This window comes from Vicia villosa, linkage group LG7, assembly GCF_029867415.1.
Source record: "Vicia villosa cultivar HV-30 ecotype Madison, WI linkage group LG7, Vvil1.0, whole genome shotgun sequence".
NCBI lineage: Eukaryota > Viridiplantae > Streptophyta > Magnoliopsida > Fabales > Fabaceae > Vicia > Vicia villosa.
In genome coordinates this window covers 97,405,180-97,477,268 of record NC_081186.1, presented here as the reverse complement: position 1 = coordinate 97,477,268, position 72,089 = coordinate 97,405,180, and the positions used below count along the sequence as shown (strand labels likewise).

Sequence of the window (72,089 nt, the reverse complement as noted above, 5' to 3'; positions counted from 1 at the left end):
TGCATATTATAGACCATATTTTATGTAAAAGGGAAAGAAATTCCAAAACTTGCTTATGATAGTCCACGTTTTTAAAGAAGGGAAAGATATTCTAGAAATTACATATGATAGACCATGTTTTGGGAGAAGGGAAACATATTCTAGAAATTGCAAATGATAGTCCACGATTTTGGAAAAAGCAAAGAAGTTCTATAAATTGCATATGATAGTCCACATTTTTGGAGAAGGGAAAGAAATTTCAAAAATTATATATGATAGACCATATTTTTTAGAAAAGTGAAAGAAATTCCAAAAATTGGATATGATATGCCATGTTTTTGGAGATGGAAATGAAATTACAGAAATTGTATATGATAGACCACGATTTTGGAGAAGAGAAAGAAATAATAGAGATTGCATATTATAGACTACGTTTTTGGATAAGGGAAAGACATTTCAGCAATTGCATATAATTGACCAAATTTTTGGAGAAAGGAAAGAAATTCCATAAATTGCATATGAGAGACCACGTTTTTGGGGAAGGGAAAGAAATTCCCTAAATTGCATATAATAGACCACGTCTTAGGAGAATGGAAAGAAATTTTGGAAATTGCATAAGATATAGACCACGGTTTTGGAGAAGGGATTGAGATTCCAGAAAGTGCATATGATAGAACATGTTTTTGGAAAAGGGAAAGAAATACCAGAAATTCCATATGATAGACCATGTATTTACGTTTTTTGAGAAGGGAAAGATATTCCAAAAATATTATAATATAGACCATATTTTTGGAGAAGGAAAAGGAATTCCAGAAATTGCATATGATAGACCATGTTCTTATATTTTTGGAGAAGGGAATGAAATTCCATAAATTGTATTTGATAGACCATGTTATTACATTTTTGGAAAAGGGAAAGAAATTTTTAAATTGCATATGAAAGACCACATTTTTGTATAATGGAAAGAAAATCCGGAAATTGCATATGATAGACCATATTTTTAGAGAAGGGAAAGATATTTCAATAATTGCATACGATAGACCGCGTTTTTGGAGCGGGGAAAGAAATTCCAGAAATTGCATATGATAGACCACATTATTGGAGAGGGGTAATAAATTTCAAAAATTACGTATGATAGACCATGTTTTTGGAGAAGTGAAAGAATATCCAAAAAATGCATATGATAGACCACATTTTTGGAGAAGGGAAAGAAATTCTGGAAATTGCATATGATAGACCATATTTTTGGAGAAGGGAAAGATATTCTAGAAATTACATATGATAGACCACGTTTTTGGAGAAGGGAAAGAAATTCCAGAAATTGCATATGATGGACCACGTTTTTGGAGAAGGAAAAGAGATTCTTAGAACTGCATACGATAGACCAGGTTTTTGTAGAAGGGAAAGAAATTTTGAAAATTGCATTTGATATACCACGTTTTTGTAGAAAGGAAAAAATTTCGAAAATTGCATATGATAGACCATATTTTTGGAGAAGGGTAAAAAATTCTAGAAATTGCATATGATAGACCATATTTTTGGAGAATGGAAAGAAATTCCAGAAATTGTATATGATATACTACATTTTTGGAGAAGGGAAAGATATTTCGTAAATTACATATGATGGACCACATTTTTGGAGAAGGGGAAAAATTTTGAGAAATTGCATTTGAGAGATCACGTTTTTAGAAGTGAAAGACATTTCGTAAATTGCATATGTAGACCATGTTTTTGGAGAAGAGAATGAAATTCCATAAAGGGTTAAATAAACAAAACCTCATGTAATATTAGCGGGTTTTGACTTTAGCACCTGTAAAAAAAATTGGATTCCCCCTTGTAATTTTAAGATTCCATGTCTTTAACACCTCAAGTGAGAAAGTGGTATGGAATCTTCAAATTTGCTTACGTGGCGGTCCATGTGGTAATTTCTTTTAATTTTAAAATCCACGTGGAAATTTTTTAAAAAAAATACATTTTAAACTTCTTTTTTTGAAATTTTTATTTATATAATTTTATTACTGTTTTTAGATTTAATTTATATTTATACATTTTATTTTTTGTTTTAGATATAAAAACAATTATTTATTTATATTTTTTTAATTAAATTTTATTTTTAGAAAATTATTTGTCAAAATTCGTTGTTAGAAAAATATTTGTCAATTATTCAAGTGATTTACGTAAGGAAATGTTGTTTTTCTCTACTATGGAATTTGAATGAAGGTACTCCGTTTAATTGGGGAGGTCTTGTTACACTTAATTTACATTTTAGGGCCGTGTTGACATGCTACTTGACATTAGAGTAAGCAACTCCATCCCATCCCACCCCTAGAAAGCTTCATCAAAATTGTCAACCTCATCCCACTACTGGAAAACTTTATCAAAATTGTTTCACTGCTATCTAAAAATATTTTTTAAGTTAAAACAAGAACTGATATATTCTTCAAATATAACACGCTCGACAAATTGTAGGATGTGACTGTTGTCTCGGAACCATCGCATCAAACACCTCTGCCTCAGACAAACCAGAACATACAAGAACCACATCCAGAAGTTCAAAATCCACTACGCCAAATTTGGCTTTTAGCAGCACCCCTACGAAAGCGCTTTTAGGAAAAGCGCTGGCATAGGCTTCGCTAAAGACAAAATTAAAAAACACGCTAAAAAAGCGCTCTAATAGTGGGGGGGTATGAAAGCGCTTTTAAGAAGCGCTCTGGTAGGGGGGGGTTATGAGAGCGCTTTTCAAAAGCGCTCTGGTAGGGGGGGTACGAAAGCGCTTTACAAAAGCGCTCTGGTAGGTGGGGGGAACGTGGGGGGAACGAAAGCGCTTTTCAAAAGCGCTCTGGTAGGGGTGTTTAATGAGAGCGCTTTTTGTCAAAAGCGCTGGTATAGCCCAGGCTATGAGAGCGCTTTCCAGAAGCGCTTTAGTAGCCTTATTACTAAAAATTAAAAACCAAAACACGCGTTACTGTTTATCACTTTCTCTCTTTCTTTTTCTCTCTGCACGCGAACCAGAAACCCCAGTACCCCTCACCGTCGTCGGTCCTCCGTCAACCACCATCGCGCGAACTTCTTCTCCTCCGTCCACCACCATCGTTTCGTCTCCGTCTCTTCTCCTCTGGTAGCAACTTGCTTTGCGCCACCCAGGTATCACACTTCTCATAGCTTTTAACAAAACCCTAGATGTATCAATGTATCCTTGTGATTCTGAATTTGATGGAATGCTCTTTTCTTAAGGCCTTTGATAGGGTTTTGAGAACTGAAACTTGTTATGTGTGATTCTGAACTTGTTATGTGTGATTCAAAGTACATTTTTCCTTCTATACTAGTTGATATCAATAAGTAATGTTGTATTGATTTTTAATTCGATAAAGTGAGAACTGAAACTTCTATTATATTTATCTTCCTTCTTTTGTCATGTACTTCCACTTTCTTTAGAATTGCCAGTGCTGTAGTTGAAATGAGGTGCAGAATTGCTCAATGTTTAAGCCATTATAAGATTAATAGTGTAGTTAGTTACTGTAATAATTCAAAAGAATATAATTTTCTAGTATAAAGCTATACATGAGTCTATGAAAGTTTTAATTTATTTAAGATCACAAAAGAATAAGTTATTTTATTGTTTGTTTGAAGTGTTGTGCAAAATGTATGAGTAATGTTTTGTTGAGTTTAATCATTTATATTTTGTTTGTTTTGGATCATAAGATTTGGAAGTGTTTATAGTACAATTGAGAGTACTGATTATTTCCTTAGTATCTTAAACTTTGTTTGGTCGGATAAGCCAAAATTGTCCACCGGTGTCACATACTGTACGCTTAAATAACTCCATTTGTGACATAAATAAAGATTTGTGTTTAGTGTTGATACCAAGTGTGAGCCTCATGCTAAATCTAACATTTGGAAAAGTATCTTGATGTCGAAGAGAGAATTTGGAGTTGTCAACAAGGGACTTATCAGAAAAAAACTGAATATAAATTATATAATAACCGATGCCCATCATATATTTGGGCATAAAACTGAATATAAATTATATAATAACAACAACAATAACCCTAGCTAGTACATACATAGCTATATAGATTTTGGAATTTGATAAAATATATATTATATACTTTTATTTATATATAATAACTCTATGATATATATGTTGTGTGTGTATGAGATTGAGAGTGATGGTATATATATATTGTACAATAAATTGGCTTGTTCAAGGATGCCAAGTACTGTAAAGTATGAGAATGACAGCACATAGAGAAATTAAATAATAAATAATATATAATAATAGTAATAATATATACCTTATGAGAGTTGAATTAATGAGGAAGATAGAAGGTAAAGAATGAAACAAGAGTGAGTTAATGTATATAGACAAGGATGATTCATAAGGTTTGCTTTTGAGCAAAAAGTTTTATAGCTTCGTGTTAGTAGTGGTGTATTTAATTAACTGCATCGTGTGTCTTGTGTTAGTAGTGTTAGTAGTGGTGTATTTAATTAACTGCATCATGAGCTATTCACCCATTCTTATTATAATCATACATTGAATTGAATTTCTTGTATAGGTCTGACTGGATTGATAACTTTGGATCTCTTTGGAGCTCGTATCATTGACTCTGGTACTACATATTTAGGAGTATGTACACACATCAAACTATTGTTGATTTCCTTTGTTCAATCGATTTTGTCTTGGTGGTTACTAACTTTGTGAATTTGCTATAGGGGTAACTTGTGTATAGTGAAAGTTTGATCGTTCAGACTGCGGATACTTTGTATTGAGGTTTATGAAAGAAATCATTCAGGCGAATCAATTAGAGATTCCTCCCACGGTATAAAGTTATAACTTAAGATAATTTCATATAATTTATTACATTTACCTAAATATATTATTCATATTATGTTTTTGTTTTATAGTACCTTGACGAATTCCGTGCTGCTGGGTACTCGAAGCTAAAGTTAGAAGAAATCAAAGAGGAATTGTGTCAATTTTATATTAAGCTATTTTTCATGCAGATTTGAACTATAATATTGTTGATTTTGTAATGATGTATATATATAATTTTGTAATGATGTATATATATAATTTTGGATATTATAATGGTATATATTAGTATATATATTGTCTTACTGATGGCTGAAATAATATAGTCGAAAATATATTACAGGTCGAAAATATATTACAGGTCGAAAATATTACAGGTCGAAAACATTACAGGTCGACTGGGAGGATTAAATTATAGGCTGCACATAAAAATACCTCATTTAGCAACTACAGCGCTTCTAAAAAGCGCTCTTAAAGGTCCACATACTAGAGCGCTTCTTAGTAAAAGCGCTGGCAAATACCAGTAAAAAAGCAAAAAAAATTAAAAAATTACGCAGCATACAAAAGCGCTTTTGGAAAAGCGCTCTGGTAGGCCCCCCTATGAGAGCGCTTTTTCTGGAAAAAGCGCTCTCATAGGGGGGCCTACCAGAGCGCTTTTCAAAAAGCGCTTTTGTATGCTGCGTAATTTTTTAATTTTTTTTGCTTTTTTACTGGTCTTTGCCAGCGCTTTTACTAAGAAGCGCTCTTAAAGGGGGGTCTACCAGAGCGCTTTTTCCAGGAAAGCGCTCTTAAAGGGGGGGTCTACCAGAGCGCTTTTAAAAGCGCTTTCGTAGCCTACGCCAGCGCTGGCTTTGGCAGCGCTTTAAAGCGCTGTTAAAGGCCAAAAAAAGCGCTGTGAAAGCTGTTCCGTGTTGTAGTGATCAAAGACCTCTGCATCATCCTGCATGACATGGCATAGGAGCATGCGCCATGTAGGATGGTGCTTTCTCTCTATTTTAAGTGCATGCACCATATAGAGTGGCGCCTCCTCTGTGGCAGTTTTTTTTAAAGTGGTTAGATTGGTAATTTTTTAGCGTGTAGTTTTTTTTTTTTAAATTGAAAAAAGTAGTTATTAAAATTTTTTTCTCACTTTTCAAAAGGAAAACATAATGGTAAAAGTTTAAATCCCCAATAATGTTTGTACATCATCAAGGCTTTTATCTAATCAGCTATCTTTCCCAAAACATGAATCGAAGAACATTTTCTTAAACATAATATTAATAATTCATGATTATATTGAAATATATGTTCATTTAATATTTCAAGAAGAAAAAACAAGAACCTTACCAACACACATATTCTAGTCACGATCAGTTAAGATTATATTTCACATCAATTTCCATTCATCACATTCAAAATAAAATATAGGTATTAGAATATCTAAGATGAATGATGAAGTGTGAATATTGTACAATTTCAATGACAAAGAACGGTGATGAATGATCAGTTTCAATGAGGAATTTCTTTTATATCTTTAAAAAGGAACTTTTTTGCGACCATATAAATTTATATTTTTCACGAAGACACAAAACTCAAACACAAGAAAGAACCCTGGGTGGTTATATGGTATAATTAGCCATCTATCATATGATTTTATCTTTTGCAAGTAAAAGTATCTTTCAACGTTCTTTGTTTTTTTTTTTGTTTTATCATGCAGATTGAGTTTTGAATATTTAAGAAATTTCAACATAAAAATGAAAATTTTATTGATACACAGAATCATAAATTACTGGATACTTGAGAATCATATATTTAGTTTACAAAAGAATCACATGTTTATTTTTCCATAACAATTACATGGTTTAGGATGTTAATTGTACGATGATTGGACTCTTGACGTTGTGGGTGCCATCAGACCAAACAAGTGACCCCGAAAACTCAGTTTGACTTGATCCTACACTACCAACAACTGTGACCACAAATGATTGTGTCTCTTGGATTGATTTGAATGAGAGAACACTTGGCTCCACTGTAATTTTGACATTTGGAATTGGGGTGACAGTAGCCTTATAAGTTGAACTGGGAGAGCCAACATTTGTAACTTCTCTAGGAAATTTGATATTGAAAGATCTCTGAGGCGCAACAGGAATCACTAGTGCAGGATAATTTAGATCTTTTACTAAAGATGGGTTAGAAGTTCCACGACAACTTGAGGCTTCTCCGCTAATTTGTTTAATTTTTTCATCATCGTAACCATAATTGCAAAGCATTTGCACATAATCGTCAGCAGTGATATTATAAATAAGTCCTGGGTTAACAGCTAGTGCCGGATTGGCATTCCCTGATCCATAGGAAAACTCCCCGGCCAAATCATTGTAACTACCATTTACCGGGTTTGCTGTGGTCATGATAGCAGATTTTATAGCTGCAGGTGACCAATCTGGATGAAATGATTTCACATATGCAGCGATTCCGGAAATGTGGGGACACGACATGGAGGTTCCTGACTCTATGCTATAACTAACCCTTCTCTTGTCACTGATACTAGAAGAGGGTGGGGCTAGAGGTGAAAATGCAGCCAAGATATCCACTCCTGGGGCACTTATATCTGGTTTCATAATATCTGGAACCACTGAATTTGGACCACGGGAAGAGAAAGAAGCAACTCTAGGAGCATTTGTGTCACGTAAGATCTCAGTCTTCAAAATTTCAGCTTCAGGGGATCTAGTGGATGCGGCGTAAGATTGAACAAGAGCGAAGTCTTTTGAATTCAAGTTTGTAGCAGGCAACACAGAGACAAAAGCAACATCATTTAGAGACTCCTCAACACTTGAGACTATACCATATGCACCACTTTGTAAAGCGGAATCTTCATTTCCTCGTGATTCACACAAAACAATCTTACCTTCCGCGGATGTATCACCTAAGCCACTTGAGCAAGTACCCTCAGCTATTGGAACTTTTGTGCCATTTGAAGAGAAAGCACTAACTGAACTACCAATGAGAGTCTTTCCATTTCCAAGAGCGAGCTTAGTAATGAATTTACGATCTATGGTAGTTGCTGCGACACTAATTACCCAAGGTGCTACACTTACAGTAGTACTCGCGTCAGGACCACTGTTTCCGGCAGAATGTGATGTGAGTATTCCATTCTCCATGGCATGGAAAGCACCAATGGCAATAGGATCATTCACAAAATCTAATGCACCTTCACCCCCAAGTGAGACTGAGAGGATGTCAACACCATCCGCAATGGCATCGTCAAATGCAGCTAAAATATCACTACCACTGCATTTACCATCTGCACCACATACTTTGTACATAGCAATCCTCGAAGATGGGACTCCACCTCTTGCGGTGCCTTTTGCAATATCAAAAAAGCTCACACCCGGCACCTCTCTTCCACCTGCAGTTGAAGCTACGTGAGTTCCATGACCACCCTCGTCTATTGCACTCTCCGCAGAACCATAAAAACGCGCTCCAATGAGTTTATTATTGCAAGTGAAGTCAGAACCACCTTTACAAACTCCCTTCCACTTCTTTGGAATAGGACCAATACCTAATCAATCACACAAATTCAACAGCTTTAACAAACAAATTTGCATACAGTATAAAATTAGTTAAATATAATAATTAACTATGTATCATTTTTATTCCGGATCCATATTTTTCACAAATTTTTAAAAAAAAAGTAAGATAATTAAAATATTATAACTTGACTCGTAAAATATATATACCTTTATCATTGAAACTTTGGGACTTTGGCGTTATCCCAGAGTCTATGACTCCGATTATCAAATCAGTCTCAATAACGAGATCTCTTTTAATTGTTTGAGGAAATCCAAGAAAGTTCCACGACCCTGTAGTTGTTAGGTGATAGTTTTGATTTGGAAAAACTGAGACCACACCTTTCATGCTGAGAAGTTTTTCTCTTTGTTGATCATTAAGTATGGCAGTAAAACCATTGAAACTTCTCTTATAACTTCTAAGTAATAGATTTTCTATGTTGCCGCCTTCAAAGACTTGTTGCAACATAGACAAATGCTGAGATGTTGGAGAATATGAAACTTCTTTTGGAAGTGCCCCCATGTATACAATGTATTCATTACCACTTTGAGTGGCAGCACAACTCAAAAGAATTATACAAGAGAAAACTAAGCATGCAAAGGAGAATAGTAAAATATTATGCTTAGCCATGGTTTGTATTTTAGAAATGATGAATGAATACTTACCTCTAACTCATATCAATATATACACGCAGGAAAAGATTAAATTATATCTTTATATTTAAAGATAGTAATTTGTTTAAAATAGTATCTTTAAAATAAAATCATGAATTATCCCGGTCTTATCCGTTTTGTACAACTGGTTAAAAGATAATAATTATAAAAAATATTTTTCTTTTACTGGAATAATATTAAAACTATATTATAAAAGCTATTTATGCTATCCTAATTTTTATTGACAGCTGTATCATAAATCTGTCAAATATGATTCAATAAGAAAACAAATATTTAACACTAGAAAAATATAAAACTTACTATATTTATTAAAATCTATTTTTTGAGTAATATAGTTGTCAAACTCTTAATATATTTTTGAAATTTACCATAAAAAAATAATTTATTAACTAATATATAACAATTGAATTAAAAATTAATATTTGTTATCAGTAATTTTTAAAACATAACCCGAAAAATTTCAAAAAAATCCTCTACCAATGGTATCATTATGTAACATTGAATCCAAAGATTTTTTTTGTTATAATAGTGCATTACATTTTGAATTCTCAAGTCACAAATTAAAATAGATATTTTTCAAAAACTATTGTGTCAATTAAATCAGATTTTCTTAGCTGTCCAAAAAAAAAGCTTTGAATTACAGTCAAAGAATTTTTTTTTTTTGTGGGTAAGTGCATTGAATGTTATTATTTGTGTCAATTTTTTTAATGTCAAAAGATTCATTGCCTTGTCAAAAAAAATAAAATAAAAAAGATTCATTGCCATAATTCACAAATATTTTATTCAGTCAAGTTAGGAAATCTGTAATTAATTGAGATTTACTTCTAATTATGTTTCATTATAGATAACATTTTATAATTCTTTTTCAAATTTTCATTTTCTGTAAAGTTAAAAACATTTTATTAAAAAACGTATCAAGACCCAAAAACACCCATTATTTTTCTCTAAAGTAACCAAATGTCAGGAATACATGAAAAATATTCTTAATCAGTACATTACTTATTGAGTATAAATATATTCATTTACACTATAAAAACATAAATGGTATATCTAAAATAATTGTGTCAAAATAGATATTTATGTTTGAAAAATATCTTGACAGATTAGAACTTCACAATTTGAGAGATTGATGTGAATCTGGACAGAAAAATATATTTATTAGTATCCGACATTTTTAGAATAGAATATATTTTTTTTGACCAAAGAATAGAATATTTTAAAAGAGCAAAAAAGTATAAACAAACTAATAAATTTTTTTGATATATTTTAAGATCTTTATTGACATAACCTAAAAAAATGCCACCTAACCTGAACATACAAGACAAAAATTGATTATAAAATTTTTAAAAAATTAAAGGTAGCAATTTTTAAATATTAGTATTTAGTTTTATCTTAGTATTCTCTTTCTGGTCGTGTGTGATTTAATTTTATTTTTTCGTATTGTAATGGTTTTTCCATCAATGTTTTAATATGTTATTTTGTCATTTAAAAAAAATAGTGATAAAAAATGTATATTTATTTTCAAAAAATATTTAATTGATATATACTGTATAAAAACATTTAAATTCATTATATTATGAATATTCAATTGTAACATTTTTTTAAAAAAATTAAAATAAGAATCAAACATTTATACTTATCAACGGTTGTGTGATTTTATGACAATATAAAAAAAAAATTTATACTGTTAATATTTCTCAATTAAATTTTTAAAAATTTTGTTATTTTACATTTTCGCACATAAAACAAAAATAGTTGAATATAGCAAAATTTATTCATCATCGGACACAGAGATACTGTTTGAGATACAACACTTCAATAAATTATTGATGACCCTTTTAGAAATTATGTTTGTAGTTTAGATTTTAAATTGGTGACATTTTATTTTAAATTCTTTTTCTCAAATAACTAAATTTTTGAGAAAAAAAATACTCAAACAAATGTTATAACCTCTAGTGTATGCTTTATTTTTTGGTCACTTGCGTCAGACAAAATGCAATGCATGCGTCAGAGGAAATGATGACGGCACATGCATTGACATGACATTATTGCATGTGTTAGAAACAATCGCGTATGAGTTAAATTTTAAATGCATGTGCTAGAGAGGATGACGCCTTCTCTGGCATGAGAATTTTTTTTGTTTAAAACATAGTTATTTTGATAAATAATTGAGAATCTTAGTTATTTAGATATTGTATTTGAAAAAAATTCTTTTGTTTATTTGAATCTCTTGGTGTGAAACTTATAAAAAGAGAAAAAGAAATAAACTCCATCAATTATAAATTTAGGATTAAATTGTTAATATATAGGTGTTTGTATTGACGAATAATGTAACGCCTCAACTTTCCAGAAGGTCACCCATCACAATATTGCTTCAAGTCAAGCACGCCTAACTGAGAAGTTCTTATGAAACGACTACTAAAAAGAAGATGCATCTTATTAGTATAGGTAGTACCTACCAATCCTTATATGCACTCCTTCAATCATGCAGTCTCATGTTAGAACAAGAAATGTTCTGATCAATATTCTTAGTTTTGATGATAACATTATGTATGAATTTTGTATAAGACAATGTGGTACTCTAATTATTCACGTTTCCATTTCAGGAAAAGTATAAAAGAGTATGCACTAAATCAGCATTCAGAAGCACTGACTCAGAAGTTCTGGATGGCTTCATCAGAACATACTCTGTCAGACATCAGAAGATGGTCTTGAAGAAATCAGAACATGATCTAGAAAGCATCAGAAGATGGCAGTCAGAAGCAAAGCTCTGAAGCTCTGATGGTATCACGCTCAAAAGCACTTCCATAGTCTGTTGACTGAAGTTGCATCTGCACCAAAGCTGAAGACTCTGATATTCAAATGTTAATCCAATAGTCTGAGTCCAGAAGCAAGTACAAGATGAAAAGGCTACAACGTCAAATCTCTGACTGACAAAAAGAACGTTAGAAGCTACAAAAGGAAAAGTCAGTAAAAGCAGCTGAAGCATGGCTCGAGGTAGTTGACACAAGAGTGAAACATTAAATGCAGCGTTGTACTATTTACGCAAAGCATTAAATGCTCCCAACGGTCACATTTCCTCAACGCCTATATATAGAAGTTCTGATTCAGGAGCAGCAACCAACTTTTGCGCAATTATACTAAAACGCTGTCAAACTGAAATCACACTAAAGCAAAGAAGAACTTCATCTTCAACCTCACAACTTTGTAATATCTTAGTGAGTATTAAGAACTAGAACTAAATATCACTTGGTGATTAAAGCTTTTTAAGAAGGAAATTATACTCTTGTAATATTTATTTTACATTTATTGTAAACGGAAGTTCCTAGAGTGATCAAGTAGTGATCTGTATACTCTAGAAGACTTAGAAGTTGTCTAAGTGGAGAACCATTGTAATCAAGATTGATTAGCGGATTAAATCCTCAGTTGAGGTAAATCACCTTGTCAAGGGTGGACTGGAGTAGTTTGATTAACAATGAACCAGGATAAAAATAACTGTGTGATTATTTTTTATCTATCGTTTTTGGAAACAACCCTTATTCAATCCCCCATTTCTAAGTGTTTTTCACTCCTTCATCACATACCTGCACGGCCTCAGGATCCTTCTCATTTCGATGTGGTGACCACCCTTGCCCCCTTTGATCTTAGGTGTTACATGCGGTGCAACCACCCCTCGCCTTCTTCAACCTCGGGTGTTACAAATAATATCTAAATAATTAAATATGTAGTATTTTCTGGTACAATTAGAAAAAGAAACTGGAGATTAGCTAAAATAAACAAATTTCCACTAGTATTAACTAGTAAGAAGGTGATGATTCGACATGAGATTCCGTAAAAGATTTATGCACCTCATCATTATCAGTTTTATGTTTTGTTAGATAGTTAGCATAAGCATTCTCCTCCATAAGAGTATGAAATATTTGAATTTGTCACTCCTTAGAGAGAAATTCTTTAATGTTGTGAAGAATCACTATATAGTGATCTCAAATATTAACAGACTATGAGATAAGCGTGATAGAAGAGTTGGAGTCAGAGTAACACACCCGATTTTTTATGTCAAGTTCTCAAGCCATATTCAAACCATGATATAAAACTATCAGCTCAGCATGAAGGATATTAGAATAATAATATTACTTGCAAAACCGTGAACCTAAGCACCCTTAGCATTTTAAATCAATCCATGAAACCCGAGACATCTGGATTACCGAGGCTACTACCACCAACATTCAAAATGATATTATTGTCTTTGTGTGCATTCCATGTGATCTTTCTTGTTAGATAAGACAGATTATGCTTAAGAAAATATTTAGCTAGCATATTAGCATAATTCAATGTGATGAGTTTCAAAATATAGGAATAAATCACTTCATTTGCGAGACACGGTTTGTTCCTAGGACACCACAACCACCAGCAAACAACAAAAAGATAGAGACACCATCAATGTCGTGTCTAATCCAATTATATAAACTATATCTTGGAAGAATAATGTGTCCAATAAGCCTATAAATTTCTAAAAGCGAGTAAAAATTCATAATCTCTTAGAGAGTGTAGAACCGTCTCAATATCTTGATTGCATCTAGGAAAGGGATTTTCCTAGAGCATACCATGATGAAACAACAAAGATCTCGTAGGGATGGACTTATATAAAGTCGTCCAAAGGAAGAATGTCACCTTCTTAGGATCAGAAATATGTCACACTAACTTTCAAGAGTTATTGTATGTTGTATTCTAAACAAAATCAAGTCTATTGAGCCCGTTATAACCATCCCGAGCAATATATAATGATTTGAAATTCCAATTCTCATCCAGGTAAACATCATTTAATCCCATTTTCAAATCTTGGATATCCACATAGAGAATCTGCTCCGCTAATTTTTTACCTCATACCACTTGGAAAACTAGAAAGAGGAGTTCACGTTCTCCTATTTAAATTCAAAATCATCTTTTAGAGAAAAGCGTGATTTCATAATTGCATTCCTACTAACCGATTATATTTTTTTCATATTAAGGAACATTTACTCACTTATGTACTTGTGCTTCAAAAATTGGTCTCATATGGAATCAAAATCCTGGTGGAGACCCCAAACCAACTTATCCAACATAGAATTATTGACCTCTATTGTTTTTCGGGTCACAAGACCACCTAGATTTTTGGGCTTAGTGAATTTATTCAAGCCAATGAGATACACACTAGAGTTTGAATCAATGTTTTAAAAATTGGACCGAAGCGGCCGGTCGAACCAGAAATCGGACGGGTCACTGTTCTAGTTTGACTGCTGGACCGAGTATTTTATTGAACTGTCAGGAACTAGGAAAAATCGATAAAATTTGGTAAAAATCGATGAACCTACGATTTTGGAAAACTGATGACTTAAATGTATGTATTTTTTTGACATAATGATACTATTTTGATAGTTTCAAAAATAAAATAAAATTCTTCAAATTTTTTTAATATAATTAGACTTTATTCAAAACTTATTTGAAACAATTTTTCCTTATTTGCAATAAGACCTGGTTCAAAATTTATTTATATTTGTATTATTTTGTTGTGTGTGATGATTATATTTAGAATTTAAATTTAAAGAATGAACATATGAAATTCTGATATTTTGAAACTTTGATGGTGTCGTGATATTTTTTAATGACCGATTCATCTAATTCGACAGATTTAATAAATATATGGTTGTGTGTGATCGAACCAATGAGTCACGAGTTATCTGGTTTAATTCAGTTTAGTCATGCAGTTTAACTAGAAACTTAGTGGTTCGATCAATGAAATTGTGATCCAGTATACTCACTGGTTTGATGACTCGCCCAGTTTTTAAAACATTAGTTTAAATTACCTTTCCATAAAAAATTCCTAGACATCCTATTAATAAAATCACAAGTTGGTCGAGATAACTAGTCCACCTGCATATAATAATTTGGTATGGAATTCAAGACAAACCTAACTAGAGTCAAACAACCACAGATGCAAATACATCTTCAAAGTATACGCCTTCTCAAGTTAGGATTTTCCTTCACTACCCATATTACACCATTTGACTTCTTTTCTTCCGATAGATCAACTAACTCCAAAGTTTTTTTCTTCTCAATAGATTTCAATTCCCCCTTCATAGCACAAATCCATTATGAATCACTCGAGGCCTTTTCTATTTTAATGGGTTTGGTTTAGGCCATAAGTGCAAAATGGACGAAATCACGATCATAATTAATTTTTTTATCTCAAAAAAACTCACAATCTTGGAGTCTTAGAGAAAAACCTATTTGCCTTGTTGATCTTCTGACATTCTCTTCAATTCGGGCTTAAGAAGGAATTTTTTGCATTATCAAACTCTGTTAAATTTGAATTTTCACTGCTCTAACCAATTACTGCTTTCTAGTAAGCAGATATATGGTGCTATAACTCCTTTATTTTGTCAAAAACGACGTCTCGACTGGTCGTAATCCTTCTATTTTTTTACATCATACAACTTGTGACCACCAGTAGAATGATACCCTACAAGTATCACCTACTATCACTTATCATTCAGCTTCTTTCTAAGTTGTCCCAAAACATGTTAATACGCTACGAAACCGAAAACTCTCAAGTGATTCAGATTTGGTTTAAATCCAGACCATGCCTCCTATGGTGTTATCTTCTCAAGCTTTGTTCTTGGACATCTATTCAACAAGTAGGCAGTTGTGGATACCGCTTCTTCCAATAACTCTTTTAACAAGAAGCAAATGTATTCGTATGATATAAATAAATTTTGACATGATCTTATGATACAAAGTAGTTTTGGGTATTTACAAGTAGAATATGCTTATGGTTTCTCCTAACTATCCATATTGATGAAAAAACTAACATAAGTCACTGTTAAACTATCGTACTATCCTTAGAAAATTAGAACTACAATTTTTTTAAGGATCGGATTTTAAAATTAGAACACAACCTTCAAATTGTTTGAGACGGTTTTACACCCTGGCAAATTTTCTAATTTTATTGGTTCTATCCGGTTTCAATTTTTCAAAAATTCATTCTTGGCGTATAAAAAATGTTAGAAGTAATTAATATTCAAAAATCTGCATTAGTTAGAGCCTTCACTTGAGTAAACTCAACAACACCGATTTCATCCCTCAAATGGACCTAATATTTAGCCTTGACAGATTTAGTTAGCACATCTGTAAGTTGCTTCTGAGTGCTACAATGTACAACTTATAATACTCTATTATGAATCTGATTCAATAGAAAATGATACTTCGTGTCAATGTGCTTGCTCCTTCCATACAACACTGAGTTCTTGCCAAGGCTTATAGCTACTTTGTTGTCAATCATCAGCCTCTGAGGCTTTCTTACTTTGATCTTCACATCCTACAATAAGTTCATAATCCAAACAGTTTGACACGTAGACAACGCATATGCAATGTACTCAGCTTCACAAGTTAACAAGGCAACCACAAGTTGCTTCTTGTAGCACCAAGAAATAGGACCTCCCAAATAGTTGAAAAATATCCATAAGTACTTCTTCTTTCAACTTTGTCTCCACACAAATTAGATTCTAAATAACATGTCATCTTTGAGTAAAATTTAACACCATAAGGGAACAACACTCTATACTTGAGAATCCTTTTAATGTACCTCAGTATCCCGACAACATCTTAATAATATGACAAATTTGGTTTATTTATAAACCTACCCACCATTCCAACTGCATAGAAAATGCCAGGTATACGGGTACAAAGATATCTCAATGAGCCAACTAACTGTTTAAAATTTCTAGCATCTAAATCATCACCCTCAACATCATAATGCAGCTCTTGTGATTCACTTAAGCAGGTGTAATTGTTGTCTTGCAATTTGTCAACTCAAATCTCTTCAAAAGCTCAAGTTCATACTTCAGCTGGTGCAACATGATACCTTTCTCATAGTACATAATCTACATCCCTAGAAAATTTACCATATTTTCCAGATCAGTCATCTCAAACTCATTCATCATCAACTTCTTGAACTTGATTATCTCATATGAACAACTTTTCGTTAGCAATATGTCATCAACATAGAGACACACCAGAATCGTATTGCTTTCAGAGTTATGTTAAACATAAACCTCATATTCCATCTCATATTTTATGAATCCTTAAAGATTGAAAAATGAATCAATTTTTTAGATTCCAAGCTCTAGGAGCTTGTTTCACTCCATACAAGGATTTATACAACTTGTACACCATCCCTTCCTGATTCTTTTTCACAAATCCAAGAGGTTGTGACACATAAACTTCCTCTTGTAAAGGACCATTTAGAAATGAAAATTTCACATTTAAATGCATCAAAGGCTAATTTCTATTAGCAACTATAGAAATCATCTATTCGATTGTTTTCATGTCTAGCAACATGTGCAAACACCTCAAAGTAATCTAACCCATATTTATGTAGAAATCCTCTAGCTAGCCTTGCTTTATGTTTGTCATGCTAAATATCTGTTTGTTCTTCACAGTTTCCATCATCTAAACAAAAACCTATTACCTACAAATTAAACAAGATTTCACATGTTCAATTTCTTCAACAATATAATCAAATTGAGGAGTAAGAGATCTTAATACCTTCTCAATGATTAATTGTTCAGAAAGAGTTTCTCCACAAGATTTCATCTCATTTGTGATCAAAATCATTCAAGAGATGTCATCAGGTACCTTCACATTGTTCTACATATTGAGATTCTCATATTTCTTACATATAGACTAAAGTTTCACCTTCTTCGCAGATGCATCACTGTCGTAGCACTATGCCAGTATGTCCCATGCAACATTCGCCGTCGTTGAATCAACGATTTTCTCAAACACATTCACATTCACACATTGATAGATATAGAACAACACTTTTTGATCTTTCTTCCTCGCATCTCTTTGTGCATTTCTCCGTTCCTTTGTCACTTCTACTGCAACCGGAACATAACCTTCGCTGACGAGATCAAGAATGTATTGAGAACCAAACAACACACACATCTGAATAATCCATCGATTCCAATTATTTCCATCAAACACTAAAAACTTTGTATTCAAGCTGTTTGCAGTATTCATCATTATTCGTGTGCACTAAAACTCACTCAGATCTCAAAAAACACTTATGTTTCATGATCCCACAAAATCAAGAAATGCAATCCTATTACAACTCCGATCGTGATTTGAATGTGAATTCAAGTAACAAAATCAATCACATACGTGTCACGTTCACTTGTGTTTCCCTGTGAATCTAGTAGGAGCTCTAGATACCAATTGTTGGTGCACAAGGTTGAAGATGAAGATAAAGATGGAAGAAGAGAGAGAAGAGAGAAACGGGAGAAAGTAGATCTCAAAAATGTGAAAAATTGGTTACAACAAACTTGTTAAGAAATAAACTCTATTATGAATTCTCTTACAAAATTACTTACACCAAGGTGTTTAAATACACTAATGAAGCTAAACTACGTTGAACTTCTGAACAACAACTTTTGACTAAGAGACTCAAAAGTTACTACTTCTGACTAACAACAACTTCTGAATATGAATGACTTCTAACATTAAAATGAAACCCTTATGAGTACACAATCTCCATCCCTATAAATCTACCATATTTCTTAGATCAGTCATCTTAAACTCATTCATCAACATCTTATTGAATTTGATTATCTCATATGAACAACTCACTATTAGCAATATATCATCAACATAGAGACACATCATAATCATATTACTTTCAGAAGTATGCTGAACATAAACCCCATATTTCATCTCACATTTCCTGAATTCTTGAAGCTTGAAAAATGAATCAATTTTCATATTCCGAGCTTTAGGAGCTTGTTTTAGGTCATACAAGGCTCTATGCAACTTGTACATCATCCTTTCTTGATTCTTTTTCACAAATTCAAGAGGATGTGACACATAAGCTTCCTCTTGTAAAAGACCATTTAGAAATACAAATGTCACATCTAAATGCCATATAGGCCAATTTCTATTAGCAGCTATATCAATCACCAATCTGATTATTTCATGTATAGCTACATGTGCAAATACCTCATAGTAACCTATTCGATATTTCTGTAGAAATCCTCTAGTTACTAACCTTGCTTTGTGTTTGCCAATTGATCCACATGGCTTCAGCTTTATCTTGAAAATCCATCTAACACTTATGACTCTCTTCTCCTTTTGAAGCTCAGCCAATTCTCAATTCTTGTTTCTGTATATAGCCTCAAGTTCTTCTTTCATGGCCTTTTGCCACACTTTCTTATCGAGAGATTCATTGATGATGACCGGTTCAGAATCTACTAACATGACACACTGAATGACTTCCCCTTCAAAGTCTACTATAATATCTTACATGTCAAACTCTGCAATTCTCCTTGATATTTGGTTCATTCTTTGTGGCCTCTGAACTTGTTCAGAATCTTCTTCAAATTCTAGAGCAGTATCACCTTCTGGACTTCCTTCAGAAGTTGGATCACCTTCAAAAGCTCCATCTTTAGAAGGTCTACCTTCAAAGGCATGATTATTATATTTTTGTAAATAATATAATAATTTATATTATTATTAAAATACATTTTAAATATAAGTCATCAAATAAAAATAATTAAAAATGACATGTAACTAATTTGTGTATACGTGGCAATGACACATCATCAAATAGATTATCATGTCATTAAAAATTGATCATAAATTAAAAAGGGAGTAAAATCCTGAAAAAAAATAAAATTGAAGAATCCAAAAAAAACAGAATTTTAAAATAAGAAAATCAAAACTTAAAAAAAATAAAAATAAGAGAACCAAAGAAAAGGGGATGTGCACTCACAGTGTAAATTATTTTTACACGTCAACCAATGACAACCATGTATCTTACCAAGTCAACTTTTAAATTTTAAAATATTAAAATGATCTGGCACTTTAAAATAATCTAATGTCTGTGTAATACTTCTTTACACCGTGCACTACCATAAAAAATAAAATTTAATTATATACTTTTCTTCTATTACAGTTTTTCTCATTATGGGGTAGTGGCAACGATAGCCACAACTTAACATATCCTTTCATTTGAAAATTATCTATTTAAAAAGAAACTATAGTTTTTTTTATAACGAAAATATTATCTTTGTACTTTGTTTCAGACATCCATCACCAAAAAAAAAAAACATGAAACCATAATTTGGTGGTTGGAAACATTGAAGGTTATATTATATGAGATGAGAATGATCCATAAAAATTTTACAATTATAATTATATATGGATGTTAGTGGCTAAGGTTGAGGAGGCTTAATTTAGGACCAAGCAAAAGAAAGAGGTGTTGAAAGAGGAAGACGTGGCAGAAACGGTGCCTATGCTGATGTTACTATGTTAGTTAGTTCCAGTTGGAGGAAACTTAGAATCAATATCATATCATATCATTTCATGGCTTCTTCGTTTCATCCAACTTCAACTGCAATCTGTTTCTTCTATCCCTCCAAACCCACCATTCAACCACACAATTTTTCTTTATTAACTAACACTAACACTAATCGTTTCAACACAAACTCTCTCACAAAGTGTAATGCATTTTTGGACAATGTTGTTGATGTGGACCACTTTCCTTCTATCATCCAATCAGGAATACTGCAGTTTCAAGAATTACCAGATATGCAAAGATGGGAGTTTCTTTTGTTTGGTGGACTTATATGGATTTACTTAACTTCAAGACCCGGTGTTCTTATTGGTGCCATTGATGCTTACCTTCTTGCTCCTCTTCAACTTGGTTTTGATAATCTATCTGGAAAGAGAAATTTGAAGACACGTGATTTTCTTGTTGGAGATAAAATTGGTGAAGGCTCCTTTGGTGTTGTTTATTCTGGTGTTTTGGTCCCAAAGAATGTGCTAGATGGAGAGGTCAACAACAAGGGAAGAACCAAGGCTGCACTGTTGGATCCCAAAGCCAAAGATAAAGTCATTCTTAAAAAGGTATCATAAACACTTACTTGCTTTCTTCATTGTAGGACATAGTGACAACACACATAATCTTAGAAATGTATATGTTTCATAGTTTTTGCAATGTGAATTCTTCAAGTCCAACGGCCTATTGCATCTTAAGGTGTTTTAGCATTAGATACTCTAATAGAAGGCGTGTTTAGTGTCTGACACCGAAACAACATTGACACATGTAATTATATAAAACCATCAATGAGCCTTTGCCTATTCGGTAACAACTTTAGTTTAGGAAGAAAGAATTGTTGATTCCTAACCTGTTCTATGTTCTTCGCTGTTTGCGGCTGACTAATTGAATATACAGGTTAAGGTTGAAATTCGAGGGGCTCAAGAATTTGGTGAATTTGAGGAATGGTTTAACTACAGGTTATCTAGAGCAGCACCTGAAACATGTGCTGAGTTTCTTGGAAGTTTTGTGGCTGATAAAACAAACTCAAAGTTTACAAAAGGTGGAAAATGGCTTGTTTGGAAATTCGAGGTGCCGTGCTTCATATTTCTATTGCATTAACAATAATACCCTTAGAATTAGGTGGTTTTAAATTGTTATATCTTGATTAATCATATTAGTTTCGTTTGTTCCTTCCTTGACATGCATTGATTGGAGAGGTGTTTTCTGTATCACAGGGAGATCTTACTCTTGCCGATTACATGAAGGGGCGTAGCTTCCCTTCAAACTTAGAATCTGTCATGTTTGGACGTGTCTTGGAAGGGGTAGACTCTTTTCGACGAAATGCATTGATCATCAAGCAAATCCTGCGCCAGATAATTACTTCTCTTAAGAAAATTCACGATACAGGCATTGTTCATAGAGATATAAAGCCAGCCAACTTAGTGGTCACGAAACGGGGGCAGATTAAACTTATTGATTTTGGTGCAGCAACAGACCTTCGGATCGGAAAGAATTATGTTCCCGACCGCACCCTTTTGGATCCCGATTATTGTCCGCCAGAACTATATGTGCTCCCAGAAGAAACACCAAGTCCTCCACCTGCGCCAATTGCTGCTTTCTTTTCACCAATCCTATGGCAGGTTGGATTACTTATCATGTAATCAAAGTTAAGATATGATCTGTATATACTAATTGAATTAACCTCTCTCTTGTCGGTTTCAGTTAAACAGCCCTGATCTGTTTGATATGTATTCCGCTGGGATTGTACTCATGCAAATGGCAATACCAACTTTAAGGTCTCCAGCTGCTTTGAAGAATTTCAATTTGGAATTAAAAAACTGTGGTTATGATTTGAAAAAATGGAGGGAGTATACTCGCCTGAGGCCGGACTTCCAAATTCTTGATAGTGAATCTGGTAGAGGGTGGGACTTAGCAACAAAGCTTATCTCTGAGAGAGGTCCATTAAGAAGAGGACGCTTATCTGCTGCTTCGGCTTTGAGACATCCTTATTTTCTTCTGGGAGGTGATCAGGCAGCTGCAGTTCTTTCAAAATTAAGCCTAAGTAGAAAGTGACCGGCATGTTAATGTGAGTATATCAGATTTATAGTTGAAAATTATAGGCTGGTGCACTCGATAGTATTGAAACTTTTGATTGAGAGCGTGTCTGGTGTTTGGCACATATTGTTAGATACCAGCTTAACACCAATACATGTGATTTCATCTAAAAAATTAATTTTCTCAAATTATTATACCTGGGGAAGTTTATGTCTGAAAGAAGGAAGTATTTTTGCTGTAAGGTTCTTTTGCAAGAGCATTTATGGTTATAAGGCTTAATCAACCTTCCCTCATGGTGTCTTCGTATATATTTCTTCAATGCTCCTGTTTTTTATGTTTTATGTGTATTGATTTTGGATCATTAGAAAATCAACATGAACAGGAACAACTATAGAGATGCAAAGCATCCGGTTTATTGAAGACTCAATAATCATATATTTATTGCCATGTTAATAACATGCTTTAGGATAGTCATTGAATAAGAATGGAATCTTTACAATGTGGGTGACATCTGACCAACAAGTGATGAGGAAAATACGGTTTGATTTGAATCTTCCATAAGAACAGTGACAACAAATGATTGTTTTGCATTTAATAATTTGAATGTGAGAAGTTTAGGTTCCACACTAATCTTGATGTTTGGAGTTGGGATGATGGTAGCCCTGTAGCTTGAGTTGGGTTAGGTAACATTTGTAAGTAATCAATGGAAGCTCCACTGCAACTTGAACTTTCTCCACTAATTTGGTTAATGTAGCTATCATTATAAGTAATTTCACCTGCAAGATCATCATAAGTACCATATACCGGTTTTGTTGTGGTCATGATGGAAGACTAAGACTTGATATCTGCAGATGATCAGTCTGAGTAAATTGATTTCACATTCGTAGCAACTCTAAAATGGGACATGCCATAGAGGTTCCCTGTAGTAGGTTGTATTTGACCTTTCTCGTGTCACCCTCATATTCTGATGGTGGCACTTATATCTGATTTCGCAATTAATGCAGGAAGCATACGATTAGGGCCACGAGAAGAGAAATAGACAACTCTAGGAGTAGTTGTGATGTGGAAGATCTCACTCTTCAAAATTTTAGCTACAAGATATTGGGTGGAATTTGTGTAAGATGGAGTTGGATCAAAGTTCTTTGATTGGAATTTAAGCAAAGGCTTGTGAGTGACCCGAGAAAATTTATTGAATTCATAAGTAAAATTAAGAATCTCACTTCATGTATTATTAATTTGGAAATAATTTGAATACAATTGAGTATATACGATAAGGCTACTTAATTTGGAAATAATTTGAATACAATTGAGTATATACGATAAGGCTACTTAATTTGGAAATAATTTGAATACAATTGAGTGTATACAATAATGCTTGAGGAGAACCTCAGGATCAACATAGTATGGGCTGCCAACTGCATCAGTGACAACTTGACCTGAGGCAGCAAGAATTTTGGTCAACCCAGCCGCCTTCCTCTCTGGATAATCCGATCAAACAACTCACCTCGAGAACAAAGCTCCATAACAATATGAACATAAAGTGAATCCTCATAAGCACCATTAATGGTAACAATATTCTTATGACCAGCCAAATGATGCATAATCTGAATTTCCCTCCTAACATCCTTCACATCCTCCTTGGAATAAGGGTCCTTTGGTGTTGTTTATTCTGGTGTTTTGGTGCCAAAGAACGTGGTCGATCAAGAGGTGGACAAGAGGGGAAGATCCAAGGCTACACAGTTGATTCCCAAATCTAAGGATAAAGTCATTCTTAAAAAGGTATCATTAAACCTTATTTGTTGTCTAAATAATATTTAGTTAAAGAGTAAGTAGGATAGGATTCTCTCTACAAATCACAGACTATGATATGATAAACATGTCGACTCTATATACAAAATATAACCATCTAATCATGTTATATTTTCTTCCTTCGATATAAATATTGTCGGTCTTCTAGTCATATTACATTTTCTTCCTTCAATATAAACAATAATATTTCTGGATGTCCTAAGATACTTATGACCAACACCATTTATAAATATGGATGTAACTGCACTTTATGTCACAGCAAATAAAGTAAAGACACTATTGGCATCATTTTCTTACAAAACAGAATATCATGACGAATCCTCGTATGTATGTATATTTTATAAGCTGTTGCATCATTTTCAAACTGAAGTTAAAGCTCATCGTCGTGATAGAGTACTTTTTGCAACACTTTTTTCTTGTTACAACCCCAATGACATCTCTCAGAGCATAGGGAGTTGAATAGAGCAAGCCTTGTGGATTGAAGAGATATCATGCTCGAAGTTGAAGGAGCTTTTGAGAGAACAATTGCGTAACCGTCGTCCATGTAATCCGTTCCATCTGGAAAGAACTGCCACAAAAGGCTTCCAGCACCACTACCACCTTTCTTTGTTGAGTTTAAAATTGTCTTGTAAACTGTGTTTATAAGTGTATCTCTATAAGTTGAATTATAACCTGGATCTTTTGCAGATACACCAAACTCACCAAAAACAACTGGCATTCCAAGATACTTTTCAGCGTCGTCTATGTGGGATTCCATCCATGACTTCACAAATGGGATATGGCTATCATCAACTGATTGTGAAATCCTTCAATCATGTCATTCATTCATTCTTAGTTAGTTAGAAAATGTTCTACTGAAGACTTCAAAAATTTTGAATGTTAATAGAAGTTCTGTTCTATGATGATAACTTACCAAGAGTCTGGATATATGTGAACAGAAGCGAAATCGACGCCTAGAACCTGGTGGTTTCTTATAAAATCAGTTCCAACTTGTTGAGCAAGTGTATTTGGGTTGAACTGAAATCTTTGAGGTGTTGAGGGTCCATAAAATCCTTCTAGGCCAATCTCCACCAGGTGTTTTGGATCAACACTTTTCACAAAGAATGCCATCTCTTGTATCCATTCCTAGAGAATATATATTTCAATCGTGTGCGAAAATTAATATCATGGAAAGAACTATTAATTAAATTGAATGTAGTGCTTGTACTTGTGTTTCGATTTCAGTTTGAAAGAGTTCAATCTAACTAACTCTCTTGGTTATGTTTGAAGTCTTCAAACTGAAAGCCAAACACACATATGATATTGTAAATTACTTTTATTACGACATAACATTTTTCATGAAAAGCATATACCTGTAACTTATCACCCGAGGAATCAGAGGTGCATCGAGGTTCATTCATTAATTCCCAAGCAAAAATAGTTGGATCATCCTTATAAGTGATATTTGTGAATGTGTTAACTCTATTGAGCACCGCCTATGCAGTGATGAGAAATAGTATATGAGCCAAATTAGTATATAGAATCAAAAAGAAAAACAGGAATCATTAATTTTTAGGTACTTGAGAATTTGCAGGACATCAAAATTAAGTACTTACCTTAACATGGTCCTTGTAGTAGCCTATGAGGGTTGGATGTGAAAAAAAGTCATCATCCGAGGTCAAGTTAAGGCCTGCAGCATTACCCCATTTGACATATTGTGCTTTTCCACCATATGAGTCCCAATTGTTAACCAATGATAATATGAGTCTGATTCTGTATTTCTTTGCTTCACTCACTACAAAATCCAGAGCCTTGAACACCTCTTCATCATAAACTGATGGAGATTTCTGAAGGGCTCTCCACTGACCGTCATTGAAGGCCCAAGTACGACAAACTGACATACCAACCGAGGATGCATGTTTGAACACATCAGTGACCTTTCCTCTTGTGGACTCATCGGTGGCAAATACCATCATCCAGTAAGTGTTGAATCCGTTTACGTAAAATGGTTGTCCATTCACTACAAACTGGTTTCCTTTCTTTTGCACCATCTGCCATTCAGCCTCCTCCATTTCACTCCTTAAACCAAAAATCATACATATTTAATTAAGTGCCTTAAGTTTATTAGAATTAAGAGGTAGATAGAGGGGAAACGTCCGAATAATAATACATACCCATAAGTTAAGATGGTGTTTGGTATACTAACATAGCTCTCCCAGTCTTCATTTTCAGTGTCATGAAATGCAGTTGAGCTTAAGGTTTGAGTAAGAGTAGTGAGAAAAATGAGAACGGAAATAACACATAATCGGAATCCGTTGAGAGCTTCCATATGTTACCCGGGCAGTGTGTGTATGCATGTATTGAACCACACTGTGATTATATATATTTGTGATGAAAAGCAGAAGAGTGGTGTGCAAGTTGAGATCAAGTTTAAGTCTAACTTTGAAGCGAAGAAAAGAATACATATGCATTCTGATGTGTTCCAAGGATATATATGAAATCAAAACAAGAGTAGGAGTAAAGCAGCAAAATTGTCAGTTCTAATTCCCAAGGTTCAAGTGGGTTCCACAAATAAGCCAAAAACAATACAAGAAGAGGGAGAATATGATAATAAAATCTTGTTTTCTTTTAAGTTATATGATTGGTGATTGTAACATGTAAGCATGGCGGCTAGTTGGTGGCCAGAAGGCAGTGCTCTCTGCACTACTCCTTTCAAGTAATTTCACTTGCCTTTTAAATGTAGAACTAAAAAAAAAAAAAAAAACATTTGGGGGGTATTGTTGTATTATGAGAATAGCAAATAGAAAAATGTAAACCCAAAGCAGTTTGTAATGAAGAGGCCCATCATTATTCACTAAACACAGAGTTTGCCCTGAAAACAAGTTGGAGCCGCTGAAACACACTACTGCCCGGAAATCCTAGCCGGAGTTGCTCGTCAACCGCCACCAGAAATCGTTGCCGGAGTTGGTCGTCAACCGCCACCAGAAATTCGTCCAGGTTTTTCCTTTTATATTAAATTATATATTGGAGTTTTCATTCCCTCTTCTGTAACACGATAGCAGAAATATACTCTCGGCGTCCATGATTCTTCGATTGGGCGTTGAATTGATAACATTATTACTAGTTAGGTTACTTTAGTTTCTGATTTTCACTTAAAATTATCAAATCATCAATTGTAGAGAAATGAGATTCGGAGTAGCTCTCAGGAACATTTTACGCCCTCTCTCACTCTCGTCGTCGTCAACGCCTGTAACTTCACAAATCTCCACCACACTTCCATTTCATGCCTCTTACTGCAAACCACCACCACAATTCCTTCTTCCATTTTTGAACCACTTTCACAGCTTGACAGACACTCGTTTTCCCAAGAGACGACCTTCTGATAAGCCTCGTCGAAAGCGGGCTAGCTTGAGACCCTCTGGTGCGTGCATTGTATCTTTTTTTTACTTTTCACGCTCTCATTTTATTTTATTTTAATTTCGTCTCACACTAATCGAGTTTTGATATTTTTCAGGGCCTTATGCTTGGGTTGAGCACACAACTGGTGAAACTATACTTCCCAATAAGCCTAATGAGGGGAGTGTCAAGAGGAGGAATGAGAAGAAACGCATGAGGCAGCGCCGTGCCTTTATACTCGTACGCTCTCCCTTTTCCTGCCCATTACACACTCAATCTTGGCCTGTTTTTTTAATACCGGCTGTCTTTTCTGTTTGCCTTCTACTAGAAATGCATGACACTTTCAAAATGAATTGTTACTCTGACTTAATTACATCTTATGTTATGTTTAGAATGTTGTCTTCTGAAACCTGAGATCCAAAAATAACTTAAGAAGCCAAAACCTATATTTATCACTTCTGTGCGTGCTACTATACTTGAAGAGACTTAAAACGTGAATATATCCAAATAATCAGATCCTTATAATATGTCAAATCATACTATGGTGTTATTTACAAAACATACTAGAATTCCACAAATAAAGTGGAGATTAGATGTTAATAGCCAATCAAGTTTTGCTTTAACCATTTACGATGCCATTGAGGCTCTAGCAAGGTGAAATATGATTGGTGATGGTAAAGAATAAAGATTATATTTAATTTTCTTACCTTATAATGTGGTTTGATAGAGACTCCAAATGAAAGATTACCCACTTGATTTAAAAAAAAATACATATATTCTCACTTAGCTAGAATACTGCCCTAGAAAACTAGAAATTATGTTCATCCACTTTTCATACACAGATAAAAACTACATCCATTGAAGCTAAATTTTGAAAACACATTGTTGACAACTGAGTTGAAAATGTGAGTTAAATGTAAATGAAAAACGTGATGCATGTGTGATTGGATTAAGCTACCATCCAATACACTCAGCCACTGTTTCCGTCAGTGCCTTTAACATCCAACCCAAACTCTGCAGTTTTGCAGAACTCGACCGCCGTTTCACATCTTCCACGTCAGCATAGCTATTCACTTCATCTTCATCGCCACTATCCACCTCAGTATTGCTGCTAACAATGAAACTTAAATATAAGATTGTAACTATGAAATCTATATGAAAAAGTACTTATAAAATAATGGGGATTAGAAAGCTTACTTTTTGGGAAGCTTGTAGTTTGGACGTAAACTCTTCACTATCCTGAAAATATCATCTTTTGTGGAAGTATGTGAAGTGCATATGCATCTACCTTTGATTTCACGATTCTCGTAAATCAAAAGTAATGCATCTGCTAAATCTCTAACTTCGACTACAGGAAAATACTTACCCTCTAATTCACGATCTTTAAATTCAAGAAATAAGAAAACCAAGATAAATAACATGAAAATTGATTTTATTTATATAAAACTAATGGCCCAAAACATGACTTGGGCAAATGCTAACCAAGTCAAGGGATTTTCCTTTTGCAAAGTTCAGGACAATTTCTTCGATAATTGTCTTTGAAAAGTAATACCACTTCTGAAAGATATGCAACATAAGAGTTCATTTATTTACATGCAAGAAATTATTTGATGATGATTGAAATAACAAGACCCTTTGGTTAGCAAAAGTATTACATGTTTGAGTCTTAATATAATAAAATGTGTTAGAACTTAGAACTTTCTCAATATTGTCCACTAGGAGATGTATCATCTTTCGAGGGATATAAATGATAAGCTGCAAGAGTTTGGAACAAAGGTGCTATCTGGAGCAGTTTTTTAGTTAACAGTGAGACTTCCTATGCTGTATTATCATCCACTTTCTTAGAATTTACATTTGTCATTTTAGATTAATAATAGTATTTTAAACATAAGCTCTGTCAGAAAAAAAAAACATAAGCTAATCTTGACTATCTAGATGCTCTTTCGTGACATGAGCTATGCCTCGTATTTGTTTTGCTGTTAAAAGCAAATAGTTCTGAATGATAGACTAGTCCATATACGGGTACTAAATTCAACAGTATATGGACTCCATAATAATGTATGATAAATAATTAATAATGGAATCATCTTTACAGGACTGCTTGCTTGTTGTCATGGCCATTACAAACGGTCCAAGCTTTAAATTCACCTCTCTTAGTTTGTGGCAAGTTTATTTGCTATTGAATGTCAAAAATATTCCATATTCAAGCTTATAGCCTTAATACCCACAACATAGAAATTCTAATGTGATCAATGAGGGGATTGATTTGTATGACTGTTTAAGGTATATCAGCATGTAGTACATATACTAGCATCCTGTGGCAAACAATTGACTGTCATGTGTCAATTATAGCAAGACGGTTTGTTTCGTACAACTTCACAATTTGCTGAGGCTAAATGAAATTTCTCTATGGTATTGCTCCAAAAATCCGTTGTAGAAGAATTTAAGCTTCAGTTTTATATCAGTGAAATGACCTTTTGATAAAAATAATAGTTATAATGGGTTCTCACCTGATATATTTTTATGTTCTTTGCAAACTCTTTTGCATGTAGGAGGAAAAAAAGAAAAGGAAAGCTCAGATGCAAGAGGCTCAGCGGAGGAAAAACATTAAGAAGGTAGAGCGTAAAATGGCTGCTGTTGAAAGGGAAAGAGAGTGGGCAGTAAGACTGGTCGAATTGAAGCGGCTTGAGGAAGAGAAGAAAAAGTCTACGGCTTAAATTTGTGTAGGACCTCATCTGCAATTGGTAATACTGGTCAAGTTTTTGGGCCTCTTAATAATTTGAACCCGCGACAATACGTAATCTTCAATTTGTTTATGTTGTTGTCTAATGATTGAGTGACTGCTTATTTTAAGTAATTCTTTTCTGACACTAGGAAGTGTGAACCCTCCTCCTTACTTTTTTTGGTTCCTTGTTACTCTGCACGGGTGTTAAGACTGTCTGTAGTAACATCATATGTGGGTTTAGATCTTTCCCTATGCATGATGATGAGCTTGTATCTTCCATCTACATGTCTCATAAAATTTAAATTTTCAAATACAGTATTGGTTTCTATTTGGTCCATGTCATGTTACTGTTTTGTGTAATATATGGTTTTGAAGTGATCTTGCGGGTCTAAATTTATAATAAGTTTTGAAATTGGAGAGGGAGAATATGAAAATTTGCACCACAATTGTAAAGGTTTCATGATTGTTTTGATGCAGCTTAATTAAGTCAACATACGTCTTTTATTAGTTTTGAATTATCAGCATGGTAGAGTCTTAACTCAACCTTCCAAAAGCATAAAAACCTTATCCGTAAGATGAGGATTGTGATTGAGAATTTCTTCCACTTAGAGCACCCACATCCATACTACTCATGTGGGTGGTATAAGTGGGTCCCATCTAATATAATACATTACTTCACACATTTCAATTATTTAAACCATCTAACTATATTTTCTAAATATCCATACTACTCATTTATGGGTCCCACAAAATTTACATTATATTTCAAATTTATATTTTATATTAATATATAAAATGTATAATTGAAATAAATTAAATTAATTATATCAAAATACATAAAAAATAATATTTATAATAAATAAAAATATTAAAAAAATAAATAACAAAAAAATTAAAAAATATGAAAATATATTAAATAACATACTACATGACACAAAAGTTATACCAAAATACAAAAAATAAAAACATAAATATTAAAATAAACTATTAGCATAAAATATAATAAACGTTTAAAATAATTTCTAATTCTGGTTATTTTCATGTCCAAAACGTTCCCATATGTGTTCTATCAAGTCTTGTTGAAGGTGTCGATGAATTTGTTTATCGCGAATATGATGTCTTCTACGTAAGAATTCTTGAAAATCATTATTAGAATCGTCTGGTGGTGCAGTCAGATCATTGCCCAAATGATCATAAGAATAATCAAAATTGCCACCATATGTCGCACGTTCATCTTCAACAATCATGTTGTGCAATATGATGCACGTGCTTATTATACGCTTCAGTGTGTCCAAGTGCCAAGATCGAGCCGGGTTACGTATGATCGCAAAACGGGATTGGAGAACTCCGAATGCTCGTTCGATATCCTTTCTTGCACCTTCTTGATGTTGAGCAAACAATTTTCTCTTATCCCCTTGTGGCATTGGGATGCTTTTCACAAATGTAGCCCATTCAGGATAAATTCCATCTGATAGATAATAGCCCATGTTGTATTCATGTCGATTGACTGAATAATGGACCTCAGGAGCTCTCCCTTGCATAACATCGTGCATAATCACGTGCAAACCCCGACATTAATTCAATTTTTTTATTTAAGTCATCTTTCATAGCATCAAATTTATGAGTAGGCTTTTCCACAAGAATTAGGGTGGTTGGGGTTCATTGGACCAAGAATTAGGGTGGTTGGGGTTCATTGGAACATAAAATGTGTAGAAGAAAAAGATTACAAAAAGATGAAAGAAATGATTCAAAATTAGATAAAAAGTTGTGATAGAATGAAATGGTTGATCACTTATTTATCCTCAAACTACTTTTTTATAACAAATTTAAAATTGTAAAAAAAAAAGAAAGTGCAATGCAACGGTAAAAAAATGTAACGGTAATATCAATTTCAAATTTAAACATGTTTCATACCACACCAAAATTAAAGTTATGATAATAAATTTATTTTAAATGATGAAAAGCTACGGTGCTTTGTTTAGATACTGTGCCAATTAATACTACACCAAATAACTTCTATTATCAATACTACACTGACACTAGATAGCACACGTAAGCTTTTACTACTTCTTAACTACTCCTATATTTATGCTCTTATAAGCTTTTACCTTTATTAAAGGAATGTGATTAAATCTATTTTAATTACATGCATGTAAGGTTCCCAAGGAGATGGGAGATGGGGATTTTAATTACATGAGTTTCATAAGTAATTTAAATTTTAATCTTTACAATTTTTACACCACACAGAATACATAATTGTTAAATCATTGATTAATAAAAAAAAAATTTAATTTAAGTTTGGTCTTCAAATTTTGATGGAGATAATGATTAAAATATTTATAAAACTAAATTGAATTGATAAGAAAATAGGAATTATTATTGTATTATGTATAAACTAAAATGTAAAAATTTAATTAAAAAATATTCCTTTGAGTTGCTGAATGAGTAATTACTTTTTATATTTGTTTGTTAATGGAAACCACAATGTAGATCTTAACAATGTTTATTTAGTTTTACAATGTTTATTAAGAGTAATTTTAGAATTTTAAAATATAAATAAGAATATTGTGAGAAAAATAATTAAAATATAAATAATATATCTCTCATTCTTTTTCCCTCCCTTCAGATTTCTCAATTTAAAGAAAGCCAAAATACAAATTTACGAGAGAATAACAATCGCTTTCGAGAATGTAAGAAGTAGACATTTAACTCACTCCATATTATTCAAGAGAACGTGATTTTATCTCTTTTGACTTTTTCTTCACATCGGTGTGGATTGGCGCACGTCACTCCCCACGTTTTCACGAATCGGGTGACATAATAAAAAATGGGAAAACTTCTCACCCCACCCCTTAGATCTCTCACGCACCACTGATTTGAATAAATTGTTCCTCTTCTTCCGTAGATGTACCTCTGGAAGCACCCTTTTTTTGTTTAACGTTGTTTTGTTCCGTATATGTACATACGAAAGCTTCCGTAGATGCATCTACAGAAGCATTTGATGTTATATTCACATCTGACTCTTCCTCTCCCCCATTCTTCACTTTCTCATTCTCCAAAACCTCACTTTCTCTCAAACTCAAAAAACAAACTGCAAGACAAGTTCATTTCTTCCTCTCGAGTTCGGCTGGGAACGTTAAGGTCAACTACTAGTACATTCCAACAAGTTCCAAACTACATTTAATCGGTAAGTTTTCGATGATTCGAGTTATTTTAGAATTTTTAAAAAATAGAGATTGAATTCGATTTTTAGGTGTAAGAATGATTGAGTAATGTTAGAAATAAGGTTTAGCTATAATGTAGGTCCTGTTTCAAGTGTAAAATGGACGATCAATCCATTAAAAAGGGGTTTTGAACCCTCTGCAACAGTGACCAGATGCCATTGTTGCGTTTTGAAGGTTTCGGAATCTTCCATAGATGCATCTATGGAAGAGTGGAACGTTGGGTCCCTCCGTAGATGCACCTATGGAAGAAACCCATTTTTTCAAATGTAAGACACTTCCGTAGATGCATCTACCGAAGGTTCTCTGCTGAATGTTTTTCTTTCTTTTTCATGTTATAAACATCCAGTAACTTATTCGATTTTATTAAATGACAATACAAACATTATGGCCGACCATCCTGACAGAATTATACATGGGAGGGCTGCACAACACGCATCAGTGCGTCGTGAACAGATGCGTGTAGTATCACATGTGACGAATGGAGCTACCGTTCCAGGACAGGTACCTGATACACCCGATGCACCTGCTACACCCGTTCCAGTTGGGCCATACCCATCTGTTCCAAGTGACGGGCCTTCTCTGTCTGTTCCAATTGAGAGGGGTACTCCATCTACTACTGCATCACAGAGGCCTCGCAATGATGCAGAGGGTTCCTCATAGATGCCCTCTGCCCGCAAACGTCGACGGAGAAGTTCTTCTACATCCGTGTCTGTACTTGTGCCAGTGACGGATGCTGCAGGACCTTCGGTACCATCTGTTGAGCTACGCGAGGATGATCTGATGCCGGAGTCTGTCTGGTACCCGGGGTCCTATGGATGCGTCCCTACTGATAAGGTATGCATATCATTCGGCTAGGCATATCCGGGAGAGTAAGGTAAATTTTCTTTGTTTATTATTTATTATTATTTTTATTCAGTTTATGACTTTGCTTGAAGATAACAATATTTTTTTGGAAAATTTAAGGAGGTGGAGATAACTCGCGGGGCGCACGTGAGGTTTCACACCTTACAGAGGATATACGATACAGAGCTTACAACGGCATATCAAGCTGCTGGTGACGAGGCAGAGGCTGATATACATAGAGAGCGGGTGTTGAGATGTTACTTTCTATATTTGATATGCATTCATCTCTTTGTGGACACGTGCTCGACCTACACTGACGTCGTTTACCTGAGTACAACTGGGGAGCGGCTACAGTGGCCTACACCTACCACCGACTGGGAGAGGGATGCCTCTGGAAGGCGAGGACTATGGCTGGCAGTTATACCCTCTAAGTGGTAACAAATTTGTATCCTTTTACATTTTCTCAAAGTTTATTATATATTTGTGATAGTATGTTTGATCACCGTGTTTTTTTCCAGGGTTTGATACTACAACACTTCCCTGGTATTATTGGCTGGGGAGAGGTTTCGGACTACACTAAGGATATGCCGCGTGCTAGAGCCTACGCCCCCTCAGAAGGAACCAGGTGTCGAATCCTTACAGAAGTTGTCTTGACCGCATGGCTGCTGAGGACATCCATTATGGTTATGTTGATCACCGTGAGTTGGTTCCGTTTGATGATATCGTACTATATTCTGGATGGTTGGCTCTCAGTTCAACCATCATTGTCCGTTATCTTCCGGAGGGCGTCATGCGTCAGTTCGGCTATGTTGAAAGAATATTGTGGTGTACTTTTCGTTTATATCGTATCCACAGGGATTATTGCGATATCACCGCCGTTCTATAGCCTATTTTGTCTTGAGTTAATGTTACTTTAGTTTTAGGTTTGCAAAAGATCATTCAATTCTTTTAGTAGCAAAGAGTAAATTAATGAAAGTTCGAAGTTAAAGAAAATGTATCAAGATTCGATTTCATCGACCTAAATTTGTACGTTTCCTTATAAATAGATGCTTATGAACTTGCTAACGATCAATATAATTACGTATCGACACCTATATCGTCCGTGTCCGCAACGATATAGCTAGATTTACCGTATTGTTTAACCGACGATTTCTCCACCGTTTAAACAATACAAATAACGTTTTAAGAACCGATACTTAGTAAACATCAAACTCTAAATCCATGTCTGCAACTTATAGTTTGAAAGATGATGAGTTAGGTCTAGATACAAACATTGATGTCTCAAACATTTACACCAAAGAAAAAGCTTTAATAAACAAACTAAACCATCTATATTGATCATCACTTGTTCATACACATATATTCACAAGAAAAACATACAAAAGGCTAGGAAGATTACATCTTATCTTGATACAAAAGGGATTTAGCTATCCATGAGAATGGTAGCTTGCACAAGAAGGAAAGGATGAAGATCAACAAGCATCAAAGGCGATTAATCGACGATCAAGGCTTCCAATCTTCAACTCTATATTTGCTACAGTGTATTATGCTCTTGTTTTTCTCTAAAATATCTCTAACATACCTCAAAAGTGATCTGGCCCATAAACAAATAAACAAAGTTTCGCAGACCGCGCTTAGCGCGGTGCAGCCCGCTAAGCGCGCTATCAATAATTGCTTAAACTGCCCAACCGCGCTAAGCGGGCTCCAGACCTCGCTTAGCGCGGAACTCTCTGCCAGAACTTCCTTCTTTTCTTCAAAAGCGCGCTTAGCGGGCTCAACCTCGCTTAGCGCGCTACCTCTTTTCAGCAATCCTTGGCTTTGGTCTTGGAACATCTTCAAAGTGCTTTTTCCATGGTCCAAGCTTCCAATTATCTATAAAAACTACAAAATCCAACATAGATTGCAAAGATAAGAACTATTCAACAATAATATAAATATAAGAATAAATATATACCAAATGACAATAAAATACTACTATTAACCACAAAAAGACTTGAGAGTTACCAAAAATTACCTAAGATATTTACACAAATTGGTAACTAACAACTCTCCCCAACTAAACCTTTGTTTGTCCTCAAACGAAAACAAACACAAAAACAATCAACAAGCAAAACCAAGAGAGCACAAGCTAAGACAAGAACAAATGGGTGGTTCAAATTCCATAAGCACACAAGCAACATCTCACCCTTGCTCAAATAATACCATGCTTGAGATACTAATACTAAATGCACAAATGATGTAAACAGCTCCTAAAACAAAATAAGTTCAAAATTGAATCACAACCTACACACTTCTCTAGTAAGAGACAAAATTGAGGACCTAACACTCACACAACAATGTCGCCAACATCCAGAATTAATTATGCAATCATCTACACAACATTTATATAAAAAGCGTAAAAGCAAGAATCACAAAGACTTAAGGGTTGAAACTTGGGTTGGTTAACAAGGAAGTGTCATTTCTCAAGGCCATTGAAACAAAAGGGGTCAATTCCTAAGAGAGCATTCAAATCATGATTATATCCACACATCCTTATCAACCGATCACACAATTTTATTGCTCAAGAGTTCATCTTTTTATTTTAAAGGAACTAGCTATATACAAAGCTCTTCTCTTTTCCTTTTTCTTTTTCTTTTCATTCATTTTCTTTTTTTTTTTCTTTTTCTCTCTTGAGCAATTATTTATTTTCTTCTACACACCAATACAACCGAGATCAAAATTTTATTCTCCCCAACTTGAATATTACCACCACATAATCACGAATGCTCCCTATTCTAAGGCGAAAAGGAATCAATCCTAACCACATTTCATGGTACTTTTCAAGGTTCAAAGAAAGTCATCAAGATTCAAATCAAAAATCGGCAATTATAAGGCATGACATGATACCGATTGAATCTTGGCAAAATGGCTCAAAGTGGTTAGAAAATACTTACACACTCACCGGGTAGGTTATATTTGGAAGAGAAGTTATACTCGTAATGCGAAACAAAATGCTTTGATCACTTTCATGCTTTACACAATTAAAATAAAAAACGCAAGATTAAACATAATAAACACGAGTTAAACGCACATTGTTGGTAACCACAAAATAATATATATATGTACAATGGAAAGGCTCCTCACACTAGTTTTAGAACTAAAATGATTCATTATTGAACTATATTTGTTAAAGAAAATATGACATCTCATTTGTACAATTACAAGCATCTCATTCATGGTATATTACAGGAACGGTAGAAATGTACCTTGCACGTGCTAATTTCACACTATATCATCACCGCCCCAATTGGTTGTAAAAGCTTGCTTCATCAAAGGAAGCACTTTCACAAGAACAACAACAAAAATTTAAAAACACAATTGCATATGTATATAGAAATAAAAGCAATTAAACTAAAAACTTAATAAATTAAAAACAAACACCAACAGGTGTCAAAATATCCAAAAAGGCATAGCAATGCCTAAGGTTCAAAATACCTCATCCTATAAAAGGACGGCACAAAAACTACAAAGCTTAAGTCAAAAATAAAAAAAACTAGTACTAAACATACTAACTAAACATACTAAGTATCAACTAAAAAGAACTACTCATCCTCATCATCTTCCACATTCTCATTCTCGCCACCATCTCCCTCCTCCTCAGGAAATGGACTGACCTCAGGCCAATTAGCATAATCCACCAAATCTTGGCGAGAACTCCACGGATGAGCCACATGGGGCTCCATCATCTGCAACCTCAGCTGAGACATAGCGTCATGCATAAACATGAATGCTCTCTGATGTGCCATATGAAATGCCAAGTTCTCCTCTCTATCAGGATCACTACGGCGGCGAGCAGGGCGAGCAGCAGCAACAGGAACAGCAGTTAACCTGGATAAACAATAACGCTCAATAAAAGTATCATCAATAAAAGTGTCAATGGACATAAGCCCCTCAGAAGGAATCTGCACTCTAGCTTTCCTGCACAGATTCATGATCAAACCCGGGAATATCAACTTGCAGGGAGCACGATCACCATGGCGAGTTCCACTCAAAGCAACCCTCTTCAGCTCATTCGCAATAATGCGAGTAATATCTATCGGCTCATGCTCAATCATACGAGCAACCAAAGCAGCAGACTCAGCAGGCAAAGAAGAAGTGTGACTCCTAGGCCTCAAATTATGAAGGACCACAGACATGAGAATCTGAGCATTAGTAGACAACGACTTCCTAGAGAATTTCTGGGGCTGTTGTGAAGGATTAAGATCATAAGATTGCCCAACCGAACACAAGACCTCCCTCAGATGCTCCCAATCGAAATTACCCCTTGCTAATTGCACATGATACCCACACAGCTCACCATCCTCAAAAGGTAATTGAGTTCCAAGAAACTCACGGATAGCCTGACGAGAAAAATCAATTTCCTTACCACGCACCCAAGTTTTGAACTCAAAGGGAACACCTTCAACCGGAAATTCTTCATTTGGAACGGCATTAGCATAGAACTCTCTTACAATCTCCAAATGAAACTTAGGTGCAGGCTCACAAAGTCTAAGCCAACCATACTCCTCAATGGTGCGATGACACCACCCATAGGTTCCCTCAGGATTGATCCTCACAATTCGCTCTGGCCACCATGTCCTAACCTCTAACTTCTTATACCTCGCCTCCTGAACATGACTCTTAAAACGGTTTTGATTATACGGAATAGCCCTAGGTGCTTGAGAAGAACTGCCACCTTCGGTTCCGGTCTTTCTTTTCTTAGAGCCCAGGAATTTCGGTCCCATCTGAAATAATTAGGAACACGGCACCACAAAACCAACATGTTAACACAATACATAACAAAAATTAAACAGCCACAGCAAGAATTAAAACAAAAGATCACTCCCCCTGCATCAAACAAAAACAGGGAGAAGAGGGGATTTTTCTGAAATCCCCAGACCGCGCTAAGCGCGCCTACCGCGCTAAGCGGGCTCTGCGATTTGCAGAAAAAATCCCCTGCGAACCAGGGTTTCATCCATGCATTTCCAGCACCCAAATATGATTCTAAACAAGCACAAAGCACTGGAAACCAGATTGAATCACTAAGTTTTCAAAACAACAACCCTAACCACAAAATTTCTATTCCTAAACTAAAATTAAACCCTAATATATAAAACAAGCATAAAGAAATAGCAAAGGAAATGGAGAAATTACCTTGGTGAAGATGAAGGAGAAGAAAAGCAAGGAATTTGAATGCTAAGCAACACAAAAATGGAGAAGCAAAGAGAGAAATATCTTTAGGAGAGCAAAATGAGGGAAATGAGGCAACAAGACCTCAAAACCCTATTTTCTCCACTTGGTAACGCGCTGGGCCGGGTCAAAAACATAAAGGCCCAAAATTGCAATATTTTTTTTTCTGAAAAACCAACCCGCGCTAAGCGGGCTCTGAAGCGCGCTAAGCGCGCAAGTCTCTGGAACTTGGGGTTCCAAAATTGCAAAAGCGCGCTAAGCGGGCTAGTGGCGCGCTAAGCGCCCTTGACAGAACACAGAAAAAATTTTCTTCTACCAGCAAGTGTAACTTTACCGGTAGACTGATTTTGGCTCGACCAGAACGCAAAAAACATAAACGGTAAAAAAACACATAAAACAAGCTGAATATTTACAAATTGGGGTGCCTCCCAATAAGCGCTTTGTTTAACGTCGGTCAGCTCGACGGTCAAAGGCAATCAAGGATCACCAAACGATAAAACACAAGTTTCACGATTAAAATCGCATCCTCGATAAACCTTCAACCTCTGACCATTAACTACCCATTCTTGCTTTGATTTTTGGTCCTCTATCACAATAGCCCCATGGCTTCTAACCTCTTTGACCAAAAACGGTCCGGACCATTTAGACTTCAACTTTCCCGGAAAAAGTCTTAACCGGGAATTGAAAAGTAAAACTAATTGCCCTACCTTAAAGTCCTTCATTCTAACCTTACTATCATGATAGAATTTGGTCTTTTCCTTGTAAATCGAATTAGACTTATAGGCATGCAATCTCATCTCTTCTAACTCATTAAGTTGGATTTTTCTTCTCTCTCCACACAACTTGTGGTCAAAATTCAAAAGCTTCAAGGCACAATATGCCTTATGTTCTAGTTCTACGGGAAGGTGACAGCTTTTACCATACACCATTTGGAATGGTGTAAGACCGATCGGTGCTTTGAAAGTTGTCCGATACGCCCACAAGGTTTCATCAAGCTTCATCGACCAATCCTTCCTAGAGCTAGACACAGTTTTCTCAAGAATTCTCTTAATTTCTCTATTGGTCCTCTCAACTTGCCCATTAGTTTGTGGATGATATGGAGTAGCTACCTTGTGCTTTACTCCATATTGCTCCAACACTTTTTCAAGCGGAGCATTACAGAAATGAGATCCACCATCACTAATTAATACTCTTGGCGAGCCAAACCGCGAAAATATATTTTTCTTCAAAAACTTTATCACGGTCTTACCATCCGCTTTGGGTGAAGCAATCGCTTCCACCCACTTAGACACGTAATCAACAGCTACCAAGATGTATTCATTTGACATTGAGGAAGGGAAGGGTCCAACAAAATCAATGCCCCAACAATCAAATACTTCTACTTCTACAATACTTTGGAGGGGCATTTCCTCTCTTTTCCCTATTCCACCAGTTCGTTGACAACTGTCGCATGAGGCAACATGGTGGTAAGCATCTTTGAACAAAGTAGGCCACCAAAATCCCGATTGAAGGACTTTTGTGGCCGTACGCAAACCATTAAAATGACCACCATACGGCGAATTGTGGCAATGCCACAAAATGCTTTTTGCCTCCTCATCCGCGACACATCTTCTCAAAAGATTGTCACTACTCAACTTAAACAAGTGAGGATCGTCCCAAACATAAAAATTAGCATCGTTTAAAAACTTTTTTCTTTAATTCCAAGTTAGATCCTCCGGTATCCAGCCAGATGCTTTGTGATTAGCCATATCTGCGAACCAGGGTCTAACTTCTTGTACCATGTACAGTTTTTCATCTGGGAATTCTTCCCTCACCTCTTTTTCATTGTTTGTCACCTCGGTATTCACTAACCGAGACAAATTATCCGCAATCAAATTTTCTGTACCTTTCTTATCTTTCACTTTAAGATCAAATTCTTGAAGCAAAAGAATCCACCGAATAAGCCTTTGTTTTGAATCAGGCTTGGTAAGAAGATATTTGATTGCGGCATGATCAGTATAACACACAACTTTAGAACCAATAAGGTAAGAGCGAAACTTTTCCAATGCAAATACAATTGCGAGCAATTCTTTTTCGGTAGTGGCATAGTTAACCTGTGCCTCATTTAAAACTTTGCTCGCATAATGTATAGCATGGAATTGTTTGTTCTTCCTTTGGCCTAAGACCGCACCAACCGCATAGTCACTCGCATCGCACATGAGTTCAAACTCAAGCGACCAATTAGGAGCGACAATTATGGGTGTGGTGGTCAAATTTGCTTTAAGTTCTAGGAAAGCTTTTAGACATGATTCATCAAAATTAAATTCCATACCTTTGTTGAGCAAATTACTCAAAGGCTTTGCGACCTTGGAGAAATCCTTGATGAATCTTCTATAGAACCCAGCATGTCCAAAGAAGCTCCTTATGCCTTTCACATTCACCGGAGGGGGAAGCTTTTCAATAACTTCAATTTTTGCCGGATCGACCTCAAGCCCCTTTGAAGAAACCTTGTGGCCAAGAACAATCCCATCCGTCACCATGAAAGTGCATTTCTCCTAGTTGAGAACCAAATTTGTTTCAATGCATCTCTCCATTACCACATCAAGGTTCTTTAAGCACAAGTCAAATGACGACCCGTACACAGAAAAATCATCCATGAATACCTCAATGCTTTTCTCGATCAAATCTGAGAAGATAGCTTGCATGCACCTTTGAAATGTTGCAGGAGCATTACATAGTCCAAATGGCATTCTTCGGTATGCGAAAACGCCAAAAGGACATGTAAAAGCAGTTTTCTCGTGGTCCGCCGGATTCACTGATATTTGATTGTATCCCGAATAACCATCCAAGAAACAATAGAAATTTCTTCCGGCTAACCTCTCTAACATTTGATCCATAAAAGGTAATGGAAAGTGATCTTTTCTTGTTGCTTGGTTCAACCTCCTATAATCAATACACATACGCCACCCGGTCACCGCTCTCGAAGGAATCAACTCGTTCTTCTCATTTCTCACAACTGTCAATCCACCCTTCTTAGGAACCACATGCACCGGGCTCACCCATTCGCTATCGGAGATGGGATAAATCATACCCGCCTCTAATAACTTCACAACCTCTTTTCTAACAACTTCTTTCATGGTTGGATTCAATCGCCTTTGAGGTTGTGCCACGGGCCGAAAATCATCTTCTAACATAATCTTATGCATACAATAGGCTGGACTAATACCCTTCAAGTCGGATAAAACCCATCCTATTGCTTCTTGATTCTTTGTCAACACTTCCTTCAATCGATGCTCTTCCTTGTTAGACAAACCACTATTAATGATAACCGGCTTAGTAAAATTGTCACCGAGAAACACGTATTTCAAGTGAGACGGTAACACATTCAACTCCACCTTTTGCTCTTCAACTTTAGGTTCATCCTTCAACTCTTCAATTTGAGTTTCAAATGGATTCATCTCCTCACAAGCCTCTAAATTTCTCAAGCAATCTTCAATTTCCTTCTCTTGATCTTCGGTGATAACTTCAAGAGCTTCCATTAAAGTCTTCTCAAGAGGATTTGACAAGTGCATTTGATTCTCCACTTTCATAATAGCCCTTTCGGTAGCATCGATTCTAAAACAATCATCCTCATCATTAGGATGCTTGATGGCTTCAAAGAGATCAAGACATAATTCTTCATCTTGGTACCTTAATTTCATTAAGCCATCATCAATATCTATCATCATTTGGGCCGTCTTCATAAAAGGCCTTCCTAAGATCAATGGAATCTCAGGATCTTCTTCCATGTCTATGACAATAAAATCAACAGGATACCAAAATTTGTCAACCTTGACAAGCAAGTCTTCCGCAACTCCATGAGGATGAGCTGTGGATTTATCTGCTAATGATAACGTCATTCTTGTCGGCTTCAAATCGTTGATTCCTAATCTTCTCACCATAGACAATGGGATCAAATTAATGCTAGAACCGGTATCGACCAAACCTTTGCCTATGTGCACATTTCCAATAGACACCGGTAAGGTTACCCGCCCAGGATCATTCGATTTTATCGGAGTAGTGCGTTGAATTAACGCATTACAACAAGAGCTCACCGTTACTACCTCCGGATCCAAGAATCTTCTCTTCTTAGTGATGATGTCTTTGATGAATTTTGCATACATCGGCATTTGCTCTAATGCTTCGGAAAAAGGAACATTAATTTGCAACTTGCTAAAAATATCCAAGAACCGAGCATAGTGCTTTGCATCTTCTTTCTTTGACGGACCGGGAGGGTAAGGTAATTTCTTCACTTGTATAGAATCATCCACCTTCTTCTTTCCCTTCTCACTCACACTCAATTTTTTTCTCTCTTTTTCTACAACTTTCTCAAGAGTTTCTTTTTCCACTAATTCTTTCTCTTTCTCATTTTCAACTAAATCACCCTCAACATTTTTTTCTACTTCAATCACCCTATCTTTTTCACTCTCAACAATTTCCTCCTCAACTATCTCTCCTACTCCCATATCAATATTTCTACCGCTACGAGTTAGAATCGACTTACAATGCTCACGAGGATTTTCTTGTGTAGTAGCCGGAAAAGGACCTTTGTTTTGATCGGCAAGTTGCTTTGACAATTGCCCGACTTGAGTTTCAAGGTTCTTTATTGCGGCATCCGTACTCTTTTGGCTTGCAATTTGCAATTGCATGAATTGGCTAAGAGTGTCCTCGATTGAAAGCTTTGTTTGTTGAGGTTGTTGATTGTAACCGCCTTGATAAGGATTTTGACGATTCGATGGGCCCGCTTCCGGCCTCCATCCTTGTTGATAACCTTGATTACCTCTTTGTTGGTAACCTTGGTTATTGTTGTAAGGTTGTTGTTGTTGTCTCCCACCATATCCTTGATTAGGATTAGACACATAATTCACCTCTTCACCCGGTGGAGGACAAAAACCTGTTTGATGGTCACCCCTACACAATTCACAACACATCACATGTTGATTTTTAGAAGGGCTCCCATTTATCTCTTTGATTTGTTGAGGGAGTTTTGACATTTGTTGAGTGAGCAATTCTACTTGTTGTGTCAATAACTTGTTTTGAGCAAGTATTGCATCACTAGTATTCAATTCAAGAACTCCCGGTTTTCTTTGCAATGCACTACGGTTGTGTTGCCCTTGATGATCATTCAAAGCCATTCTATCAATGATAGCAATCGCTTCTGCAGCAATTTTTGACATCAACGAACCACCCGCGGTAGCATCTAAAAGAGTTTTTGGTTGAGGTTGGAGTCCATTTCTAAAGATATGGATTTGAGACAATTCATCAAACCCATGACCTTTGCACTTTCTAACCATGGACTTGAACCTCTCCCATGCTTCATTGAGAGATTCATTCGAACCTTGAGAGAACACCGCAATAGAAGTTTTCGCTTCCATGAACCTATTGTGAGGAAAGAACCGATCCAAGAACTTCTCTTCTAACTCGTTCCAATTTGTCATGACATTATTAGGTTGATCAAGGTACCATTCCTTAGCTTTTCCAATTAAGGAATGAGGAAAAAGTCTCCTGAACACCTGTTCTTCTTGGTCTTCTGGAGCACCAATTGTTCCGGCGATCTCGTAGAACTTTGTTAGATGAGTAAATGGATCCTCGTGATCTGCCCCTGTGAACGAATTTTGGTATAATAATTGAAGTAACCCCGTCTTCATTTCGGAGTTTCTTCCATTGGCCTGATCACGAGCAAATTGTGCATTGAGACGAGGGCTGTTAACACATGGCCCTCGAGGTGGTGGATCCGCAGCCATTTCTTCCTCAACCAAGTTTTCAACCGGAGTTGAAGAAGAAGATGCCTCTTGTTGTTGTCTTCTTTCCCTAGCTAGTTGTCTCCTCCTACGAGTTTTGCTATTCTCTCTACGAGCAGTCCTCTCAATCTCAGGATCAAAAAGGAGTTGATCTGCAGGTACACGTCCTCGCATAAACTGTAATCTGAAAAACTAACCAAGCAAATTAACAAACACAAGGAAAATAAATTTAGAAACAAGATATTAATTATAAGACTCAATACAAAACAAACTATTGCAATGCTTGCAATATCTAAACAACAATCCCCGGCAACGGCGCCATTTTGTTGAAAGAATATTGTGGTGTACTTTTCGTTTATATCGTATCCACAGGGATTATTGCGATATCACCGCCGTTCTATAGCCTATTTTGTCTTGAGTTAATGTTACTTTAGTTTTAGGTTTGCAAAAGATCATTCAATTCTTTTAGTAGCAAAGAGTAAATTAATGAAAGTTCGAAGTTAAAGAAAATGTATCAAGATTCGATTTCATCGACCTAAATTTGTACGTTTCCTTATAAATAGATGCTTATGAACTTGCTAACGATCAATATAATTACGTATCGACACCTATATCGTCCGTGTCCGCAACGATATAGCTAGATTTACCGTATTGTTTAACCGACGATTTCTCCACCGTTTAAACAATACAAATAACGTTTTAAGAACCGATACTTAGTAAACATCAAACTCTAAATCCATGTCTGCAACTTATAGTTTGAAAGATGATGAGTTAGGTCTAGATACAAACATTGATGTCTCAAACATTTACACCAAAGAAAAAGCTTTAATAAACAAACTAAACCATCTATATTGATCATCACTTGTTCATACACATATATTCACAAGAAAAACATACAAAAGGCTAGGAAGATTACATCTTATCTTGATACAAAAGGGATTTAGCTATCCATGAGAATGGTAGCTTGCACAAGAAGGAAAGGATGAAGATCAACAAGCATCAAAGGCGATTAATCGACGATCAAGGCTTCCAATCTTCAACTCTATATTTGCTACAGTGTATTATGCTCTTGTTTTTCTCTAAAATATCTCTAACATACCTCAAAAGTGATCTGGCCCATAAATAAATAAACAAAGTTTCGCAGACCGCGCTTAGCGCGGTGCAGCCCGCTAAGCGCGCTATCAATAATTGCTTAAACCGCCCAACCGCGCTAAGCGGGCTCCAGACCTCGCTTAGCGCGGAACTCTCTGCCAGAACTTCCTTCTTTTCTTCAAAAGCGCGCTTAGCGGGCTCAACCTCGCTTAGCGCGCTACCTCATTTCAGCAATCCTTGGCTTTGGTCTTGGAACATCTTCAAAGTGCTTTTTCCATGGTCCAAGCTTCCAATTATCTATAAAAACTACAAAATCCAACATAGATTGCAAAGATAAGAACTATTCAACAATAATATAAATATAAGAATAAATATATACCAAATGACAATAAAATACTACTATTAACCACAAAAAGACTTGAGAGTTACCAAAAATTACCTAAGATATTTACACAAATTGGTAACTAACAGGCTACCAACATACCATACCTCGGCACTCTTCTGACTCCGCTCCTATTCCCATGACCCGTCGGCAGCTAGATGAGGTCTTTGCAGACTGGGAGCACCACTTGATTCCTGCCGAGGCTCGGGCGACCACATCAGAGAGGGATTGGAGCTGCGTCGACGACTACATCACTTGGTACTACAGAGTGTCGCACCCATACATGCTTTCCACCGCACCTGGATCACAGCCCATATCAGCCCACGATGAGATTCTGCGGGCTCATCAGATGGATCACACTTGGGATGTTCTTCCTCGGTGTTGTGAGATAGCTGACATGGCGCGGGCAGGCATTGTCGATGGTTTCTTCCCTAAGGGGTCTACTGCCCTGCGTCTTGTGGAGGGTATCCTTAGGGTGGCAGAGGGGGCATTTTTGTATCGTAGAAACCGCTCCAAGACAGGTGGGGCACTCGATGGTAGAGGCAGAGTATCCAGTAGACGGCGCGGTGGACGCGGAGGAAGAGGCAGCGGAGAGGCGCAGGATGATGTATGACACACACAATAGTGATGATGACAGATTTATTTCATATCTGTATTTTGATTTCATTTTTGCACGAGAATTTGATATATGTGTTCGGCATTATTGACTGACGATTTATACTAGCTTTATTTTTGGTGTGCTATGTACTTATTATCTTTAAATCGCATTACTTTGATTGATTGTAATTGGGTTTTCCATTGTTATAAAAATCGAGTTTTGGAGTGAAGCCTATGTGATTTTAAAAAATAGTAGACTATTCCATAGGTGCATCTACGGAACACTCTGTTTTAACACGTTTTGTAGATGCACTTACGAAAAGAAACAATTTTTTTGAAAAAAAAGGTGCTTCCGGATGTACATCTACGAAAGCAGGAGGAATATTGGAATTTTGCAGGTGGCTAAGAGATTCAAGGGTCTATTGAGAAATTCTCAAAAATGGACACCCCTACAAATAAATTGAAGGCTAGAGATCTGGTGAGTTGAAAAAGTCTCATCTTGTCTATTTTAAAAGCGTCCTGACGTTTCTTTAAGAGACTTTCACACTTATACCGATATAAATTTGAATTCTAATAAAAATATGAAATTTAATAATATTGATATTGGTTGGTTGAGTTAAATTTTACAAACAATTGTATAACATCTATCTATATTTTATATATCTTTTATATGTAAAGAAATTATGCATAAAAAACCCCAACCATGTGTAATATATAAAAATAAAATATGATAATTTACTGATATGTATGAACAAACATTCACGGCTGTATAAAGAACTCCAAATATGAAAAAACAAACAATAAAAATATGAATTAAAGCTGTCTCTTTAAATCATCCAAAATAAAAAATAATAATAAATGGTTTAAATGTGCATTTAGGATATACATGACCATTTTCTTCCAATAAAAATAGTGTGCTCTTAATTTTCAAATATTGGATAAGAGAGGAAATGAAAAGAGAGTTTCCTAAAAATTTCGATGAAGTTTCGGTGTGGCCTCCAAAATTTGATATTAAAAGGATGCTATGCTCGTCATATTCTATGCCATCATCAACCCATGTAATAGGCTGATCGCAGCACAAAGAAAATCCTAATGCCATTACCAACCAACAAGTCTTACTCTTGCACATTTTTCCAATCTCTTATCACTATAATAATAATATTCTCCTTTCTTTTCTTTCCATAACTAAGATGATGCTAAAGATAAAGAGTGTGCAAACCATAGTGGCAGGGCTAACGTTTTTGTTGGCCTTATTGACCAACCTACTCTTGAAGCTACAGAGGCAGCACAACCGTAAGGCTCAGAAACTACAGACGATGATGATGATCAGATCTGAATTAGATTCTTCTTCTTCGTCCGAGGTTGATGATGAGAGGTATGGCCTGAGTTGGAGATTGGCGGTGGAGACAAATAATAATGTGCGTCCATGGAAGACAGTGCCAGCTCGTTGCTATAAACATGTTGAGAATTACATCCTTGATGGACAATACGAACTTGACATGAACATCATCGTAGACGAAATTATTTTCTATGCAAAATCACAGATCCCTGTTCCCAGTAATAAAGATGCTTGGATATTAGACGTGGATGATACATGTATCTCTAATATTCCTTATTACAAAAATAAGCGATTCGGGTATGTATATTTTATAATTTGCTCGTCTGCTTCTCTTCATTAACATGTTTTTTTAAATATGAATTTGTTCTATATAAATATATTTGCAGATGCGAGCCGTTTGATTCAACCATGTTTAAGGCATGGATCAACAAGGGAATGTGTCCTGCAAATCCTGTGGTACTAAGACTGTTTAAAACATTGATACAAAAAGGTTTCAAGGTGTTCTTACTAACGGGTAGATACGAAGGAACCCTCGCTAAAATCACTATGGACAACTTACATAGCCAAGGATTCATCGGATACCAACGCCTTATTTTGAGGTAATATTAACTATTTTTGTATGTTTTTATTTCGTGTTATTTTGTTGTAAGTACTGAAAAAGACATGGAACAAACAGGAGGCGTGCGTGATTTATGGTGTGAAAATGGATTCTAGTATTTATGTGTTACGCAACTTCGTGGAAGCTACTACTGCTCTATAATATGTGTGACGCCACAGATTCATTTTCAACTAGTACCAGACAACATGCATACGACTTTAATTGCCTAATTTAATCACTATATGATATAACAACACCCAACATTGCACGTCTATAGAGTATTTTATTAAGATATACCAAATACTTATATTAATTTGACAAAAACTATATACATAAATTAAAGAAAGTAGACAACAAGAGACTTGGCCGGTTGGTTGGAAGTATTAAATAAAAAACAATGGTCAAAATTAAGCATTGGCATTTGGTGTGTGAATTTATTTTTATAAACGGCTAACTAGTGGAAACAGGAAAGAAATTTCCTCCAACAAATAACAATGTTGTGTACGCATTTTCTTGTGGGATTCTTTTTATATTGGACTAGTTCTGAAAAACACACACTAGACTTGGTCAGCTCTCGTAAAAGTCTAGGATGTAATGCTGCTGACGGTGCCAAATTTGGCTTGCTTGCTTGCGTGTGTAATGTAAATTCAATAATCACTGCATTTTGAAAGCTTCCTCTTAATTTACTTTTTGGGATTGAAAAAGTCTTATCTAATTGGTTTTGGTTTTGGCAGGAGTGATGAATACAAAGGACAGAGTGCAGTGAAATACAAGTCATCCATTAGGAAAGAGATAGAGAAAGAAGGTTATAGAATATGGGGAAATGTTGGAGACCAGTGGACTGACTTACAAGGAGACTCTTTGGGGAATCGTACTTTCAAACTTCCTAATCCTATGTATTGCATTTCATGAGACTTCAACAAACCAAATGGTTTCTTTTGGACAAATGATGAGTCTTGCTTAATTTCACATACAAATGTTATTATTATTATTATTATTATTATTATTATTATTATTATTATTATTAGTATTTAGTAGTAGTAGTTCCTCGTATGATTGATGCCTCTACCTACCAGGATGATGAATGGAAGCTACAATATTTTGAAAAACTTTATTTTCATTCAAGCTATAACATGTATGGTAAAACACTCCATCAAAATTAATCATTGTCACCTAATGTGTTAGAAATACGGTATGATAATCCTGGATATCTTCAAGAATCGTGTTCGTTCACTTTCCGAACAAAGTATTTCGACCCTATACTTGTCTGGGTTCACGAAATCTTTGCGAGGATAATTCTTGAAGAATCAATTTGTTTCTGACAATGGAGAACAGATCAGAATGTAGAGGAAGTGTATAATTTCGTATTCAAATCGAGACCGAAAGACTCCTTATATAGGAGACCAATAATAGCAACGAACAGACACACCTGTTCGGTAAAAAACAGTTATGTTGGTTGGAAACGAAGCATCTGTTCGGTAAAACGGTTCAGCGGGACCCCAGCCAGGGGCGCTGCCCCTTGGACCCCGCCAGGGGCTCCGCCCCTTGGACCCCGACGGGGCGCTGCCCCGCACCCCGCCAGGGGCGCTGCCCCTTGGACCCCGCCAGGGGCTCCGCCCCTTGGAACCCCGTTTCTATTATTCATATTCAATTGTACGTTTGGCTCTACGAGCGTGCACTCCGCACTACCCTAACTCGTTTCAAGCTTAACGCATAATTGCATCGGCCTTCAGTAAATCACATTACTACCAAAATTGCATTGATGATACTAAAATCACCAACATAATGTGCCTGCAACTTATCATAAATTTGTGGACCCTTATAAATATTGCAATGATTTTTGTCACACCCTAAAATCTCAATGCATATAATAGAAGAAACATCGCCTTGTCTGTTTTGATGTATGGTAAATCATTCGATCAAAATTAATCATTCTCAATGTATGTAGTTGCACTTGTCATAAATTTGTGGACTGTCATAAATATTATAGTCTATAGTCACTTGTTACAAACGATCTCAACCTGGTGTGTTGCAGTCGTGTGGGACGCACTAGAGTTATAAAACAAGACATAGTAGGAAAGATCACGTGCACAACATGTAGGCAAGTTGATCTTATCATAAGACTTCCTCTATTATCCATAATCCCTGATGGAGCAGGGCCAAGTTGACTAGGTCTAAGGAGAAAGCTTTAAGGCTTTACGCGTTTCGCTAGATCTAAATGGTTATATATATATATATATATATATATATATATATATATATATATATATATATATATATATACCTATCTTTAGAGTTAGGTCAATCCATCACATTCACAAGTCACTAACTAAAGATCTTAACTTGGTATATCGTCCGTAGAGTCAGTATTATTCTACTCTTAGTAAGTACAAATGGCATCCATTGTGAGGTCCGGTAAAATGTTCTTGAGTCGCACCCTTTTAACAAGACTTTTCACCTAATGTGTAATTGTTTATTAATGATAATGACACACGTTTCATAATACAAGTGTTAGATTGTTACTGATATTTCATCTGAACCACTTCAAGCATGGATTCACATGTATTTTCCATGTCTCTTAGCCTGGGAATATGTTGACCACTACTTTGAGGAATTGCCACGAGTCTTTTCCATTTTCTCATTCAAGGGAATCAGACAATCGATCCATTCCAAACTGCACATGACAACATCATGTCAGATGACATTTGTATCATGTTGTATCATTGTTTTCATGCTCGACCCTTAGAGATGATACCATGAGATGATACCATGGTACTCTGGATGGTTGATTTGTGGCTCTCGACTTATGTATCCACATCTACCTGGTCGAGTATTGCGGTAGTTTGAATATTTGCAGAGTATACCTAGGAACCCTCAGTTATTGCTCCTGCCATTGTCCTCCGCAGAGATGTTGATGAGACATTTGCGAGCTACGATGAGCAACTTGTGCTAAAGGATGTGTGTAATGTGTCTGCTTCTCATCCATGGATTACGATATATGGTTACATCCTATGATTTTATAGAGTGTCTTATCCTTACATGACATTAGATGCAAAAGGAGATCCCCTGAACCATCTCATCAAGAGAAACTTAGGGGTGTTCATTGGTTCGGGTAAATCCGAACCAAACCGGAATCCAAACCTAACCAAAATGTTTGTTTCATGCATTTTTTTAGCTTGGGCAAAAACTGAACCAAACAAACGAAATTCATTGTTAATTGGTTCGGACATCAGATTTCTAAAACGCTATCCGTGGACCCGTCTACCCGTACCAACCATAACTAACTTGTACAATTTATATCATAATTATCATGGAAACTAGTATAAAGTATTCAATTTCAAGAAAATAAATGAAATTATATTTGTGACATTCATAATTTATATGGGAAACGAAAAAATTAGGGATTTTATATTATTATTGAAATTTAGTTTATGTAAATTAGATATTTTTTAAAAAATATTTGTGCACATTTGTTATTAGTGTATCCGATCAATCCAATCCAAACTAACCCATTGTTTATCGATTTAGTTCGGTTTGGACTTTATCGCAAAAGTGTGCAAATCCAATCCAAACCAATTCATATATTTTTGATCGATTTGGGCATCGGATACTCTCAAAACCAAACCAAATCGGTCTGCGAACACCCCTAGAGAAACTAGAGGAGGAACATGAAAGGGTGCACCATGTCGTGGATGTATTGTCGATATGTCACTGTATTGTTGCTATTGGGAGATAGGTCATAACTAGAGGGGAGTTTCAAGAAAGAACTCATGAAGGATCATTATATATGCAATCTTAGCAAAGGCAAGACATGTGTTGTAGTATATGAGACATTGGAAGAATATGAGCGTTAGACATACCTAATAGTAATATTTTAATTTGTATTTGATATTAACATTTTGAGAATTTGTATGATTTGTTGTATTTTATTAACATTGGCGTACCGCGTACGGTTTACCAACATTTTCTTTGACAAAATAATCTTATTAATAAATGACTAATGAGTATGGTCTACAGCGGATATGATTTATTAATAATGAAAATTTTTCTTTAAAGTTATTATCAAACGTTCAGATCTAGATTTTGAAATTCATACTCACCTCATTTTTAACCATCTTATGTTGTTCAAATTTTTCGGGTTTTGAAATTCATACTCATGTCATTTTTAACCATTTTGTGTTGAAATTCGAATTCATCTAGAGATTGAAATTCAAATTTTAAAGGGTATATCCGGAAATTAAATTTCCATCTTAGATACTACAAAAAGCATTTTCAAGTTTTAAGTTTTTATAAGGTATGTGATTACTAATATACTCCAAATCTCTTTAACTAATATAACATAGTCCTGATGATCAGTCCACATGCTAATTGCTAACAACTTATTGACTCAAAAATGACATGTTGTAGCAAGACTTGTTGATAATAACTTATTGACTCAAAAATGACATTTTGTAGTAAGACTTGTCACCACGCCCTTAATTATGTTGTCCTGGGTTCTACCATATAGTAATGTTTCGTGAATACCCTAGTGCGCTTCTATTCCTACAAATTCCTTGATCAATATATAAAAACATAAGTACTATCTATTTCCAGAAAATGCCACACACATGTCATAACATTCATTCATAGTTCCAACTGCAACAAATGCTACACAGATGGCATGACATTCATTCATAGTTCCAACTGCAACAAATGCTACACAGATGGCATGACATTCATTCATAGTTCCAACTGCAACAAATGCTACACAGATGGCATCACATTCATTCATAGTTCCAACTGCAACAAATGCTACACAGATGGCATCACATTCATTCATAGTTCCAACTGCACTGCATTCTACCTTTGGGAAGGAAGTACAAACAACTAAAAAGAATCCATCCAATTCTAAATTTGTAAATCTTTACTTTAATAACCCACTCAAGAGACTCTTGACATGTCACATGCCCACAAAACTTCATCTCCATCATTTGAATAAATCCAATACATCTCAACAACCCTATTCATTATTATTTTATCGTTTTCTCCAATCCATCCCTCTTGTTTAACAACATAAATGCTAGCCACCAATAATTGTTTACCCTATTCTTTCATAGCTGCATTGCATTCATTCAGATATATTCCCTGCCTGCAAAACTAAATACCCATCTAACACAACCTTTCATCTACCCGTTTTTGCTCGCTTCATTCCACTTGTTCCACTAGAATTAAACGGAGATACACTGCCGCTTGGCCCAGGACTCTCTTCTCTAAAATTTGAATTCAGCAATGCCAATTCCCGCAACTGCTGCCTCTTTATGAAGTCCTCTGACTCATCCTGCAAGTTCACATCCCACACACAGTTAATACATAACACTTTCCACAACTAAGATTAATTAACAATATCATTACGATAATGAAGTCCCTATGTTCTTGATTTTGTCAATAACATGGTTCCGTCAAGGAAGATATTGTTATGCATACTAGACAGCTCAACAGAATTATTTAGATTGCACAAAAATGTTTAATATTTACCAAGGATTTGATGTGTTAGCTTAAGATGATTATAACAGAAAATTCACTAACATGAGAAATTGGAAAACCTTGATGAGAACAAAGCTTAGCTACTGTGTCATTACATACTATAAGTATTGTTTTCCAATAATAATAGAACATGCTACCCTTATAAAAACAATTACTAAACCCCTCTCTTCCACATATCTCATCGTACCGCATATCTCATCGTACTGCACCTGAACAATGACCGTCACATCTTGCATCACACACTATCCGGCTTCGTTACGCAGCAGAACAATCCCTATTCTTCAATGAATCAAATAGTACTATGACTCAAATACCAAGAATTAAGAAACAAACCTCGAAACCATTAAACATTTTTTTCTTCACATTTGCTTAGAAATTTTGAAGTTTTTAAATAAGTCTACACATTCCTCTATCAGTATCTTAATACCATTCTTCTTATTGTGTTTGTTATTTATTTTTCATGTATATATATATATATATATATATATATATATATATATATATATATATATTGTTGGTGGGATTATGTTTCAAATAAGATAAAAACTCTTAGAAGAAGAATTGTCAATTTGTCAATTGGCCAAGGGGGTTTAACATCAATGAAGCACAGACTCTGACACGGACACCGGAACACGACACGACACGGACACTCCGACACCGATAATGTTGAAAACATAGGACACCGCTACATATAAGCTAATATTTGAGTTTCATTTATTCATATATTGATCAAAATTATGTCTTTAATTCCTTATTGATAACATTTTTTAAATACATGTTTAACCCTTTAAGATGTGTGTGAGATTTGTCCAAAAAATATATAAATGTGTGTTGAAGCAAAGAAAAAAAACAAATTTTTGTTTGAAACATTTGTCTGAGTTGTCTGACATATGTGGTATAAGTGTCATACGAGTGTCGGACACCGATTATAAGAGTGTCGAAGCAAAGAAAAAAAAACTATTTTTTAGGGGACACTTGTCTGACTTTTCCAACACTTGTTTGACTTTTCCGACACGTGTCGTACGGGTGTCATACAAGTGTCGGACCGCGACACGCCTACTCCTAGAGGTGTCCGTGCTTCATAGTTTAACATCCCTATGAGTTTTTGCCACAACTTCGCCTAGAGTTCGTCGAATTCCGAAAAATGTCTCTAAAAGAGCTAGACTATTTTGAAGATAGGACTTTGGATTTGACGAAAGATTCGGTCTACAATGAGGCTCCACTTATTACCATCCCACCACCAAGTTGCATCACCATGCTAACATGCATTTAAATTTTAAATATTCATCTTTGTTTTTATGTCTTATTCACAGGATTTTCTTTGAAAAGAAAAAAAAATAAAAAAAAATAAAGAAGAAAGGTTTTTGGTGAGCATAAAAAATGAGTCCAGATAAGAAACCGATTGTCCGCATCAGTGTCATGTTTCCAGATTTGAAGATGAAACGGACTAGAAAGCAACTACCCAACAAGTCCGTGAAAAGCTTTGTTCGTCGATATGGCAATATTCTTGACTTATTTAGTGAGAATGTGCAAATAAAAGCTATTACAGCCCCTATCCAGTTCTATGATGTGCCATTGAGGTGTTTCACTTTTCAAAATTTTCAACTAGCACCTACGTTGGAAGAATTTGATAGGATTTTGGGATTCTTCGAAATCAAAGATGGAGTTTATATAGGAATTGACCAGACCACCAAAGTTAGGGACTTGGCTAAGACATTGGGGATATCATATACTGAATAAAGTAGATGGGGAAGTTAAAGGAGTTAGAAGACAATATTTGGAGGATAAGGCTCTCACCTTTGCAGATGGAGAAAAATGGCATTATTGATCTTTGGGTTGGTTCTATTTCCAAACAATGCTAATTATATTGACCCCGCAGCCATCAATTTGTTTTGGGTCCTGAAAGTTCTAAATGTGGATCTTACTCCAACTTTGCTTGTTGACGTGTATTATTCTATCAATGCACGTTACGAAAGGGGCAGAGGTGCACTATGTTGTTGCATTCCTATGTTGCTTTCTTGGTTCATGTCCCATCTATACAAGGAAGATCATTTGGTTTCGGACTTGACAAAGCATGAATGGTCTCAAAAGTTAAGGACTCTTAGTGCTGACTCTATTTTGTGGTATGCTAGAAAATTAAATATAGGGGAAATTGCATATAGTTGCAGAACATTTTCCAATATACCTTTGATTGGGACAAGAGGATGTATCAACTACAACCCCGCTTTAGCTTTACGCCAACTCGGACATCCTTTAGAAAATAAGTCTTCTGATGAAGAATCGCAACAATTATTGCTTCATGATATGCGTAAAAATGACCCCGAGTTACTTCAGAAAATCATTCGAGCTTGGGTAAGGTTCATAAAAAAGAATATGGAGGGAAGAATGTTGTGGCAAGAGAAGCCTACACTCAGTGGATTTTGGATAACTCCAAATCAACAAACTACCATTTGATATTGATCCTACATATAAGCCAGACATACCATATCTTCCCATGTCAGTAGAAGAAATGGAAGATTTAAAGGTTGCCCTTGAACAAGCCCAACAAGAAAAGGAGGGATTAGAGCAAAACTTATATGACCTTATGAAAAAAATCAGTTGCAATATGGACTCAAGCTGAAAAACGAACAGATTCAAAAGAATAATGAATTGGCGGACAAAGAAACGCTTAAACGAAAGCGTTCGACTGATGGGTTACTAAGTGCAACTTTCAATCTTGATTCGCACAATCAACGATTGAATGATGCTGCCAAAGATTTTGAGAGGCTAAAGGGTTGGTATGATCAAGCACTACAGGATAAAAGGGAGTCAGAAATAGTTCTGAAAGCCCAAATTTGAGGATTAGAGGACAATATTCAAGTTCAAGAGCAGAAGATCCAAAAACTTCTCACGAGTCTCCGGGATAGCCAAGATTTACAGGTGAGGGAACGTATCCAAAGGGTAAACGCTGAAGGACTCTTTGCCCAACAAATAAAGGACTATGGAGAAGCCATTCTAAGAATTAGAAAATTTCCAAAAGGAATTCCGTATCTTAAGGAAACTTTATGAAAGGTCAAGAGCTGAAAGGGCATATTGGGAAGAGCAATATGTAATCATAGCCCGAGCAGGGGAAGACAACAAGTGCATAATTCCAACACTCTACAAAGATTATATGAAGTACAAAGGCAAGCACGAAAAGCTTGCCTTCCTAGCAAACAACCTCGTTGATGATATTCCTAGAAGTTTAAACGAGGCAGAGGCTACTATGCTCCCTCTTCCAAAAGAGGCTGAAGATTTCCTTAAGCTTTGTAGGGAGATGGTCGATGGTATTAGGGCGGAAATTCACAAACGCCATTAGAAGATTTAGTTTCCCTTTGTTATTTCATATCCAGTAATTTGCTTTTGTTTTTCACATTCAGTGTTTGCTTCTATTTGAATTGTATTCCCGATTCGAGGATTGTTATGTTTTTCCAAGGAAGTCGGGAAGTCAGTTTGTCTTGCTTGACGATTTAACTGGAGATGGTGTGAAAAAGATGAGTTTCTTGTATGAAATGAAAATGTAATGTTTGGATGCATATGAATATGCTAAAGATTTAATTTCCATGTCTTATTCACTTGAAGTTTCTTTTGATTATTCATTTTTATTATTATTATTTTTTAGGTTCTGATTTTTTATTGGTGAGCATCTCAAGAATATAAAATACCGAAACAAAAGTACTTTTTATGGAATAAGGGAAAAACATAACCATCCTCAATTTCTTTGGAAGCATCATCCAATCGTTGATTGTGAGAATCAAGATTGAAAGTTGCACTTAGTAACCCATCAGTCGAACGCTTTCGTTTATGCTTTTATTTGTCCTCCAATTCATTATTCTTTTGAATATGTTCGTCTTTCAGGTTGATTTCATATTGCAACTGATTTTTTTCATAAGTAAGGTCATAGAGGTTATGCTCTAATCCCTCTTTTTCTTGTTGGGCTTGTTCAAAGGCAGTCTTTAATTCTTCCATTTCTTCTACTGACATTGGAAGAGGATATGGTATGTTTGGCTTACATGTAGGATCAATATCAAACGGGAGTTTGTTGATTTGGACCTTATCCAAAACTCACTGAGTATAGGCTTCTCTTGCCACAACACTCTTCCTTCCATATTCTTTTTTATGAATCTCACCCCAAGCTCGGATGATTTTCTGAAATAACTCGGGGGTCATTTTTACCCATATCATGAAGAAGTAATTGTTGCAATTTTTCATCAGAAGGCTTATCTTCCAAAGGATGCCCGAGTTGGCGTAAAGCCAAAGCGGGGTTGTAGTTGATACATCCACTCGTCCCAATCAAAGGTATCAAAGGTATATTGGAAAATGTTCCACAACTATACGCAATTTCCCCAATATTTAATTTCCTTAGCATACCACAAAATAGAGTATGCACTAAGGGTCCTTAACTTTTGAGACCATTCATTCTTTATCAAGTCCGGAACCAAATAATCTTCCTAGTAGAGATGAGACATGAACCAAGAAAACAACATAGGAATGCAACAACGTAGTGCACCTCTGTTCCTTTCGTAACGTGCATTGATGGAATAATACACGTCAGCAAGCAAAGTTGGAGTAGGATCCACATTTAGAACTTTCACACCTCAAAACACATTGATGGCTACAGGGTCAGTATAATCAGCATTATTCAGAAAAAGAACCAACCCAATGTCTTAGCCAAGTCCCTAACATTGATGGTCTGGTCAATTCCTACATAAACTACATCATTGATTTCGGAGAATCCCAAAATCCTATCAAATTCTTCCAACGTAGGTGCTAGTTGAAATTTTTGAAAAGTGAAACACCTCAATGGCACATCATAGAACTGGATAAGGGCGCTAATAGTTTCTATTTGCACATTCTCACTAAGTAAGTCAAGAATATTGCCATATCGACGAACAAAGCTTTTCATGGACGGGAAAATAACGGATAACCCTAATCGTTTAAGACTGGTATTAAGATAAGAAGATGAATACTCGGAGTGAAGAAACTTACCACAGGTGTTAGCAATTCCTCTATAATTTCCCGAGCCTGCCTAAGCTTCATGTCAACAATATTAGCGGGTAAATCAGCCTCAATCAATATGTGGAGTGGCTCATTGAGATGCTCATATCCAGGTCTTCCTTTCAATTTTTCTTCCTAAAGATTGATAAAACAACAACCGCAGTTGGTAAACAAAAGATATACATAACCAAACCAATAAAATAAAAACATCATATAATAAACTTGGGAAGTAAGATCATTACCTTGTCTGGATCCTTTATTGATCCCTGTCCTCTAATAAACACCCTGCATCCTGTAGTAGCTTCTACCCGTTTCAGAGAATTTCCTCTAGGCCCCAGGAGTCTTCCAACAAAATTGAACTGATGCAATAAATAGCAATATATTTACATTATTTCTAGTTAATCGAACCTTATGTTTTAAGAAAGATAACAGACAGTGGTTTGATCAAGTAAATAATTTTACTTTATTGTACTAGAATTGACATATGAGCTTACATTGGGGTATGTATCAACAGGAATTTCCAAGCGCAAAATCCTTTTTATATTGTATGAGTTAGGACTTGCCGGCGTGCCTTGCCAGTCCATTGCCAGTCCAGGAGCTCCACATATTCTCTGCTTTGCAAAATAAAGTAACGTTATTTTGGATGTATAAAGAATAAGCTGAAAAAGAATTGTTTTATAATAAAAAAAGGAAAAGAACTAGAATTCTCAAACTAGGTACCCTTTAACCAACAACAATTAAAGTTAAGAAGTTTGATACAAAGTGAGGTGAATAGATCAATATGCTAGGGAACAAAGTTTTCTACTTGTCATGTGGTTTTATTTCCTGGCGGATGAATTGATCAATCAGAATTTCCCCGTATTCGCAATTACAGTCCTTTCCTCAGCCCACTAGCAGTTCCTATTTTGTTCAAGACTCTTCAACTTCTTGAAATTTTTAGTTTCTCAGATTTCCAAATATTAGAATCTTTTGAACTCTAATCTCTTCTATGATTTCTTAACTAAAACATATCCTCTTAATATTGTCTAGTTAGAGCATACACTTACTAGTCATTAACTACATAAAGTGGCACAATCAAAATTTGAATCACATGAACATATGATACTAAAACATTGAAAAGCTGAAGTTGAGGATATAAAATTCAGATGTAATTGAGTAGAAGTCACCTCCTGCTGAAAACTATTCCATCCACCCATCCCTGTTCCAGTGACATTTGACATCAGGTTTGAAGAAGCCATGGGACTAGGGCTTCTGTGCCGTAGTCTGTCTAAGTCTCCAAAACCTTGATTGGACAACATTCCAGAAACTCTTAATATTTCTGCAAGTAGAAAACTAGAGTAATGAGAAACATGTGTGTATTATTGAAAATAATAAATATCAAAAAACGAGCATATATTATGATATGAAACTGGATCAGATCATATATTATTGAACTTAGGACAACATTTGCAATGAACTTGCCATAGACCTTCTCTCCTAAAAAATTATAGCCATTTTGTGAAGGCTCTTAAATGGTTTTATAACTCTATGGCTTTGCTTTTGAGTTTAGCAGAGGAACGGAAATATGGCTTTGAGAAAAAAGGAACAATAGTCCTCCAACTTGAATGTACTGGAACGGATGAAGATTTTGGAGGATTTAAAAACCTTCTTCAAAATACCAAATTCCCCTAATACGGAGGAACACAAAAAATTGTATTGGATGGAGATTTTGGAGGGTTTAAAAAAATTCTTCAAAACCTTCCTACGTTGTTATAATACTCTGAAGGTTAAAAATATATTAATCATAAACATTGATTTCCCATTCTCTACAAAAACACTCTCCAATAGGGTGAAATATTTCTCTCTATATTGATTCATCTCCTCTCAAACAAAGCCTAACAGAAACATATCAGGTGGTGATGTCCAAAATTTACAGATGTTACAATACAGCCTATACAAGGCCTAAGTCTCTCTATGCAAAATGTACTGCAGTCGGTATCAGTACACTAGATCACTGCCGCATATAAGAACTGAACACCAAGATATTCTGAAAAAAGGTTTTAAAAAAAAGGACCACAGCCACAATTTGGTCCACAACATGAACATTTAGGATGTCTCAATAACTGCATCTGCAAGCAATACGGTCCATTGCCGCAAAAACGCCTGCGACAAAACGAAGAAAAATTGTGGCTAATTCACACAGCGACGACTGCAATCAGCCTTTACCGACTGAAATTGTGAAAGCCTTTACGCGACGGCAACATGATTGCGGCCGTTAAAACTTTGTCTGCAAGCATCAACCACATTTGACCACAATTGTATGCCATTGAAATTTTTGAGTAAAAAATGATGTGATGTTGAGAAGTTTGTGGATGAAAGGGGAGGGAATAAGGGAATTTTGCGCCCTGAAACTGGGAATTGAGGTGTTGGAGGCAAGAGTGTGCATAGCTCAAATAGGACCAAGGTGTTCAGCACTCGGTATGATTGGCAGCCGGATTGTGGTATGGAGATGACACTAATTGTGAAATTATAGGTCTGAAGCAAAATCACGTTTCAACGCGAAGCCAAACATACTCTTGTGGACCTAACCTCTGCCAACACAAAATGTAATAAAAAATGCTTTTCTCCAGCTTAGTATAAGGTGGAAAACAAGTAATGAAGATTAAATCGAAGCGAAATAGTGGTAATCAGACATTTAGAGCAAGTGGAGAGAATGCAGTGGATTGGCAGATTAATATAGATTTGATTAGAATGAAAAGTGTAATAAAAGGTACATTATGGATCTGGAAGGACAAACCTTGATTCAAGAGACGACTTGAGTTGGGAAGAATTTTGATAAAGGGTCCAAGCTTCTGATACTCCGCAAGCAACTCGGAAAGATACTGGCTGAAATCAAACAGTAAATCAAAGACATAATAAAAGGTTGGATTGATTGATGATAGAAGAAGGATATATTATACCTGTCCATGTCTGAAGGTACCGTGGGTCTAATCTGAGGAGAAGCGGCTCTCACCGGAGAGAAGTTGTTGTTGTTGTTGTTAGGATTATACAGCCCAGACATGATGACTGCCTCCCTCCCTACCTAGCTAGGTTTAATTCTTACTTATTAGTATTCATTATATGCTTCCTTCCTTCTTACCAACAATAACTATCAATCAGTAATTTCCTTTTTACATCCAATCTAAATTATCCTTTTTTATTTATTGTAAATAAGAGAATTGACTGAATTCAGAAAGAGACAGCTAGATAAAAGAAAGAGCGTGGATTTTAGGAATGAATTAAAGAGAAAAGTGTAAAGATCAAGATTTGACCCAAACACGACTAGTACAATACAAGAAAAGTTACTACTACTGCTTACAAAGCTAGTAAGGACAGCTAGCTACCCATTCACTCCCAAAGACTGTCAACTACTTGGACACACGTGTCGTTCATGCACACCATCTCAACTTTTAACGCCAACCAATCACTCATCATTTACGTTACTTATTTACCACCTCATTCATCTTCCTAACTTGTCCTCACAACATAAATTCAATCATTTTATAAATAAAAACGTATTATTAAATAATATAATAATTTTATTTTCCAAATATTGAATGTACGGTCTTTAAATTAATATTTTCTATGGGAGTCTTAACTTTTACCATTACAACACAAATTACTATTAACTTTATAACCTAGTGTTACATAACAGCATAGTAATGGGAAGATGCCTAGGCAAAGTTGATTAGTTTATCTATCTACTTAATCTAAATGCAAGGTTGTCATGATGACAACTTTTGCAACAACCTAGACCTAAAAATGATGTGTCATTCTAATATAACAATAATGCTGAGGTGTCAATCTTTTAAAATTTCTAATATTAATTAACTATTTGTATTATAATATTTTGGAATAAATAGTTAAATTATTTTATCATATTTTTATAGAAATATTAATTATTTTAATTGAATACACAAAAGATACGTTTCAATTTTTTTACTTTTCATTTACCCTCTCATTGAATTCTATGTATTCATTATAAATACACTTATAAAAATGGCCTTCAATCTCAATTTTTTTTTCTATTTCTCTTTTTAGATTTATTCTCTACATTGTCTCTTTCAAGAAATATTCATTCAATTATGTGTATATACTAAATATTGAATATAGATGGTGATTTGGATTTGTAATCCCTTAAAAATTATAACGTGCAACTTTTTAGCAGCTTTTTAAATTTATATTATTATTTGTGCTTATCTTTCTTAATCTTCATATTATCTTAATTGTTGATCAGTTAATATTTGATTTTGATTTGTAATCACTTTTTAGTAGTAATTTTGTAGCAGCAATTTTATTTTTGTATTGTAATTTTTGTTTATCTTTATTAATCTTCGTATTATCTTGACTATTCATTAGTTAATATTGTATGATACTAACTCAAATAACTTGATCTTATCTTTATATTATTGTTTCAATTGCATCTTTAGTGTTCAAGAAGTCGATGACAAGTGTGACATCTTAGAGGTAAGTTTGTCTCTAACCATTTTAATTGCATCAACTAAATTTGAAATTATAAAGTTAAATTATACTAATATATCATTAATAATTATGTTTATTTAATATTTTTTTTATCATTTTATTTTCAATATCTTTAATATATTTATTCATTTTATAAAAAAATTATATATAAGATTTTTTTAATCAAAAAAATATATTTGAAAATTGCTAATATATTGCTTGAGTTTATTTCAGAAGAACAGGAAAGGAATGTAATTTTGAAGATTTTCTTTCCATGTCTTTCCCATTATCCATTCTTATTATATCATATCTTATTATATCATATATATGTGATTTGAATCATTACTATTTTATTATTTTTTGGATTTGATAAATTCTAATGGAGGTTTTGGCTACTATATTATTTTAGTTTACTTTCTATTTGCTATAATTAACCGGAAAAAAAAAATGAAATTTTAAGAATTTATTTATTGTCTTTTTTTTACTCATCATTTTAATTACATCTTACAAGTAATTTAGACTATTAGAATTTATTTGTTTCCCGGTAGAAATTACATATTTTTGTATAGAAAAAGAGGTTGAGCCACAATTGACTATACGATAGAGTTTTAAATTGGAAAAATTGACTAAATGTGTGAGGATATATGATTCATGAGATTAGTCATTGTTAAAAAGACACATTTATAGTTTTTCGTTGTTGTTAATCAAATTTTGTATATCATTGCTTTTGTAGTATTGATTTATACATGTATATAAAATTATGGAAACTTTATGATTACTTATAAGTGGATGTGTTTTGGATTTGGTCAAACAGACTCACTGTAATAAAATATTTCTCATAATAAAATTATATAATCTCAAATTAAAGTAAACGAATTTATTATTATATTGTACCATATAAAAGATAATATTAATTTTTTATTTAAAAAAATATAATTTATTTAAAACCATTGTTTACTTTTGTGTACCCTTCAATATGAAAATTAAAAACAATTAGACATATATTCAAAGTTTATCTCTAAAATTTTAAAATGAATGAATATTTCATTTGTTTATCCTAATAAAATAATAAATTACAATCCATAATCTTATACAATTACTTACAGTTACATCATTATAAATTTATTTATTTTTTTAATTTTAATAAATTAATAATTTTGTAATTTCAATTTCGTAAAATATAAAATTTATTTGTTACCCTCACTTGATTTGACATTTAAATTATTGCTTGAAATTTCAAACTATGCGCATAAAAATTCTATTAAATACAAATTAATTGCTTATAGTTAAAAATAAAAATAATAATATTTCAATATCACTAAATAATATTATCTATTAACAAATACAAAAAGTTGGATAGTTTTTTTTTTAATTGAGAATAAATCAAATCATAATAAATAAAATAAACTTAAATGAAATATTTATCTTATTAAAAAAAAACATTCAACTAATATATTATAATCGATTGAGTATACTTAAAACTTAAAAAATTATCTTATTACTGAAAATATAATCGAATGAGTATGTTTTTAAACTTAACAAATTATGTATTATGGGATAAATGAGTAATAAATAATTATTATAATATAAATGAGTAGTTATTTACAAAGTGTCTATAACAAAAGATAAATATAAATAATATAAAAATATCCGATCATATATGAATAAAATATAATCTAATAGTACTATTAAAATAAAATAAAATATTTAAATTTTATTGAATAATATAAAAACTATCTTCAATATTTTTTTTTATTTTAAAAAATTGGAACTGTCTCTTTTACTGATTGAAAATAAAATTTAACTCAGTATATTAAACATTATAATATTTAACGTTTATCAATAAACCCCTATATTTATAAATTTTATATAATTTTTATATTTATAAATGATATAAAAAATTTATTTTTTAAAATAAATTAATACTAAATATAAACACAGTTTCGCATTTAAAAAATTATTTATATATATTTATATTATTTAAATTGATATTTTAAATTTTATAAAATATTTTAAAAATATATTTTAGCTAAACCCGTGCAACGCATGGGCCATATATCTAGTAACTTAATAAATTTGTCAACAAGAGTATGTTTCGCATCTCTAACTCCAATATAAAGATATTAAGAAATAATGCAATATTTTGTAGCCAAAAGTTAATTTTATTATTTGTTATTATTATTATTATTACATACTCATGATTACATACTCCTAGCTAATATACAATATAGAGATATTAACAAAATGTTTAAATCGACACTGGTGATTGGCGATGAACTTGATAACGCTGTTAGATAAATGGATTCTCTCTCTTATAAATCCTTAATGACTCGCACTTGAATCTAACAAGTTAATCTTCATGAACCAAAAGAGATATTTTTCTTCAAGGTGAAACTCATGAACCAAACGGAGACCTAATACAATCTCTAATACAAACAAGAGCTTTTATTATTTTAACTCGCAACCAAACAACAACAAATTCCTAAGGAAGAATATTTTACACAAGAGAAAATTCACTCTTGATAAATTACAAATTAGCCTACACCAGTAGGGTTGTTCATGGTATAGTTTTCTAAGAAAATTGAACCGAACCATTACATAAGGTCACTCAAACTGAACCGAACCGTTTCAATTTTTCTAGAACCGAACTGAACCAGAAATTTCGGTTTGGTGTAACGATTCTTAATTTCGAACCGTACCAAACCATTAGAAAACAAAATTTTTTAAACTAAATCATTTGTTAAAGAACCAAACAGTTATATCTAGTTATATCTAGTTTTGAAATGTTTTTTTACAAAATATATATTAAGTTTTCTATCAATTTTTTTATTAAAAAAGTATCTGATTTTTTTTTCAAAAAAAATCGACTTTTCTTATTTTGAGATTTTTTTTCCAAAAATATTGACTTTTTTATTTTCGCAATAATTTAATTTTTTTCTGAAAAAATCGACTTTTCAAATTTATAAAAAAAATGACTTTTTTATTTTTTTTTTAAAAACTGGAATTCTTTTATTTTCGAAAAACAATTAACTTTTCTAGTTTAAGGAAAATATGAATTTTTTATTTTTAGAAAAAATTCTAATTTCTAATTTATATTTTTTTTAAATTAATAAAAAAACTTATTTAAAAATACATTAAAGAAATATTATATTTTCAAATTAACTATAGAATTAGATATCAAATTAATTATAGAATTAGATATGTCCAAATCTTGGGAAGGAACCAAATCTTGGGAAGGAAAATTCACGCAAATTTGCCGAGGTTTGAACGAAATCAAGGGAAGTTTCTAGGAAGGAATTCTGATTTGGCTAATGGAGTGCCTCTAGGTGCAACAGCTGCAAGCGATAGAAGGGTTCACATGGGGCGTGATAATAAATTTTCTAGATGGAATCGCTCTTTCGTGGAAGTGGTCAACAACAAGGGCTATGAGGAGGTTAATAAAGAGAAGAAGTGTGTTCTGGTTTTCAACTCACCGGTAGAGATAAAACAGCGTTTCCAAAAGGCTTATGTGGGGAAAGTTTCGATTTTAGGCTCAGCTTATAGTTTGCAAACCAAGATGGAGATGGAAGGATATTACAACATCTCGATCACTCCGCTGGGCAGTTCTCTATGTTTGTTGGAAGAATCTGTTGATGGGATCATTGACCAGCTCATACGCGATAGGGAATCATGGTGGACGAATTGTTTTGAAGAGGTGAGAAGATGGGAGGTAGGCACTTGTGACAGCAATAGAACGGTTTGGTTAAAGATTTTCGGAGTTCCTGTTACAGCTTGGTGTCCGGAGTTTTTTACTGTACTGGCTAACCAATGGGGGAGATTTATTTGTATTGATAAAAGGACAAGTGAAGGGAAGTTTTTTGATGTAGCAAGGATGTTGGTGGAGATCCCTCTGGTGCACTCTGTTCAGGAATATTGTTCGGTTGAGATTGATGGTTTTCCACATCAACTGTTGATTCGGGAGGAGAATGACAGGCCCCTAGATGACACAGGTAACTCGGAATCTTTTTTATCTAGTTCTGAATCCGATAAATCTGAGTCTGCCTCTTTGAGAAATTTGTTGGAAGACGATGATTCCATAGAGGATTTTTCTGTCTCCGCTGAGACGGCTGGGTCTAAAGTGTGTGCTTTGGACCATGGAGTAAGCATTCAGACATGCGGAGGGGGGGGGGGGTAATATGCAGGTCAGGATGCTAGAAGGTTGTGTGGAATCTTGTGAGGTCTTGGCTGGTTGTAATGTAGATATGCAGGGGATGTTGCTGTCGCAGGGCAAAGGGAAGGCTGGTGATGTTGACGGTGCTGATTCTGCTAATTCTTTTGTCAAAGAGAGTCCGCTGGTATCGGTGGTTCGGGAGTCGGATCAGGTTGTGGGAAAGGATACAGAGGGGTGCGGTAGTGAGAGGGACAGGATAGAGTCTGTTTGTAAATTACAGCAGAATTTAATATCTTTTGACAAGGCTATTAACTCTGCGAAATTTAAAAAAAAACGACGTACAAACAGAATTTTATACCGCAACTTGGCTGATTTCGGGGGATCGTTACATAAAAAGGCTATGTGTTCTATCTCTAAATATAGAGGACAGAATCTTAAATTGGAAGGGGTAAATATTTTGAAGGATAAGGGATCCAATTCTGTGGGGAATGGTGGAGTTTCCAAACCATTTTGTAAAGATCGTGTTGTTTTGTCTGAGCCATGTATCAGGGAAGGAGGCAGTGAGAGTTGTTCCATGCATAGTCAAACTGACATGCTGGAAATTAATAGAAATAACAAAAGGCTATGGGGGAATTTGGATAGTGAAGCGGGCTCCAAGATTTGGGCGAAGATGGAAGCTTTGGGGGTGGTATTTGAGGGAGGAGAAAAGGTTATAATTGAGAAGTTAGAAGGTTTGGAGAAAGAAGCTGTGTTGAGAAAATGCGGCAAGAAGGAGAAACTAAAAGATCCTTTATGTTTATAGGCTCTCTAAACATTCGAGGGGGGGGGGGGGGTAACGTCCTTAAAAGAAAAAGGATTAGTTCTATGATTATGAAGAATAATGCGGACATTTTCTTAATTCAAGAAACCAAAATCTCAAATTTACAAGAGTTCGTGGCTTTGAGTTTTTGGAGTAACAGAGGCATCGGATACTCGTTCTCTAATTCGATTGGAAGATCGGGAGGCCTATTAATTCTTTGGAAGGAGGAGAGTTTGGAGGTTATTTACAGCTTTAGAGGGGAAGGTTTCCTAGGTGTTAAATTCAAAAAGAACAACAACCTTTTTTATCTTGTTAACATTTACTCCTCTTGCGATTTGGTGAAGAAAAGATTGTTATGGAACACTTTGTTGGAGTTGAAAGAGAAGTTTAATGATGGAGAATGGATCATGGGAGGTGATTTTAATGCGGTTAAGGAAAGAGGAGAGAGGAAAGGAAGAAGTGTGGCGAGCAATTTTAATGAATCTCTTGAATTTGCGGCATTCATTGAAGATAGTAGATTGGTTGATATTCCTTGCAAAGGAAAGAAATTCACTTGGTATAGCGGTGATGGGAAATCGATGAGTAGGATTGATAGATTTCTAGTGGCGGACAAGGTGGTGAGAGATTGGGGTGTGGTGGGTCAATTTGTTGGAAATAGAGACGTCTCCGACCATTGTCCTATATGGTTAGAAGTGGATAACAACAATTGGGGTCCAAAACCATTCTTCTTCAACAACGATTGGTTTTCCTTCGATTCTTTTCTTCCTTTCGTGGAGAGTGAATGGAGAGGTTTTAGGGTGGAAGGTAGAGGGGACTTTGTTTTGAAAGAAAAGCTTCGTCTTCTTAGAGATAGACTAAGATGGTGGAACAAGGAGGTTTTCGGTAGAATAGATTTGGAGGTGGAGGAAGGTGTTAGAGATATTAACTTAGGCGATGATAGATTGGAGTTGGAGGCGGAGGATCTCAACATAGATATTCTAAAGGAAAGGAAGGAAGCTACTAGTCGTTTTTGGTCTAATTTGAGAATTAAAGAGAATATGTTAGCTCAAAAATCGAGAATCAAGTGGCTTAAAGAAGGTGACTCCAATAGTGGTTTCTTTCATAAGGTTATGAGAGAGAAGAGAAGACGCAACCACATTGGTCCGATTAACACTACGACGGGATGTTTGTCTTCGGTTATGGACATTAAAGAGGAAGTTGCTCGTCACTTTTCAAGCAAATTCAAAGCCGTGGACGGTGTTTCTCCTAGACTTGATGGGATCTTGTTTGATAAGATTAGTGAAGATGACAAAGGGTGGCTAGAGAGATCTTTTCAAGAGGATGAGGTTAAGGAGGCAATTGATGGGTGCGGTGATTCCAAAAGCCCGGGACCGGATGGTTTTTCTTTTCTTTTTATCAAGAGATGTTGGTCTTTTTTGAAGGATGATTTCATGAGATTCTTGGATCATTTCTATGCGGGGAGAGAATTGTCCAAGGCGGTTACATCTTCTTTTTTGGCTCTATTACCGAAGAATCCAAACCCGCTTTCTTTGGATGATTATAGACCCATTTGTTTGGTGGGTAGTATGTATAAGTTGATAGCCAAAATCTTGGCGGGAAGATTGAAGAAAGTTTTGAATTCTATAGTATCTCATAATCAAAGTGCTTTCGTCCCGGGAAGACACTTGCTTGATGGAGTTCTTGTCGCTAATGAAGTGGTTGACTATGCTAAAAAGGAAGGTACTTCATGTATTCTTTTTAAAGTTGATTTTGAAAAAGCTTATGATAAGGTATCATGGGATTTTCTTAGACACTTGCTTTTAACTCTTGGTTTTGGGGAGAGATGGATGAAGTGGATGAATTTATTGGTTTTTAAAAGTAACATGTCGGTGTTGGTTAATGGTAGTCCAACAAAGGATTTTGAGGTGAGGAGGGGATTACGCCAAGGTGATCCTTTATCGCCTTTTCTTTTTGTGTTAGTAACGGAGGCTTTGACAAGGTTGGTTAGGAAGTCCATTGACATAGGTGAGTTTGAGAATTTTGTCATAAAACGAAGGTGTTGTGTGGATATTCTTCAATTTGCGGATGACACTTTGTTGATTGGTGAAGGTTCGTGGAAGCATGTTAAAGCGGTTAAGGTTGTGTTGAGAGCCTTTGAGTTAGTATCGGGTCTCGGCATTAATTTTCATAAAAGTAAATTAATTGGTATTAATGTGTCCCCTCATTTTTTAGAAGCCGCCGCTTATTATCTCTCTTGCAAGATCGAGGATAGTAGCTTCTCTTTTTTGGGTATTCCTATCGGGTGTAATCCTAGGAAGATGTCCACTTGGTCTCCTCTCTTGGAAAAAATGAGAAAGCGATTGGCGGGGTGGAAGAATCGTTATCTCAATTTAGGAGGTAGAATTACTCTCTTGAAATCTATTTTGAGTTCTCTAACAATTTTTATTATGTCTTTTTACAAGATGCCGTCAAAAGTTGTGAAAGAAGTTAACAAAATTCAAAGTAATTTCCTATGGGGAGGTATGGAGGATAAGAGATGCATTCATTGGGTTGGTTGGAAAGTAGTTACTTTACCGTACTTGAAAGGGGGTTAGCGATCAAAAATATTTCCGATTTCAATCTTGCACTTTTAAACAAATGGAGATGGAGAATTCTTCAAGGGGAAGAGGCTTTATGGTTGGATGTTCTAAAAGCCCGATACGGCGACATTTGCTTGTTTATTACATGTGGAGGAGACGCAACTAAAAAGTTATTATCATCTTTTTGGTGGAG

At 34.9% G+C, this 72,089-nt stretch overlaps 7 protein-coding genes across 8 annotated transcripts; 3 read left to right on the top strand and 4 right to left on the bottom strand.

The window, feature by feature from the left end:
- Nucleotides 1-6,553: 6,553 nt before the first annotated feature.
- Nucleotides 6,554-8,971, bottom strand: LOC131617937 (subtilisin-like protease SBT4.3). The gene is made up of 2 exons (XM_058889205.1): nt 8,509-8,971; nt 6,554-8,330 (listed from the first exon to the last, which is right to left on the bottom strand). The coding sequence occupies exons 1-2, from the start codon at nt 8,966-8,968 to the stop codon at nt 6,634-6,636; spliced, it is 2,157 nt and encodes a 718-aa protein (XP_058745188.1). The 5' UTR covers nt 8,969-8,971; the 3' UTR covers nt 6,554-6,633.
- Nucleotides 8,972-20,149: 11,178 nt separating this feature from the next.
- On the top strand, nt 20,150-22,661 carry LOC131616048 (serine/threonine-protein kinase STN8, chloroplastic-like). The gene is made up of 4 exons (XM_058887276.1): nt 20,150-20,952; nt 21,281-21,454; nt 21,601-22,005; nt 22,088-22,661. Exons 1-4 carry the CDS (start codon nt 20,353-20,355, stop codon nt 22,436-22,438), a joined length of 1,530 nt encoding a protein of 509 aa, XP_058743259.1. The 5' UTR covers nt 20,150-20,352; the 3' UTR covers nt 22,439-22,661.
- Nucleotides 22,662-24,492: 1,831 nt separating this feature from the next.
- Nucleotides 24,493-26,627, bottom strand: LOC131616050 (mannan endo-1,4-beta-mannosidase 6-like). Its single transcript, XM_058887277.1, has 5 exons — nt 26,383-26,627; nt 25,825-26,287; nt 25,582-25,704; nt 25,143-25,354; nt 24,493-25,035 (listed from the first exon to the last, which is right to left on the bottom strand). Exons 1-5 carry the CDS (start codon nt 26,535-26,537, stop codon nt 24,600-24,602), a joined length of 1,389 nt encoding a protein of 462 aa, XP_058743260.1. The 5' UTR covers nt 26,538-26,627; the 3' UTR covers nt 24,493-24,599.
- A 388-nt stretch (nt 26,628-27,015) lies between these two features.
- On the top strand, nt 27,016-30,657 carry LOC131616051 (vicilin-like seed storage protein At2g18540). 2 transcript variants are annotated; one of them, XM_058887279.1, is made up of 4 exons: nt 27,016-27,205; nt 27,388-27,629; nt 27,723-27,844; nt 29,324-29,411. In XM_058887279.1, exons 2-4 carry the CDS (start codon nt 27,392-27,394, stop codon nt 29,402-29,404), a joined length of 441 nt encoding a protein of 146 aa, XP_058743262.1. In that variant the 5' UTR covers nt 27,016-27,205; nt 27,388-27,391; the 3' UTR covers nt 29,405-29,411. The 2 variants fall into 2 exon arrangements, with proteins under 2 accessions (XP_058743262.1, XP_058743261.1); XM_058887278.1 differs by lacking the exon at nt 29,324-29,411 and adding an exon at nt 30,157-30,657 and having other exon boundaries at nt 27,031-27,205.
- A 694-nt stretch (nt 30,658-31,351) lies between these two features.
- On the bottom strand, nt 31,352-31,816 carry LOC131619790 (uncharacterized). Its single transcript, XM_058890850.1, has one exon. The coding sequence runs from the start codon at nt 31,814-31,816 to the stop codon at nt 31,352-31,354; it is 465 nt and encodes a 154-aa protein (XP_058746833.1).
- Nucleotides 31,817-48,389: 16,573 nt separating this feature from the next.
- LOC131616047 (acid phosphatase 1-like) lies at nt 48,390-50,424 on the top strand. The gene is made up of 3 exons (XM_058887275.1): nt 48,390-49,070; nt 49,160-49,372; nt 50,106-50,424. The coding sequence occupies exons 1-3, from the start codon at nt 48,625-48,627 to the stop codon at nt 50,281-50,283; spliced, it is 837 nt and encodes a 278-aa protein (XP_058743258.1). The 5' UTR covers nt 48,390-48,624; the 3' UTR covers nt 50,284-50,424.
- A 3,512-nt stretch (nt 50,425-53,936) lies between these two features.
- LOC131616046 (KH domain-containing protein At3g08620-like) lies at nt 53,937-63,093 on the bottom strand. Its single transcript, XM_058887274.1, has 7 exons — nt 62,850-63,093; nt 62,687-62,775; nt 61,077-61,228; nt 60,405-60,521; nt 60,153-60,269; nt 59,902-60,045; nt 53,937-54,688 (listed from the first exon to the last, which is right to left on the bottom strand). The coding sequence occupies exons 1-7, from the start codon at nt 62,948-62,950 to the stop codon at nt 54,533-54,535; spliced, it is 876 nt and encodes a 291-aa protein (XP_058743257.1). The 5' UTR covers nt 62,951-63,093; the 3' UTR covers nt 53,937-54,532.
- Nucleotides 63,094-72,089: the final 8,996 nt, after the last annotated feature.

Coding starts and splice junctions, on each gene's coding strand:
- LOC131617937 (XM_058889205.1), bottom strand. CDS start 8,968: ATGGCTAAGCATAATATTTTACTATTCTCCTTTGCATGCTTAGTTTTC. Junction 8,331..8,508: donor CCAAAGTTTCAATGATAAAG/GTATATATATTT, acceptor GTGATTGATTAG/GTATTGGTCCTATTCCAAAG.
- LOC131616048 (XM_058887276.1), top strand. CDS start 20,353: ATGTTAGTTAGTTCCAGTTGGAGGAAACTTAGAATCAATATCATATCA. Junction 20,953..21,280: donor ATAAAGTCATTCTTAAAAAG/GTATCATAAACA, acceptor TTGAATATACAG/GTTAAGGTTGAAATTCGAGG. Junction 22,006..22,087: donor TTTCACCAATCCTATGGCAG/GTTGGATTACTT, acceptor TGTCGGTTTCAG/TTAAACAGCCCTGATCTGTT.
- LOC131616050 (XM_058887277.1), bottom strand. CDS start 26,537: ATGGAAGCTCTCAACGGATTCCGATTATGTGTTATTTCCGTTCTCATT. Junction 26,288..26,382: donor AACACCATCTTAACTTATGG/GTATGTATTATT, acceptor TTTTGGTTTAAG/GAGTGAAATGGAGGAGGCTG. Junction 25,036..25,142: donor CACATATATCCAGACTCTTG/GTAAGTTATCAT, acceptor ACATGATTGAAG/GATTTCACAATCAGTTGATG.
- LOC131616051 (XM_058887278.1), top strand. CDS start 27,392: ATGAGATTCGGAGTAGCTCTCAGGAACATTTTACGCCCTCTCTCACTC. Junction 27,630..27,722: donor GGCTAGCTTGAGACCCTCTG/GTGCGTGCATTG, acceptor GATATTTTTCAG/GGCCTTATGCTTGGGTTGAG. Junction 27,845..30,156: donor AGCGCCGTGCCTTTATACTC/GTACGCTCTCCC, acceptor TTTTGCATGTAG/GAGGAAAAAAAGAAAAGGAA.
- LOC131619790 (XM_058890850.1), bottom strand. CDS start 31,816: ATGGGCTATTATCTATCAGATGGAATTTATCCTGAATGGGCTACATTT.
- LOC131616047 (XM_058887275.1), top strand. CDS start 48,625: ATGATGCTAAAGATAAAGAGTGTGCAAACCATAGTGGCAGGGCTAACG. Junction 49,071..49,159: donor TACAAAAATAAGCGATTCGG/GTATGTATATTT, acceptor ATATATTTGCAG/ATGCGAGCCGTTTGATTCAA. Junction 49,373..50,105: donor TACCAACGCCTTATTTTGAG/GTAATATTAACT, acceptor TGGTTTTGGCAG/GAGTGATGAATACAAAGGAC.
- LOC131616046 (XM_058887274.1), bottom strand. CDS start 62,950: ATGTCTGGGCTGTATAATCCTAACAACAACAACAACAACTTCTCTCCG. Junction 60,270..60,404: donor CTGTTGATACATACCCCAAT/GTAAGCTCATAT, acceptor TTATTGCATCAG/TTCAATTTTGTTGGAAGACT. Junction 54,689..59,901: donor AGGAATTGCTAACACCTGTG/GTAAGTTTCTTC, acceptor GTGAACTTGCAG/GATGAGTCAGAGGACTTCAT.